At 34.5% G+C, this 67,130-nt stretch overlaps 6 protein-coding genes and 1 pseudogene across 8 annotated transcripts; 4 read left to right on the top strand and 3 right to left on the bottom strand.

The window, feature by feature from the left end:
• Positions 1-19,216: 19,216 nt before the first annotated feature.
• LOC132621639 (uncharacterized) lies at positions 19,217-23,880 on the top strand. 2 transcript variants are annotated; one of them, XM_060335975.1, is made up of 9 exons: positions 19,217-19,609; positions 20,322-20,399; positions 20,493-20,912; positions 21,652-21,787; positions 21,939-22,101; positions 22,268-22,396; positions 22,575-22,769; positions 23,418-23,540; positions 23,620-23,880. In XM_060335975.1, the coding sequence occupies exons 1-9, from the start codon at positions 19,489-19,491 to the stop codon at positions 23,710-23,712; spliced, it is 1,458 nt and encodes a 485-aa protein (XP_060191958.1). In that variant the 5' UTR covers positions 19,217-19,488; the 3' UTR covers positions 23,713-23,880. The 2 variants fall into 2 exon arrangements, with proteins under 2 accessions (XP_060191958.1, XP_060191957.1); XM_060335974.1 differs by having other exon boundaries at positions 19,219-19,666.
• Positions 23,881-26,569: 2,689 nt separating this feature from the next.
• Positions 26,570-31,875, top strand: LOC132623274 (DNA-directed RNA polymerase V subunit 5A). The gene is made up of 4 exons (XM_060338009.1): positions 26,570-26,939; positions 29,649-29,825; positions 30,471-30,584; positions 31,487-31,875. Exons 1-4 carry the CDS (start codon positions 26,673-26,675, stop codon positions 31,610-31,612), a joined length of 684 nt encoding a protein of 227 aa, XP_060193992.1. The 5' UTR covers positions 26,570-26,672; the 3' UTR covers positions 31,613-31,875.
• Positions 31,876-33,516: 1,641 nt separating this feature from the next.
• LOC132621796 (probable prolyl 4-hydroxylase 7) lies at positions 33,517-36,263 on the bottom strand (annotated as a pseudogene).
• A 185-nt stretch (positions 36,264-36,448) lies between these two features.
• LOC132621795 (glycerol-3-phosphate acyltransferase RAM2) lies at positions 36,449-41,148 on the bottom strand. Of its 2 annotated transcripts, none has more exons than XM_060336218.1 (2): positions 40,430-41,148; positions 36,449-37,542 (listed from the first exon to the last, which is right to left on the bottom strand). In XM_060336218.1, the coding sequence occupies exons 1-2, from the start codon at positions 40,967-40,969 to the stop codon at positions 36,628-36,630; spliced, it is 1,455 nt and encodes a 484-aa protein (XP_060192201.1). In that variant the 5' UTR covers positions 40,970-41,148; the 3' UTR covers positions 36,449-36,627. The 2 variants fall into 2 exon arrangements, with proteins under 2 accessions (XP_060192201.1, XP_060192202.1); XM_060336219.1 differs by having other exon boundaries at positions 36,449-37,533; positions 40,430-41,147.
• Positions 41,149-44,704: 3,556 nt separating this feature from the next.
• LOC132624918 (serine/threonine-protein kinase D6PKL1) lies at positions 44,705-47,578 on the bottom strand. The gene is made up of 2 exons (XM_060339679.1): positions 46,564-47,578; positions 44,705-45,992 (listed from the first exon to the last, which is right to left on the bottom strand). The coding sequence occupies exons 1-2, from the start codon at positions 47,256-47,258 to the stop codon at positions 45,119-45,121; spliced, it is 1,569 nt and encodes a 522-aa protein (XP_060195662.1). The 5' UTR covers positions 47,259-47,578; the 3' UTR covers positions 44,705-45,118.
• A 3,270-nt stretch (positions 47,579-50,848) lies between these two features.
• On the top strand, positions 50,849-54,707 carry LOC132622202 (thaumatin-like protein). Its single transcript, XM_060336763.1, has 3 exons — positions 50,849-51,011; positions 52,610-53,073; positions 54,298-54,707. The coding sequence occupies exons 1-3, from the start codon at positions 50,864-50,866 to the stop codon at positions 54,556-54,558; spliced, it is 873 nt and encodes a 290-aa protein (XP_060192746.1). The 5' UTR covers positions 50,849-50,863; the 3' UTR covers positions 54,559-54,707.
• A 1,913-nt stretch (positions 54,708-56,620) lies between these two features.
• LOC132624749 (uncharacterized) lies at positions 56,621-66,909 on the top strand. Its single transcript, XM_060339477.1, has 3 exons — positions 56,621-56,808; positions 61,773-61,812; positions 66,799-66,909. The coding sequence occupies exons 1-3, from the start codon at positions 56,621-56,623 to the stop codon at positions 66,901-66,903; spliced, it is 333 nt and encodes a 110-aa protein (XP_060195460.1). The 3' UTR covers positions 66,904-66,909.
• Positions 66,910-67,130: the final 221 nt, after the last annotated feature.

The following is a 67,130-nucleotide window of genomic DNA, read 5'->3' as shown; positions in this document are numbered from 1 at the left end:
TGTAATCGTGGCCTCACCAGTGCGAAGGTATGCGTCTCTGGCCTCCATTGCTCAACCATGGCCGTAATGAGCGCCCAATCATGCTGTACCGGACCAACGGACACGCGAGGGTGTGGGGGGTGCTCGCGTAAAAGAGCCCACGCTCTCTGCAGTCTACGGGGACGGAGCCTAGTAGATATATTTGTAGTACCGGCCCATAATAACTCTGACCTATGACTGTCTTGCAAAGACAATACTGATCTATCAGCGGGCCCCGGGTGATCATCGGCCCCCGGGTGGGCATCGGGCGCCAGGGGAACGTCGGGCCCAGGGGAAACATTCGGATCCATGAAAGAGTCCGGTCTGTACAAACTAAATTAGTCATTATTCTTGAAATGAAAGATAAATTATATTAACTAATTAATAATTTGTAGGGAATATGTGAATTATGTAGTATTATATCTTGTGAATAATTAACATGGGATATGCAGTAAATTTAATATGTGATAGTAAGGACATATATGTGATGACAAAGATTTTTAAGTTAATTACTTTTGAATTATTTGATGGCAAAGACTTGTTAAATTAATTAGTTTGGAAATCGAAATTCAGCAGTAATATTTGTTTGGAACTCTATTTTGAATATGTGATATATTTTTAGTTGACCAAATAGCCAACACAACTACGATAAAATTAAACTAAAAGAGTATATTCGTCGACCACATATTTTCCTACAAACTTTACATTTTTTTCGTTAACTTATGTATTTATGAAAAGAAGAACTTTAACTATTCTTTTTAAGATAATCTTTTTTTATTTAACATATATGTTCACGCTTTTAAAATTATATAGATTAACATTTCATAATCATTTACAACTTGTTTGGATGGTTGTTACCTATTGTATTATATTATTCTGTTAGTTTAAATAAAATGTTTGTTTTGATTGTTACTTTAATTTTATTGTTATGTAACGACGAAAGGTCCTATTTTATGTAACCACTGATTTGGTCCTATGCAATACAACACAATACGATAAATGTCAAAACAATACATAACAATTATCCAAACAAAGTGTTAACAACATAATAATTCATTACCAATCAACTTCTTTCAATTCATAAACAATATTTAACAACTAATAAATTCATAATCAATATTTAACAAATAATCAATTAAAAAAATAATAATTCATTAATAATTCGTAAATAATTAACAAATTAACAACTCATAAACATATAACAAATTAACAATTCATAAACATTTAACAAATTAACAATTAATAAACATTTAACAAATAATGAATTAAACAAAAAAAAAAAAATCGGAACAGTGGCAAAAGCTACTACCCAGTCCGAACAAGAACAAAAATTTTTTTTTTTTTTTTTTTGGAAAATAACAAGGATTAAATGTTAAGCATGCTTAGAATATAATGTATATAACAAAAGTTCATAGTAGAAAACCTTAATCGAAGATTTTTTGTAGAGTTATTTTAATTGAGTTGTACGCCGTTTTTTCTCAAACTTCGAACTTAGAATCTTGCTTCTTGACTTGAATATACCGAGAATCTAAATTTTCCGGACGAAATTTAATAGAAAATGATGTTTTTGGATGTGGGGACCACCTCGGTTTCCCCTCCAATGGCGTTTCAACTTTTTTTTTTTAACCACTGGAGGGACCAGTGGTGGAACCCGATGGGTTTTAAGGCGGAGTCCTATAGCGCAGTATTTTACTGCGTTATAGGTGAGAGAAACATTTGTATAGCGCAGTAAAATACTGCGCTATAGCACTTAACGGCTCCGTCTCTATGAAGTGCTATAGCGCAGTATTTTACTGCACTAAAGGTACTTTTGTAACATTGTTTTTTTGTTAGGATATTTTAGTTCAAAATGATTTTTTTGGAGACATTTTGGTTCCGGACTCGACTTAAAATAGGTACTTATCAATTAAACCCACCAGTGCAGTTTGCATGTTCTTCGAATCAATATATAATAAGGATAGGTAATTGCTAGTAGCAAGTGGATACTTAAGTTTACAGCAGGCTGATAAGATATGGTGTAGCCATCAATCACGCTCTTTAATATCCAGCTGTGGACTACTCTTATTTCACAGCTTGGATAGTGACACCAACTTCTCAAATATATACTGTAGTACTGTATTGCACATGAATTTGAAATAGAATGGTAGATCAAATCATTAAGGACATGTCAGAGTTTCACATTCGCACATTGGTTGGTGTATGGGTTGTAGTACTTGTTATATGTTCCTCCGAGAAATTCTTACCTCAGAAGCTAACTTTGACGTGGAGTCAGTCCAAGATCAATTTTTATAAATTACTAAATATTGGGTTCTTATATTATGTTATCCTGCAGAGGATGTTAGAGTACCATATTGGTTGAGGTATGGACGGTGGTAGTAACAATTCGCACCACATGAATTAAGTCTTTGAAGTTGAGTTTGATTTTAGTTTAGTTCGGACTTAAAAAAAGACATACAGGGAATGATGCGCTAAAAACACATATTAAAACCCACAAACTTTATCCATATATAATGACCAGCAATTTATTGCAGAAAACTGGAACTGCTTGTGAGACATGTACAGTATACATCTACAAAAAGTACTAATATTATTTAACCTATAGATTAATATAATTTTTGATAAATAATATTCAGTTAATCACCCTTGAACCTATGTGCCTCCCCACCACACCGGCGATTCGATAAGTCAATTGATTTTACGAGAAGAGGCAATAGAAGACAGAACCTAGAACCTTGGAGTAAAATCAGCATGTGAATAAATAGTGTATGGTATGATAAATGTTCAGCCAGCATTATGCATATTTTATATTTACATCGTGTTGACTAGAAGATGTGTGAGGCAATTATCCGACAGCTAGATAGGTATTGCTCCTTTCTACTTTGTTTTTTGTCCTTTCAATACAATTTCTTCTTCTTCTTCTCTGCTGACTTTGGACCAAATCACCAATCAGATATTTGTAATCTTGAGTACCTGAATTTCCTCCATGGAGAAAACACTATCCAAATTCACTCCCTGCACGTTAAGCGATCAGCAAATATTTATAAATGAATAACATATGAGATCAGGGTGATCCTATATGCACCTCAAAGGATCAAACAAGTAATATCATAAATTCATAATATCAAAAAATCCTATGTGCATTAGCCGGTTGTCCATACATCTTTCCAAATAAGTATCACAGTAGTTTATAACATGTGACTCATTATTTTAACTTCAAACTTGAAATATGAAATTTAGAATTTGAAAAATAGGTTTTTTAAGTTTTCACTCACGAAACTTCAATTGTGTTTTTATATAGGGAAAATGGTCAAATATATCCCTCTATTTTATTTCATTAGCCAACTTTATCTTCCATTAGTGAAAGTGAACAAATATACCCTACCGTCAATAAAGTTTACGTGTACCCCTATTTGGATGGAAAAACTCAAATCAAATTAAATTATCCGATTTTCAAAAAATTACCCAATTCCTTCCAAGACCCAACCCGCCCCAACCCTACCCCGATTTCATCTTCTTCTCCAAGAAAAATGCTCAAAAATATTGAGTCAATCTCCTTCAATTCTCAATCAAATGAGCTAAAATTTGAGATGCAATTTCCTCGAAATTCTGTGTATAAATCCCAACCACCAATTTCTTCAAACAAACATTGAATTTTTTTTTATCACCAGCTTCACTTTACCAAACTCTGAACCCATAAAAAATTAAAAATTAAAAAATTGGTGGTTTGGGATACAATAAATTACCCTAGTTTTCATAGATTTCACTGTTCACTGGCTTGGTATTCCCTTGTCTGCAGCCCAATTGAGAGTCATATTTTTGTGATTAGCTTAAGTAAAGAGTTTTACCTAATTATACCCTATGCTGGATCTCCCATTACTTTGATCCTGATTGTGAATAATTGATGATCTTCTCCAACTGCAGAACTAAGAAGAGAGTAAACCCTTGTACATTAGAATGCAACTTAGGCCTCTATTAATTCTTCTTTTTGACCTAAAATATAATAGTCAAATTGTTTTGACAATGAATTAATAAGGAGACGAGCAAAGCTCCTCTTTGTTGGAAGTGTTTTTATCTGTATGTGAAACTACTCCAGGATAGAAATTGTGCACTAAACTATGATTCAAGCTCCTCTTGTTTTGCTTGAACAAATTGATTGTTCGGATTTGTTCACTGAATTTTGAGGAATTTGCATCTCAAATTTGAACTCATTTGATTGAGAATTGAAGGAAATTGGCTCAATTGTTTTTGCATTCTTCTTGGAGAAAAAGTGAAATCGGGGCGGGTCGGCTCGGGGAAGAAATTGAGTAATTTTTTTAAAATTGGATAATTTTATTTGATTTGGGATTTTCCATCCAAATACAAGTGCAGGTGTAAACTTTGTTGACGACAAGAGTATATTTGTTTACTTTCACTAATGGAGAATAAAATTAGCTAATAAAATAAATTAGAGAGATATATTTGACCTTTTTCCCTTTTATACACAAGCACAACTTCAATTTTTAAATAGTACTACCTTTTTTCAACTTAACTTAAAAATCTTGAGTAGTACTTTTTTCAACTTAACTTAGGTGCCGTTTGGTCATAAATACCAAATAATATTTCACTTGTTTTTTGGAATTTTGGAATTAGAGTTGGAGTTGGAGTTGTGTTTGGCCATAATTTTTGAAATTATAGTTTTTGGTGCAATGTAGTGTAAAAAAGTGGAAAAAAAATTGAAAAACAAGTTTTTCTTGTTTTTGGTATTCTGCAATATAACTCCGAAAAAAAGTGAATAATTTTTACGGCCAAACGCTAAAAGTAAAAAAAGTGAAAAAAAATTCCGAAAAAAAGTGAATAATTTTTATGGCCAAACGCCCACTTAGAAATCTAGAGTAGTACTTTTTTCAAAGTAGATTGCAAAATTGTAAAAGCTCCTCAACCACTTCGAGTCCGCAACTTAAATGACCTCAAACGTGGATTTTGATTCAAAATAACCCACAAAAAAAAAAAATACAAAAGTGTCGTTTACGCACAAAATTAGTGCTCAATAGGAGTTAACTATGACTTTCACCATTAAGTCTTATTGCGCATTAATTTTGTGCGCAATAAGGGTTGTTTTATTTTCTCCACACTTTGTATAATTTTAAAGTTTTGAAATTCACGTTTTTTTTCATATTTTGACCAAAGATTAGTCATGTATCAAAACTCCGGAATATCAATATTTTATATAGAACCTGATATCTTTTGCTGCAAATAATAATGTAGACTCAATACATTAAGTATACTTAAATATTTGGATCGTCGTTTTGGGGGTTGTAAAGAGCCCCAAAGTAAGTTTTGTTTGGAAACTTCTTATCATTAGGTTTAAGTGTTTTATTTTATAAGGTTTTGATTTAAGCGTTTTATTATTTAATCAAGGCATTACTTTATTTCGAATATGTCGAGTTTTTTTTTTTCATAATTAATTTAGGATGTCGCACGAGTTATTAATAAACGATAATAAAACTAAGATAACTAATTATCATTAAGAAAATGATACCAAGAAAAATATAATATTAACATAAAATGTACAATTTATTTACATATACACAATCTCTAATGGGTCCCACATATGGTAGCTTTTAGGGTAACCTTATGTCCCACGTGTGGGAGCCCAGAGTAACCATAGGCCTAAAGGGATCCCCACCACCCTCATCATCATCTCCATCCCCTTCTTCCTCCTAATAATAGGATGCTCTATGTCATGATAATCCTTTCTTTCCATTCCTTTCGCCCTTGAGCATAATATGCTTCTCCTCGGGTTTATGTGCGCTAAGTATGGTCAGAATCTCTTCAGCATCAGGAGACGGGTCTATCTCATTAGGAGACTGGTCCGCAGGCGCAGAAGGATGAACTGAAATAACATATAAACAATTGGTATTAATTTTAATTTGGATTTAACTAATACATTATCTTTTCGTAAAACACCAACCTGTGTGTTGACGGGCTCCTAAGAGGGCTTTTGAGATGACCGATGAGAGGGCTTTTGAAATGACTGATGAGGGGGCTCCTGCGTTAGCTCCTCAGCGATCTCTCGAGCTGGCTCCTGAGCAAGCCCCGAAGCCAAAGCTAGAGCTGGATCCTAAGAAATGGAAAATTATATAATAATCAGTAGAAGTATTTTAATTTGTTAAAATAATTATTTTAATCACTTACATCTTGGCTTGAAATATGTCGAAGTCTATGAATGTGTAGTCGTACTTCAACACCTTGCCACCCTGTAGATCACGAACTGGCCGCTCACCGTGTGGATGACGAATTGGCGGCTGCGCAGACACTGATACCTCTACTGATCCCCAATCTATGTGATCTGAATATAGCTAGGACCGATGAGTTGCCTGTAGATGGAGGTGTCGTATCTGTATTAATAATTTTTAATTAAACATCAACATGTAATATTAATTATGTAATCCTTTATTGAAAAATAATACTAACTAAATAAGGATGTTCAATCCTAAATTAAGGATTAACTATTTCTAACTAATAATTGATAATTAATTGTTATACTAACTACAATTAACTAGCTAATATTATATTAAGGATATTTTTAATCCTAAACTAAGGATGTTCAATCCTAAACTAAGGATTAACTATTTCTAATTAATAATTGTTAATTAATTATTATACTAACTATAATTAACTAGCTAATATTATATTAATGATATTTTTAATCCTAAACTATGGATGTTCAATTTCTAATTAAATATTGTTACTTAATATTACGGATTAACTATTTCTAATTAACAATTGATAATTAATTAGATAACTAATTAGCACATTAACACATAAAATTAGATAACTAATTAGAAAATAAAATTAGATTAACACATACATACAATTAGATAACTAATTAGCACATTAAAAATTAACATGGATTAAACAATTAAATAAATTAACAATGAGATAATTAACAAATAAACATATTATTAGGAGATTAGTATATTTTTCTATAATCAAACAATTAACAAATCATTAACAAATAATTTAAAATTGACAAATCATTAACAAATAAAAAAATTTAAAAAGACGCTGGGTAGTGTGATGACAGCCATATTGCGCACAAAAAATTTGTGTAATTTTGTTTTCGAAATCCGCAACTATTAAACATGAATCATGCTTAGAATAATAATTATATACATAACAATGTAATTAGAAAATTCATTGTAAAATACCTAGATTAAAGGTTGTTTTTGAGTTTTTAAAATCGAGTTCTACGGCGCTTTATTCCGAAATTCAAGCTTCGAAACTTATTTCTTAACTTGAATATACCGAAAATATTGACTTTCGGGTTAAAATATAACATGAAAATGACATTTTTAGAATGTAGGACCTCGGAAATTGGTTGTTAATGGCGTAAATATTTTCGATAAAGGTGGGGGGACCGATGGTGGGGAAGTGAGGGTCAGGGTCTTTATTAAGTGTCTTTTGCGCACAAAATTAGTGCGCAATAGAACTTAACGGTAACCGTCACACATAACTCCTATTGTGAGCTAATTTTGTGCGCAAAAAACACTTTTGTAGCTTTTTTTTTTAAGGTTATTTTGGATCAAAATTTCATTTTTGGATCATTTCCAACCACTTGGCTATTAACGTGGAAATCGTTCGAGTCTGTATTTTTTTGTTTAACGTCCGGAGTTTATTTGAGTCCGGCACTTTTGTAACCCAAAAAAAAAAAATTGCAACCAAACTAACCCATTAAAAAAAAAGAATCAAACTAGGCTTCACGCACATATTCTGTGCGTGAAACCCGTCCCTAAAAACCCCAACCCACCATATGCACTCTCTCCTCTTTCATTTCCTCCATCTTCACCCTTTCAACACACTTTTGCACTTTCAAAAACATGTCTCAAAGTTTTGAAACTTCAATGTTTGCTATACAACCCGATATTTGCGAATGCAGTTATTACTATAAACTAAAAAATCAAAGACCCAAGATAATCCGAATCGTCGTTTTTGGCATTGTAAAGTGCCCGAAGTAAGTGTTTTTACATTTTTTAGTGTTTTTTTTCACGTTATCCATATATTTTACTTTAAAAAACTGATTTTCTTTTCATGTTTATAGGATATGGGCGGTTGCAAATACTTTCGGTGGGAAGATAGCATTCACGTGGATAAAACGGTGGCGGCGAAGTTTAAAAATCCAATTTTTGATAGAGATACCGCGACTTCACGTATCTCTAGAGATACCGCTAAGTTGGACTCGGAATTTAAGCTTGTGGAAGCTGAAGAAAAAATTGAAGGTTTGGAGGTGTTGCTCACCGATTTCGAAAATAAAAATAAAAATTGCTGAAGGCTAAACTTAGAGAGGCTCAACACGAGAAAATAGCTTTGAAAGAAAAACTTAAATTGTGAAAGATTATTTGTGCTATGTTGTTGTTGTTCATTACTTATATGTATTTTGTTTATTAAGTTTAATATTTCTATGGATTATGTTTTTTATAAGTTGTACCTTTTCCCCTATAATGTAATCCGCACTTTTTATGTTCTAATTTATTTGTGTTTATTTGTGAAATTGTCAATTAATAATAGACTTTAACAATAAACATTGAAGAATTAAAAACATGCCAAACTAATTCAAATTTATGACTTCATCATAAAATAAAAATACAAATTAACAGCCTTAGTCCGAAACTTAAATGACCCATAATCTAAGACAGTGAGCCTAAATAGACCCTAATCGTCATCAGAATAGAAGTCCTCGATATCGTCCTCAGAACGATATTGGCGGTCTCTTAACACACATCTTTTTTCAGGAGATGTTAGTTCTCTACCGGTTGATAATACTTGTTCTTCAACCAACTTTAACATGTAAAATCTACAACGTTTTGCCAACATTCTGTTGTTTTCTTTTCTAATCCTTTATACAGCCATCTCGCAATTTGCTGGACCTACTCCAGGCATGGTTAATGAGTACCTTGTTGGGATTGGAGCGTTGAGATTTTTCAAGTCACGAACAAGACGTTCTGATTCGGCAATCCGATATGACCATCCTCGGCGTAAACCGCAATAATATTCTCGCGGATCTGAATATTTCACACTACAGAAATCATCATTACGCTCTACAAGAAGGTGCGGATTTAGCTTGTCTAGTTTGAAATCACTGGTATCATTGAAAAAACTGCTATGATTTGAACTCTCATCATCACTGCTATTTGGTTCTTTTGGAAGGAGTAAAAACTAAGCTAAGTTTCTACTACTTGACATTGAATATGGTGTAGTCTAATAACAAAAGAAAGGGCTACTTATATAGTTGCAAACCCCCAAGTACCCTTGGGGAGAGGGAGGGGGGGGGGGGGGGGGGGGAGGGGAGAGGGTCTTTATGACCCTACCTACTTACCTTATTATAAGAAAAATATTAATCTTCATCGGACATTTCACAGTCCGAATCCCACTTGGATCTAAATCTTGTGCTATCATGTATACCATATTCTACCCTATGGTAACGTATTTGCATCCGATTGTTCTCTTCGCGAAAATGATTAAGAGCAAAATTAAACTCTTGTGGAGTTCCGCGAGGCATTGACATAGCACGTTTTTTTGGGCGTTTAAGCCCTATTGAAGCTAAATTTTGCTCCAGTGCTTCAGCACCCCTAACACGCCAATTCCACTCCTCTCTCATTGTTTTATTGTATTCTTGATTGAATCTTTTGTTAAGGTTATTTGAGTAATGAAAATCATCATCATCTAGTTCTCATGTCCTACCCATTGCTTCAAATATTTTTTGATTTCCATGTAATAAAACATGCTGCATTTTAAAGTGCTGCATTGTGTTAAGGTTATTTTTTGTAAAACATGTAATAAAATCAAGATTTCCAAATTGGTTGTAAAATGTCATGATAACTCGTTTTAAAGTGAATACTGGTTGTTTGTCAATCATGTTATATATAGTCATGCATTTTTTGACCGTTTATTTGAATTAAATTCATATTACGTAATGTTTTTGTGCGCAATGGGACATGATTTGACAACACATCATGCATGACAATTTCAGCTTTTTTATGACACCTAAATGACCGATTTGACAACACAATGCTGCATTTTTGACCATTTATTTGAATTAAATTTATATTACGCAATGTTCCTGCGCGCAATAGGACATGATTTGACAACACATCATGCATACCAATTTTAGCTTTTTTATGATACCTAAAGGATCGATTTGACAACATAATGTTGTATTTTTGACAATTTATTTGAATTAAATTCATATTACGCAATGTTCTTGTGCGCAATAGGGGTGAATATGAATCTATTTAAGTAGAATGTTGGACGAGGTAACAACTCATCCATTTCATAAGTTTAAGTCTCTTAAGTCATTCAAAAAAACCTATCTTAAGTCATACAAAAAATGGCTCAAGATATTCCACCACTTAAGGTTTCAATACATTGGGATGGTATTATCCTTGATGACAATGATGGCCGAAGGCAACAGCCATGGCCAAGCTTCTTCTTTCTCTTTTCTTAACATTGAATTGCAAATGAAAAATGAATGCAAATTGATCTTTTACCTAACTATATATATGAAATGCATTAACCTTACACGTGCACTCCTTGGTGACTCACCACTTAGTGTATGATTGTTTTTTAAAATTTATTTAATACGTTTTGTTTTATAATTTCGGGTGGGGCCCACCAAGTCATTAAACATAATTAACTTTAATCAATTTAATTAATTACTAATTTTTACTTAACAATATAATCCCAATTAATTAATTCCTAATCTCTAATAATATTTTTACACTAAATAGAATTTATAAACAATTTATGTTTTAATTAAACTTGGAACTTAAATGTTCTTATTTGCGTAAATGTTCCTATTTTGCGTCCGAAAATATTTCCGTCTTTAACTTGGGTCGATTTGCTTGCGATAAATTTGACGTAATATTGTACGGGGTATAACAATTATATCAATGATGATGATTCTTTAAGGGATTATTTGAATGAGCCAGAATAATTAAAACATTTAGTCGCTCTTAATGTTCTGGAGATGTATGTTGAAAAGATACCCAGAGAGGTTCGCAAGAACAACCTAGTCAAGCTAACATGTATGGAGATTTTATGTCTTACGGGGGTATTTTGAGTGGCCAGGTGCCGCTGGAAAATCTTACCCAACAATTAAATCAAACATGGTAAATATGCATTCTTATATTATTATTTTGTGCAGTAGCACGTGTTTATTGTATGTATTGGTAAATAACCATTTTTAGATCTTTGTAGGGGTTATAGACCTGATACGAGTAATATTAGGCAATCATCTAAATTAAGTGGAGCAAGTCATTATTATCAGAACTCTCAGTCCAATGGAGCTGATTATTACAATAATTCCCAGTTCAGTGGAGTTGATTATCATAATAATTCCCGATTCGGTGCAGCTGATTATTATCAAAACTCGCCAGTGGTACCACCTGTGGATGAAGGCAGTCCTCTCAGTTTGGTGGAGTTGATCATTCTCCACACCATGCTCATAATCAATATGTGTATGTTCATCACCTAGATGCTAAATAATTAACACACACACACACACACAGATATATATATATATATATATATATATATATATATATATGTGTGTGTGTGAATTTGCAATTTAACATATGCAATCTATCGTGTAGGAGGAGGCCTTTCTTAGATGACGCTGATTGTCCAAGTTAAGTGGATACATCAGAGAGTGATAGCGATGAACCAGCTAATAATGCAGAGGTAACCAATGATGAAGATAGTGATGGGGATGAAGAAGATACGCATTTTAATCCCCAAAACCAACCAGAACAAACTCACCACCATGTACCACCTCCGATGGCGGAAAAACCAATTCCTGACAGCCCAATGCAGTGGCATTCTGACTATATTCCATATCTTGACAGTATACAAGGTCGTGAGGATGCATTTGTATTCACAAGAGATGATTATCAAAGTCACCAAAAAACGTGGATTGAACTAAAAAAATCCCATGACTGATGAATGCGTCATTGCAAAGGGAATGCAGTTCACATCAAAAAAGATATTGCAACGGGCTGTCAGAATGTATTGTGTAAAGGATATAAGGGAGTTTAAGGTTGATGACTCAAACAGATCGGTATAGAGGCTGATTTGTAAGCGACATACTCAAGGTTGTCGGTGGTTACTTCGGGGAATTGCTAAGCCGGATGGTCTGTGGGAAATCACAAAATTCCACCTGAAGCACACTTGTGATATAGGACAAAGTCGAGCAGATCATTTTAATCTAGATATAAACATGATTGCTCAAGTGTTACTTAAACACATTGAGGAAACTCCAAGGTAACTTATCTGACCGTTTACATTATATATCTTATAGCAATTAAAATATCATTGCTAAATGTTGTTTGTTTAAACTTATGCAGGATGCCGATCAAAACTTTTATTGGCATGGTCCACTCAAAATATAGTAAAATCATAAGCAAGAGAAAGGGATTTCTCGGGTGTAGACGTGCTTTTGAAACGATCTTTGGAACTTGGGAATCCTCTTTTCAGGCGTTGCCGGGGTATATGGCGGCTCTACAACATGCTAATCCTGGCACTGTTGTACAGTGGCGGCTTTTAGAGAGTAGAATTTTTGACTTCGTCTTTTGGGCATTCAAACCAAGTATTGATGGTTTTGCTCACTGCCGGAATGTGATATCGATAGATGGGACCCATGTATATGGCCGATATGACATTAAGCTCCTAATTGTAGTAGGTATGGATGCCAATGGGTCAATATTCCCTCTTGCTTTCGCAATTGTCGCCAACGAGAGCAACGAGACATGGGGGATGTTCTTGACTCATCTACAAACTCATGTTAATAAGGGTCGTTAGGGCATATGTGTCCTATCGGATCGTTATAAAGGCATATTGCACAATATGCGTACTCTGAAAGGGTGGCAGCCTCCACATGCTTACCATCGATATTGCTTAAGACACTTAAAGACTAATTTGCAAACAAAGTTTGCAAATGGCACTATAAACAAATTGATGTGGGGGGCTGCGATGCAGCATTAACAAAGAAAATGGGCTGCAAAAATGGAGCTGCTAAAGGAAGTGAGTGAAGAGGCATATATTTGGTTGGTGAAATTAGAAGTTGAAAAATGAACGCTTTATGCTGATGGAGGAAGGAGACGGAGCATGCTCACAACGAACAGCTCATAGTCTTTCAATGGACTCCTCAAACCTACTCGAGGACTACCTGTCACCGCAATGGTAAGACTAACTTTTAGGCAGGTCGTGGAGCGATTTGCGGATAGGACAAGGCATGCAAGAGCTATATTAGCCGACGAGAGAACATAGATGCCAACGCCCTACAAAAGATGGAGCACCATAGAAGAAAGGCAGAGGATCACTAAATGACCGAGTATGACGTCGTTCACCGTGTGTATGAAGTTAGAACGAGTTATTGCGACGGAAAAGGAGGAAACAAACATATCGTTACTGAGCGTACATAATCATGCACTTGTGGTACGTGGCAAACGTACCACATGCCATGTTCTCATGCAGTCAAGTGCTCTGAGAGAATGACAAGAAATGTAACTGATTATGTGGCGGAGGAATATAAGGTCGTAAAATACCTTAAAGCATATTCGGGCCAATTTCGTCCCCTTGGTGATCAAGCTTATTGGCCAGCCGCGCCGTTTTCTATGATTGTGAACAAGAACCATATTCGTAAATTGGGAAAAAACAAGCTAACCCGTTATCACAATCAAATGGATGTTAGCGAAAAGACTTACTCTCGCAAGTGCTAGACATGTAAGCAATTTGGGCATGATAAGCGTTCATGTGGGCAAAGCTCCCGTGGTGGCAGCACATCGGGAAGTAGAAGAGTATCTAGAACTTGATTTTTTTTTAAGACTATTGTAATTTAATGAAGTATTTCGTTGCTAATGGAATGAAATATTTTTCAATTATTATGAACCTCTCGTCTTGAACCAGAAAAGTACATTCATAGCTTTGGGAGTAACACAAAAGAGATTAATCAAAACCCTATAAAATATGACACTTAAACCTAAATATAACAAGTTTTTAAACGTACTTCGGAGCACTTTACAACTCCTAAAACGACGATCCAAATGTATATGTATACTTAATGTAATGAGCCGATATTATTGTATACTAAAAAAAATTATTAAGTTCTATAAAAAATATTTATATTCCGGTGTTTTGAAACGTGAATAATTTTCGGTCAAAGTACGCAAAAAACCTTAATTTGAGTTTGATTTTCAAAGAATAAAAGTTGGGTCGGGGGGTTTTAGGGATGGGTTTCACGCACAGATTCTGTGCGTGAAGCCTAGTTTGATTCTCATTTTTTTTTTTTTTTTTGTGGTTACAAAAGTGTCGAACACAGTTTATTTACGTTCATTTTGTTTGGGTCCTCAAATCAAGTCAAGTTTGGTACATCTAATAGACCAAACTGGTCCAAGGGCTCTTTTAATTCTGGATCCACAAATAAATAGTAACACGTGGGACTCACAACGTTGTTCCTTTCTGCCTTTTTACTAGACGCGTTTGTTTCACGGACCATTTCTTCGACGGTTCAAAGGTAGTGGATGTCACGTATTTAACTTACCTAAGGGAAAGATTGGATTCCTTCACGCGCCAACCTCTACCTACTAATTCTAACTATTTAGAAGCACGAGTTGGAGCCATTTTGGTCGTCTGCTTCGTGCTTCGTCGTCAACAAACTAAAAAAAAAAAAAAGTGTGGGCCCTAACTAAATTAAGCAATATTAAAAAAATAAATTTCATATTAAAAAAATAAATAATGTAAAAAAAATGCATCTCATATTAAAAAAACAAACAATATTTATGTAATTTCCAAAGTATCTCATTAAATCAATAATGATGGATTCATTGCCACATGCGTATCAACCCATTAGTGGGAGCAAATAAAATTATTGTACAGCAACATACTTAAAATACTTATATATTAAAATAAGATAAAAATAATTACTTTCATAAATGTGAAAAGAGATTAATGTCATAAAATAAAAAATAATATTAAATAGAGATCAAATAATTAATAAGGTAAATTAGTGAAATTCTAATTCTAATTGATGTTTCCTTAAAAAACTATGCAAAAGAAAACATGACAAGTAAAATGAGTTAAACCAAAAATATTTACCAAAAATTAAAAAATAGTAGTTCTTCATTTAAATAGAAAATCAATTTTCTACTTTGTTTCATTTTAAACATGTAAAATTAATATAATAATTTGAATTAAAATTATCCAAATCAAAATTTGATAAAAAATAATAGGTATTGTTTAGGCCCAATCTACATACATTAACAATAGAATATTTTACACTTTTAAATTAATCGAATTAAAATTCAAAGTATCAACGGTTTCCTTTTGAGTAAGTCTATTAGTAAATTTTTGTCAACTTTGTATTCGTAGCAAACACTAATTTAATAAAGTTTTGGATACGAAACACATACTACAATGTTATATTAATCGTGTTTTGAACAATATATATATTACTTTACTACTATATAGAAGAACCAGTTTATAAGCAAGATCGTCGTCCGTCCTTTGGTCCAATCTTTTTATTTAAGGGCAAAAAAATCCTTTGTGGTCCCACCCACTTTTTTATTTAAGGCAAAAAAAAATGACATTTTATACTTTATATTACCAACTCTTTTAAAAAGTAGATAGAAATACTTTATTATATTTCTATTTTTCTACTATATAGAAGTATCGGTTTACCCATGCTTTGTTGTTAGTCACTCTTAAAAAAAATGCTTCTATAAAAAAAGTGCTTCTATATAGTTAAAAAAAAAAAAGGAACCCCACCCTCTCCAAACTCATTAAAAAAAAGATTGATCCCATCCTCTCCAAACTCATAAAAAAAGTGGATCCCATATTAAAAAAAAAAATACGTGCACCGCATATATTAAAAAATCAAACAATATTCATGTAATTCCCAAAGCATCCCCATCAAGTCAATAATAGTGGATTCATTGCTACATGCGTATTAACCCATTAGTGGGAGCAAATGAAATTATTGCACAGCAAATAACATGGACCCCATATTATTGTTTTTCTTCAAAAGGTTTAGTAGGCAAATACATACAATTTTCTTTCTTTTCTTATATTAGCCTGAGATCTAATCAAGATATATAATTGTTGTATTTGCTATTCCGCCATGTCATTTATTTGTTATGATTACTAAAATAAATATACTTAAAATATTTATATTTTAAAATAAGATAGAATTTAATTACTTTTCATTTTTATTCTTACTCTAATAAATGTGAAAAGAGATTAATATCAAATGGAGATCAAATAATGAATAAGGTAAATTAGTCAAACTATAATTCTAATTCACGTTTCCTTAAAAAACCATGCAAAAAACAACATGACAAATAAAATAAACTAAACCGAGAATATTTACCAAAAATTAAAAAATAGCATTTCTTCGTTTAAATAGAAAATCAATTTCTACTTTGTTTCGTTTCAAACATGTAAAATAAATTTAATAATTTGAATTAGAATTATCCAAATCAAAATTTGATAAAAAATAATAAGTATTTTACATTAATCAAATTAAAATTGAAAGTATCAATTGATGCTTAAATATTGCTATTGTTTTATCTCAAAGAGAAGAAAATAGTTTTCTTTTAAACAAGTCTTCTCTTTTAAAAAATATTAATAATTTTTCGTAGCAAACACGAATATAATAACGTTTTAGATACGGAGCACAAAACCCATGCTTCGTGTGTGTATATATATAATCACTATCTAAATACAACTACATACACATAGATATACTATAATCTAAAGTGTTGGGCCCGTGCTGCCATCTAGTCTCTATATATTTTGCGGTAAAATGTTATCCGCACTATACATTACATTGATTTTTTCCTCCGTTTTAATTTATGTGATTTTTTTGAAATATATGAATAAAATTTGACCATAAATTCTGAGGTAAATTTTTAAAATTTGTTTTTTTTTTTTATATAAATTTATGAACTACATAAAATTATTATAACATGATAATTTATAATTCAAATAAGTTAGAAAAAAATTAAGAAATATGTGATCAAAGAACCACTTCGTAAACTCCTCAAATAGTAATAAGTTCACATAAATTGAAATGGAAGAGGTATTAAATTTGAATAATCAACTAATACATATTTTTATCTTAATTTATGACTTAAGTAGGATAAATTAATAATATTCAATATTAACACGAGATATAAATCAAATTTTACGTTTTTGTGGGTGTTAGCCGAATTCCTTATGTTATTTTTTATTTGGTTTAATATATATCTTCACTTTCCAAAAGCTAAAGCCTATACAGGAAATGATATGTGAAAGTTTCCTACTATTAAATTGTAAAATTGCACGAAGTCATTCTTATGAATGTGACAAAACGGAGAGATTTGATAAATTAGTTAACTAACTGAATGGGAAACTCCTTTGGCCATTTGTTTATGTTACGTCGTCACTTCACGTTATCTTGTTCTTTATCTTCATTGCTCTTCAGCCAAGGTAAGATAGTTTGGTTTACATCAATACACTGATTATGAAATAGGAACTGTAATACAATAAATTACAAAATTAATTTATGGTTTCTCAGATTTGAGTAAAAAAAAATAACAGTACTTTAATTAGGGACTAATAGAGGCGCAAAGTATATTAAAGTTTCATCTTCATTTGATCTATTTGGATGTGCTGATGTTAGAGAATTATTATGATTTGACTTTTTTTACATGTAACATGTCCCAGCTAATTAATTATTTATAAGATTAATCATGATTTGACTTTTAAAAAAATTAGCCTGTCAATCTGGGTAATCAGCCTTTTTTATCTAATGTTTAGTCATCGTGTTAAAATCTGAATTTGACTATGCATAATTTGAAACATGCATTTAGATTAGAAACATGTTCTCAGTTTTGGTTTTAATTTTTTTTTTTTTGAAAACTAGATGTTGAAAATGTTCTGGAAAAAATTGTAAAAAATATATATTCGAATTAATATTAGGAATATGTTTTAAACAACATATGCTCTATTTTTGTATTCCCTTCGTTCCGTTGAACTTGTCACTTTTACTAATAGTAATTGTCTCAAAATATTTATTGCTTTAGAAGAAAAAAAAAAGGAGAATCGTTTTTTTGTTGCTAATTTTAACCCTTTCTCTAGCAATTGTGGATAGAGATTAATTGGTGAAACAAGACGTAGAGTAATAAAATTAGTTTAAAGAGTAAACAAAGTTAGGGAATACGATCAATTTTTTTTTCCTTAATTGCAGTACTCCCTCCGTCCCTTATTACTTTGCTACCTTTCTTTTTCCACGCTTATTAAGAAATCATAAATAAAAATGTATTTTACTATCTTATTCCTATTTCTCTCCAATAAATACATTTTAATTAACATTGTCTATTTTCAAAGACATTTAATACCAAGGATAAGATGAGAATTATTTAATTTTATCTTGATTTTGTAAATAAATAAATAATTTAAAATATATATTTTTAATAATGTAATCAAGTAATATAAAGGAAGGAAATAACATTTTCTTAAAAGACGTGCAGAATAAGGGAATGACAAGTAAAACGGAAAGGAGGGAGCAAAAATCTAGCTTATTTAAAACGAGTCTTCTTTGGATTTCCAACATATATGGTGATATTCTTCTTCATCAATTTAAACATGGTAATTTTCTTAACACAAAGTGGATCGATCGTTCATTAACTGACACGAAGCAAACTAGTAAAGCACAGATTCGTCCTACACATAAAAGAAAAGCATTTTTTCAGAATCTACAAAGTAAAAAAACAAAACAGTAGAAAAGGTGAAAAGGAAGTCATTTTTAAGCGCGTATGGGAAAGGAGAGGGTAAATTGTGATTATTATTAGTAGGTAGATAAGCATTAATAAGTAGGCGGGACCTCACAGGAAAGTTCATACCAATACACTACTACGAGCCCGTTTGGATTGACTTATAAGTTAGCTTATAAGTTATTTTCAGTTTTTTTGAGTGTTTGACTGGTCAGCTTAAAGTCATTTTATGCTTAAAATAAGCTCAAAAAAATAATTAGACCCATTTGACTTAGTTTATCTAAAGCAACTTATAAGCTGAAAACAGCTTATAAGTCAAAAAAAATAAGTTGGACTACCCCAACTTATTTTTTTCAGCTTATAAGCTGCAAACAGCTTTAAGCTGTAAGCCAATCCAAACGGGCTCTACATCAAGCATCAAGCATTTTGTCGTTGATACTCCCACTCAATAATTAATTGTTTTTTTTTGGTATAAAGTTCGTTCTTAACTTCCCTTCCACTCCCTTTCTGTACAGATTACTACACTTTAATAAATTGACATATGATTCCATAAGAACCAGTAATAAACGTGGAAATTGATAACTAGGATTTTTTAGCATCAGCACACTTTGATCATCAAGAATCTGCCTGCCAGCATATATATATATACGTTCTTGGTGGAGGAAGAGAGTAGATTAATTGGAAAATGGGAGCGTGTGGATCGAAACCTAAAGGGTGTGTGAGAATTAGTGGCCGGAAATTTGTTAAACGGAAAGTGAGCAGAAGGAGAAGTGTGTCAAAGAACCATTCGGCTTCACAAAATCTCAGTAAGATCGAACCTTCTTCTTCAGCAGATCGTTCTTTTTCTAATCCTGCATTTCAAGGTACTGTACAAATCATGATTTTAGCTTCTGTTTCAATGTTCTGCTTAAGTATTTTTTTTTTTTTAATTTAGCTGGAAAATGGGTAAGATTAAAGATGGGTTTGTTCATTAGATTCATTTTGAGTACCTAGGTAAATTTCAGTGGCTCTTTGTATCTAGACAATAGATATCTCGTTGGTAGTTTTTGAAGACTTTTGAGTTTTGAGTATTGAAATATCTTGCTGTGACTATTTTTTAGTTATTTTTCGTTTGGTTGAGTTTCCAATCTCGTTTGATTTTTGTATGTGATGTATTACATCAGTTAGAAATCATGATTTTAGCTCGTGTTTCAGTTGATCCTCTTAAGCATCTTTTTAATCTAGCTGGAAAATGGGTAAAATTAAAGATAACATTTGACATTTTGAGCACCTAGGTAAATTTCAGTTGCTCTTTGTATCTAGACGATGAATTTCTTGTTGAGTAGCTTTTAAAGACTTGGAGTATTGAAATATCTTGCCGAGTATTTGTATTTTGTTGAGTTTCCAATCTCCTTTTTTTGTATCTAATAGTCAACACCCTTATGGACATGTTTTTATGTATGAAGTAAAGATCTTAGTTCCTACATTTGGAGGCTTATACTCGGAATTTGTTTTCGTCATATTCTGTGCCCTAAACAGGAAATGCAGAGTCTTGGTTCGACCCGGAGATGGTGATTGAATCTGATTGTGAGGATGATTTTCATAGCGTTCAAGATGGTAACTCATGTGCCTCATTAGGAATTCGTAGTCATTGCTTTGTTTGGGCAGGATCTCTAATCAATGTTATATATAATTTCAAAAAATGTGCAGTCTTTTCGCAAAGTGGATCTTTTTCAAACGGGGTTTCTCCAAGGTTTTCTGATTTAGTGTATCACAACGGCAATGCTACTTCTGACCTCCCAGAAAGTCAAGAACGAAATGTTGTCAAAGAGGGTGCTGCAAAAAGAAACTCTTCAGCAGAACTTAAGTCCAACAATCCACAAAATGAGATGGATGACCTAAATGATAAAACGCCCCGAAGTGTGGATCAAGGTGGTGCTAGGGTTGAAACAGGAATTTTCCACAATTGTGGAAGGCAAAATCCGCGTCTGCCTTGTCTTGCTCGTGTTGCCTCTTCGGATGAAAAGAAAAAGTCTCTAAACCCGAGCTCACCACGCTTCCGGAAAAAGTCATCCCTAACCCAGATGTTATCATTTAAATGGAGAGAAACAAATTCAAGTTCTGCATTATGTAAGCGCTTTTCCCTTTTATATACTGTTAATGGCACCCAAAGTCTTGTCTACTTTTCTTGCACAAACCACTTTCAAAATCTTAAAAACATTTTGAGATCAAAATGCTGGACCGAGATGAGCTTAAATGGAACAACATTGTCAGGACTCAGGATCCATACAGCCGAGGCCAACTTGTTAGGGATTGTGGTGTAGTAGTAGTAGTAGTTGTTGTTGTTGTTGTAATCAATCTCGAACTTATGCAATGGTATATTAAGAGAGTAGACCTTCATATTAGGTAATATGCATTAAGTAAACCAAAAAAGTGAGAAATAGGAAGTATATAGTAATAGTAGTATGCTGTTACTTCATCTTGAGTTGATTGACAGATTAGCAATCCACACATACAGCTGTAACCTGTCTAAGCGTACATTAAAGGGATAATTACGCTTTTGGACTGCTCAAAAGGATAATAGCGAGCAAATGCATAGGTTTTGTATATTAAGTATAAATATACATATCATATACATATTGTATACACAACATATACATAATCTATGTATAGGTTTTGTATATTTTGGCTAGCGCCTGTAATTAATTTCGGCCAATGGGCCAAAAATGGAAGCATCCCATTAAATCATAGACGACAATTGAAGGTGTTGATTGTATCAACATGGTTCTACAAGCTATAACTGAATTCACATTGGCCATTATAATGTAATTGTTTTACGTTACTGACTTGACTGCTTTTCAATCTCCAGTATCGCCAAAGACTGTTCTGCAAAGACCAATAGCTGGTTCTCAAATTCCTTGCAGCCCGTTGGGGAGGAAAATGGCCAACTGCTGGTCATGCATTGAGCCAAATACTTTCAAAGTCCGTGGTAAAAACTTTTTCAGGTAAGAAAATATTGCAGATGAGGGACTCCATCTGTGACACGAGATTATAAAAGACATCTCTCCAACTCTGCACATTTCTTTCTCGAGTGTATTCCAAGTTTATTTTGCTCAGTTGGATATTAAGTTGAATCCCTCTAAATTCTTTGACCAGGGATAAGAAGAAAGAGCTTGCTCCAAACTGTGCTGCATTTTATCCTTTTGGCGCTGATGTATTCTTATCACCACGGAAAATTGATCATATTGCACGTTTTGTGGAACTTCCATCCATCGATTCATCCAGTGAAGTTCCTCCCATTCTTGTTGTGAATCTTCAGGTATTGGGATACTATTCCTTTTTCTCTTTTCCACTTTGTTATATCAAGCATTCTTATAACCTGCCCCAGTGAAGATGCTGGCAGTAATTATTTTTTGTGGATAATTTCATGCTGCTAATGAATGACTGCATTTCCTGAAAAATGATTGAGTGTTCTAACATTTCAGATACCGTTGTACCCTACTGCAATCTTCCAAAATGAATATGATGGAGAAGGGATGAGTTTTGTTCTCTACTTCAAACTTTCAGAAAATTACTCAAAAGAAATGCCAGTCCAGTTTCAAGAAAATCTCCAGGTATGATGGTGAATTTTCTTTATGTGACTACATTTTGTGACTTCTCATTATGTAGCACTTAGTAAGAATACCTATTTCTGTAACCAGATATATTTGATTTTACTGTGTAGATACATAATTTTCTCTTTTTCAATAAATTGCTGATTTGTTATTCTTTTTCTTGCTATATGTGGGGCAGAGATTAATACATAATGAAATAGAGAAGATTAAAGGTTTTGCCAGGGATACAAATGCACCCTTCAGGGAAAGATTGAAATTCTTGGGTCGACTTGTAAACACAGAGGATCTTCCAGTAAGTGCGGCTGAGAAGAAACTCTTGAATGCATACAACGAAAAGCCTGTGCTCTCACGTCCTCAGCATGAATTTTATTTGGTACGTTAATCTAGAAACTCTGTACAGCTAGCATCATTGTAGGTGGTCTCTTACGACTTGGTTATATCTAGCCTCTGAAAAAGTGAACTTTGAAATTTGAATCCACCTTCATGAGACCAAAGACGGAGCCAGAATTTGAAGCTTAAGGGTTCTGATTTCTAATCTCTATAAGTTACTGGGTTCTAAATTAATAATATACAAATATTTGATGGATTTTTAAGACAAATACAGAGTTGAACCAAAGTTACTAGCTTTGGCCAAACCTGTAGCCAGCACTCTCCCTGCGCCCCTGCATGAGACTCATATTTCTATCTAACTGTACCTTTTTTTAAAATATGATATGTTCTGCTGCATAAAAACGAGATCACCTTCTAACTTTCTTGGAACCAAACTTCAAACAAAAATTTCTAGCACCTCTCCTTCAAATAAAAATCTGTCCTTGCATGTTCGTGGAACTTGGACAAAAGAGTATTTAAACAAATCTTGGCAATCACATTGTCTTCATGCATATAGAATGTCAGCTTATACTTTTTATGAGGATACTCACTGGTTTTGGTGTGTGCAAACATTCATGTATTTTGCATGTAAAATCAAACATATTCATTAGTGTTCATACTGATTTTTTTTTCCCAATGTTGGCTGTTGCAGGGAGAAAACTATTTTGAGATAGATTTGGACATTCACAGATTCAATTATCTCGCAAGAAAAGGAGTGGAATCATTTAAAGATAGATTGAAAAACTGTGTCCTTGACTTTGGTCTGACAATTCAGGTAGCTATTAACAATTCTAAGGAGAATTTGATTACCTCTTGAAGACTTGTATCTGATAGTACTTGTAAATGTGGTGCAGGGAAACAAGGCAGAAGATTTGCCGGAAAATATGTTATGTTGTATTAGAATGAATGAGATTGACTACGCCAAGTATCACAGACTTGGCTTGTAAACCATGGCAGAAACATCTGCAACATATGCTCAATGTTACAAGGAATTGTCTCTTTCCTTCTTTTAAATTTCCATCTGAAATGTATAGTCGTAGGCCATTTTTTGGGTCCTGTAATGTATGCTAACACAAAGATTGAGAGAAGTGAATGAACGAGAGTTTTTCTTCCAACTTTTGTTGTTACGGATCCCATATTGTAGCATTTTTTCCAGGTTATGGGAAAAGCTCACAATGACAATGGAGACATATTCTCAACTTTTCATGAAGATTTCGTTTATATTTCATAGCAGATGTGATTGAGAAACTTGAATGTATCTAAAGAAGACACTGAAAGAAAGATCAATGTGCATAGGATTCATTGAAATAAAATGGATATCGACAAATAATTGTCATTGTGTAATCGTGATTCATGCTTGAGAAGAACATCTGAAATTCAACATAACACTATAACAATTGGAACATGAAAATATAAAACAAGAAAAGAGAAAGAACAAGGACTCCCACAAAGCCTTTAGGATGCAGGAGTTCTAGCGCATCGTCCAAAAATGGCAATGAAAGAGCACCTTGGTGGCTTACTTTCTGATCTAGAAGTTGATGTAGAAGCATAAGGATTCTCATTTGTCTCCATTCGAACAGATGGGGTGGCAACACTTGATATCTGACAACTTCCAATTCCGTGAGCCGTGGTTGCTGCAGGTCCGCTTCCGCCAGGTCTATTATCCCAAATGTGGCCGGATGATCCTTGTCTCCGGAATGAGTATGACGATCTCTCTAACGTAGTCATGGATTTACCAATAATTGTTTGGATGTTGGATAAAATAATTCTCTCTACTTTTGTGGGATTATGTTTTACAATTGTTCATTGGTTCTTTTTAATTAATTTAACGGTTCTGTGGGCTATCCTATCTTTCACATTTTTTCCCCTCTTTATCTCTGCGCTAGGCACTTGGCATTCTTGCATAGCTTATTATCTTTACATATGAAATAATTTAGCAGATCTTGCACAATTACAATGTACAATTAAGAGTGTGCCAGATAGGCAGCTTTTTATCCTAAGTTGAGCCCATTTTTGTGTATTTACAATTAATAGTAATAGGTAACTTAGCTTCCGTTTGGCCATAAGTTTTTTTAAAAAATATTTTAAACATTATTTGGTCATAAAAAGTGACAATTTTTGGGCAGTTTTTGAAGATAAATTTTTCATGTTTTAAAACGTGGTTTACTAGTTTCTCAACTTTTGAGTTTTCTACTTACAAAATTTCAACTTCTTTCATGTAAAATGCATGTCGAAACACTAATTTAACTTTCAAAATCATTTTTCATCTTATCTTCAAAAACTCTTTTTTTTGCAAGTTTCAACCAACTCTATGTCCAAACGCTAGCTTGTTAGAATGTGTTCGGTATGAAGCAAAATTTTTTCCATGAAAATAAATGGGTTTCTTTGGCAGACTCTTTCTTTGAATTTGTTCTCAATATTGATGCAATTTGTTCATTTCCTTTGCAGTTGCAATTGCAAAGGAAATCCTATCATTTGTAATGTGGGTTAGGTTTAAAATGGGTCTTGATTAAACCGGTCATCAGGTTTGGATTTAAAAATGAGTGGATTTAATTTTTAAATTTAATAACATATGTGGTCAGTTATAATAAGTCACGTTACTTTTTTAAAATTATAAAAAGGCATTAGGTTTAGGATGTTAGTTTGAGGAGTTAATTTCTCAAAAGATCACTCAACTTAAGTAAATTACCTAGTCAAGTCATTTATCTTTTATTTGTTCCTCATATGGTCATGTAACTTTATACATTAACCTTACAAAGTAAGAAGGTTTAAAAGTCACTTTAAAAATAAAAGAAAAATGGCCAAAGTAGTCCTTCAAGTTTGAATTTCGATTAAAATAGTCCTTATTTTTTAACATAAAACACTAACAACATTTTTAATTATAGAAAATAGTACAATTTTTAGTTCAACTCTAACAGTGGTATTAAAATTAACTACGCACACACAAAATTGTGACTTATAACTTTAGAAATAAAACAAAAACTTTTTTATTTTATCACTGCTAAAATAAAAGAATATGAAATTGCACTCTATTTGCTTGAAAACTTAGGAGTTCAACAATAAAATAGCATTTTCTATTTATTCATTTTATGAGTAAGTCTTTATTTCGATAAAATAGTTTAAATTAGTTGTTAGTTTCTTCTAAAAATTATTGTCCGGAAAATTCATAATTAATAAGGAAGACGATGAATTCCTTTAAACAAAAAACACTAGGTCCTAACAGGAAAAAAAATCATATGTAAAGATTAAACATAAAGGGTTTTCGTAAAGGAAAAAATATATATGCATATTGAAGGACATCATCTTAATAATATAAATCATTCGAACATCTCATAAAATGAGGAAATTCTATATCGGCATTGTGTACTAATTTTTTTTTTGTTTTAAATTTTCAATTTTTTTTTTGTCAATCTTTTGATATTATTTGGGTTAAAATTATTCCCCCTCCAACCTTGCTAAAAAAATAAGACATCTCTCCCAATTTCGAACGCATCCTCCCTTTATCTCATTTAAAATTTTTAGCACCTATTAACCCTCTATGTTAACACTCTTCATTTCTTTTTACCTTTAAATATTATGATTTATTCTCTTTTTTTAATCAATTATTATGGACTTACCTATCAGACGAACACAATCTAATTCACGAAGTAAGAAAGTGAAAAATAACCGGAGGACTATTATTATTCAGGGTTAAAAAATAAGTGATGTTTTAAATCAAAGTTCAAACTTAAGGGACTACTTTGACCCCTTTTTTTATTTTTAAAATGACTTTTGGTCCTTATTAGTTTGTTTTTGGTGGTACGGCATTTTCCATATTTTTGGCCCTGTCCATTTTAACAATTTTCAGCTGAGGCGTTGTGCTAAAGTAGAAAGAAAAAACCTTTGTGTGTCCTCAAGAAGAGCAGAAATGGATCTTAATGGGTTAGCTATGGATGTTGATGGGGAAAATTTAGGCACTTGTTTAACCAGCTTTGTTGATGATGGTACTGTTGAGAGTCACAGATACTTCCTTGCAAGAAAAACTATGCTTGAAATGCTTAAAGATCGTGGTTTTGCCATACCCAATTCAGAAATTGACACAACCCTTGAAGAATTTAGAGAGAAGTTTGGTCAAAGACCTGACATTGAGCGCCTCAGAATCTCCACCATGCACAGGACTGACCTTACCAATAAGGTTACTTCTTACACCCTTAATTTGTTTTTCTGGTTTTGAGTTAGACACCGAGTTTAAGAAAGTAAAGAAGACTTTTGAATCCTGTTGTGTTATGGTGTGTTTGGTACGACTTTTCACGGAAAATAAGTGATTTTCGTACTCATTTTTTTCTTGCAATGGTACCCAAGTCGGAAAATATCATTTTAAAAGCATTTGCATATATTCAAACTAAAAATTATGAAGTTTTTAAACTTCCGGTGGTGGGGTAAGGGTGGGAATAGGTGGGGGTGGCGTAAGGTAGGTAGGGTTGAGGGGTGAGGGTGGGGATGCGGTGGTGTGTTTTGAATGCTTTTCCTCAAATTTTAGGGAAAACATTAACTCCTATTTTGAGGAAAACATATTCCACAGAAAATATTTTCCAAGATATTTAGTGCAACCAAACAAGGGAAAATAGGAAAACATTTTCCATCATATCAAACACACCCTTAAAATTAAAGATATGTAGAATGTACCAAAGGCCCTTTAATCTTGTGTCTTAAACATTTCATGCGGAAAGTTGGAATTAAAGAGTTGCCAAAAAAGGAAAGAGTCGTTCTTTTTTAAACGGGCTAAAAAGGAAATAAGACACACAAATTGAAACAGAGGGAGTAGTTGTTACCCCTCTTTCCTTTCTTAGCTTCTTGTAGTGATAATTTGTGTGAAGTTTCAATCTTTTGCCTCATTGAAGAAATTATATCTCGTGTTAAGGAACTTTTGAGTTCTTTTCTTTTGGTAGTGAGCGAAAATTGCGGAATGATTAAGCTTGTTATGTTTGGTTTATAACTTGAGAGCAAGTTCCTCCTATCTGCCTGAGTCTTGGTGGGCAAAGTAACTTGACCCCTGTGTTGGTGGGAGGTAGCAGGTAATCGGTGTAACAGTTGAGGTTCAGAAACCCTGCCTAAGTCTTGGTGGGCAAAATTACTCGTTGTCTGTGCTAACAGGAGATAACAGGTAGTTGGTGTAGTAATTGAGGTTCAGAAAAGCCTGTCTAAGCATTGGTGGGCAAAATTACTTGGGACTTGTGTTGGTTGCAGGTACCTCGTACAATAGAGGTTCAAAAAGGCCTGCCTAAGCTTCGGTGGGCAAAATTACTCGGTATCTGTGCTGGTGGGAGCTACCAGGTATCCGGTATAATATTTGAGGTTCGGAAAAGCTGGCCCGGGATGTCACAGTATAAAAAAGATAATAATAATAATAATGTTACAATTATAAAAAAAGAAGATAATAATAATACTAATAAAAACTTGAAAGCAAGCTGCTTTGTGATTGGGTGATTTTCTTGGGTAAGTATCCTTTTTGTTCTTGGTTGTGTGGATGATAATAGATGATATTGGGAGAAACTGATTTTAAACTGTACTTCCCCTTCCATTTGTATGACATTGTTACTATTTGGAGAGAGCTTTTGAGTCACGTAACTTTTTCTGTAGTTTCTAAATGTAGGTCAATTTGTTTCCAATTGAGGAATCCGTGTCCGAATCCACAGAGCATTAGAAGCAATACTTCCGTGATAAATAGAAGCAGTCCTAAAATAGAGCTTGATTGGCAGTTTTTACGACTAGTATTTTCATTTAGAAACTTATGGACCAACTCTAGAGAGCATAATATTTGAAAATTTAAGATTCTATGGTTAAGGTGATTGCACTACAAGATGGTTAAGCCAATTCTTTTGGTGGGTTAGGAACTTTGATGTAGTGAAAACTGAGATGTAGAATGATGCTTTACTTTTTTGCTTTCTAGCATGGAAAAGAATTTCTAAAATGTATGGTATTGAGAACCCTCAGGGGTTGGCTTGGTGGCAATTGACTTGAGCCTTGGGGTGCTCCCTTTCGAGGTCTCAAGTTCGAAACCCACTGGGTGCAAACAATTTCTGAGGGCCATCGGACTGGGTAAAACCTGAATTAACCGTGGTGCACTTGCGGGAAACTCCTTGCCGAGGGCCTGTGCACCCCCGGGATTAGTCGGGGCTTTAAGAGACCCGGACACCCGGTGCTTAATCAAAAAAAAAAATGTATGGTATTGAGTTTTTTTTTTTTTTTTTTTTTGATGACATTGGTACCCGCAGCCGCTACCTTTCGGGTGCGCACAGGGTAAATCCCGCTCCTGTGTAATAGCTCGCAAACCACACAGGAGAGATAACCCGCTCTAGGCAAGCCCCGTGCGACGAGCTCGACTCAGAAGGCAAATCCCTTGCTATCGTAGCCAGGGGGTTTCGAACCTAAGACCTCCATTATGAAAGCCTCATGCTCAACCAGCTGAGCCACCCTTGCTGGTATATGGTATTGAACTTTTTGCACTCTCTTTTGAGAGGTTGTTTCAGCAGCTCATCTCTGAGCTCCATATCCAAATTTCTCCTCTTGGGTTCATATATCTTCAAATTCCTTGTTAATTAGTGCCGGAATTGCATCAATTCTGTTATGTCTAATGGATTTTATATGACGAGTATGCGTTCTATGTATCCATAAGTCTTCTTATGGAAATTTGGAGGCTCGGCTGAGTTCAATAAAACATATGGAAACTCAAATCATCAACATTTAAGAAGCCAAGAAACTTCTTATTGGTAGCAAATGGTATCCTTAGCTATATAGATGCCTCAGTATTTTGGAAGATTGTCTTTGATGAAGGGACTATCAACTTTACATGCATGTCCTTCATAGATTTATTAACATCCTTGCATATTTGAACTGGTTGCAGGTTTTGGTCATCTTCTGTGGGCCAACTGCCGTGAAAGTGAATGTCATCCGCAGCATTTTAACTCAAATTATGAACAAGGAGTCTTTGACTCGACTGATATTAGTCATTCAAAATCAAATGACTAATCCAGCTATGAAAGCTGTGGAGCTCTTCTCATTCAAAGTTGAAATTTTCCAGGTAAAGGTTTTTTATCTTTTTGGTGCGAACAGTTCTATTGCAGGGAATAAATGGGGTACTTATTAGATTATGAATTAAGCTGTGTTCTGCATTTGCTTTAGATATGCTTGGAAGTGAGGTTAGATCTCAGAATTAATAAAGATTTGATTATCATTGGCATTCACCTAAGAATCTACAAAGAAAATCCTGATAGGTGTATGTTCAAAATGGCTTTCCCCATTTGAAGTCTCTTTTAGTTGCTTGGATCATTTAAAAATATTCTCCTTAAGGAAGGAAAGATAAGATTTTAAGCTGGTTTTCTGTGAACTTCCACATGTTTATACTGTTACCTGTCAAATAAGGAACAAAAATGAAAATTTCTTCCCTGTCTGGCTTAAAAGGAGCTACATTTACTTGGTTATTTTCTCCCCCTTAATATTTTTTTCTGCTGAGACAAGTTCCAAGCTCCATTATTTCCGTTTGATGAAGGTTCCGTTGTATTTGGTCAAAATTTATTTTCCTTCTTTAGCTCTTACTAATATTAGGAAGGGACTAAAAACGCTTCACTTATAGTAAGGAATATAAATGAATTTTATGCAAGAAATAAACATTATGTCTCAGCAATATGCTAAGTGTCTGGCTCCTCCTATGTGCAAACTCTTTCAGATCACAGACTTGCTTGTCAACATCACAAAACATGTTTTAAAGCCAAGGCATGAGTTGTTGACCGATGCCGAGAAAGAGAAGCTGTTGAAGAAATACAACTTGGAAGAGAAGCAGGTTTGCCTTTGAATTTGCAGAAATGTTCCTGTATATCAGTATAACTGTGCATCTCCTTAGTGCATCTGTTTAACCTAAGCTTTCTATTAAAGCTTGAATCCTAGCTTCCTCAGTTGAGTTTAGCTAGATAAAAAGTTTTCTATCATCTCTTTTTCTGATAACTTCACTTGAAAAAAGGACTTGCTGTTAAATTCCCGAAAGGCAAAGATCATTTTCTCATACATTTTACAGTCCAGAATCTGGTAAAATCAATATCTCCTTGATATGGCCAGAATAGTTTGTGCCATCTAGGCTCTACAGTTAGTAAAAGTCGGTCATTTTTTTATCCCCACGGGGGATGGTTGTGATGCTGAGTTGTTCTCACAGTTAAGCAGGATCCTAGATACTGTGACATTTTGAGCCAAGACCTAGAGTTCTTTTGCATTAACAGGAGCCTTCTAATACTTATCTTTCTTGATGAGTGCCTTCTAATTGTTAGTAGAACAGTATTAGTGACTTCTCTGCATTTTTAAAAATAAATGTATGTTCGTCATTATCCCTTTATTGCAAGGGTGAAATGATCCAAATGCTGTTCTAAAGCTTTTAGTTTATGTATTTATAGACTGCTGCCTTTTCATTCTCGATCTTTTATAGACTCTTACCTTTTTCTATGAACGGGAGGTGGTACTTTCCCTGTCTCTCAATTGAAACCACACTAGCTATCAGAAGTTAATAGGTGAAGGAACGGGTTATTGCCTTTTCATCTTATGCAGAACAATGGTATTCATGCTGTGCACTCTCTCTAATGATCTCAGCAGAAAGTCGTATTTCATATGGCTAGCACTTTTTCCTTCTAAAATTATCAATATAGTTTCATTTATCTTAATGTTTCTGAGTATTGTTCTTGTATTGATGTTTTCCAGCTACCACGGATGTCTCAGAAGGATGCAATTGCTCGGTATTATGGACTGGAGAAGGGGCAGGTGGTGAAGGTCACGTACAGCAGTGAAATCATCGAGACACATGTTACCTATCGCTGTGTCTGGTGATGCAACAATGTAAATCTGCTGTCGTATGTTTTAACTTTCTCCAACTCCCTCTTCCATCCCCTTTTGGTTCCCTTCTCGACCTTCGCTCAAATTAAGAGCATGTCGTAGTATGTTAGTACACTATGTAGTAGTATGCCCAGATTGTCTTAACTTCATACTTTTGTGCTAGTAGGGGTGATGGTGGCTACTCTAATCTGCAAAATTGACCGTGTTGCAATGTAAATTGTAATAGGAGTTTAAAGCAGCTCTTCTTAACTTTTGCATTTGGGTATCTTTACTAACTTACATTGGCGAAGAGTTTAACTTCGATATACTCCCAGTGTAAAAGAATTTTTACACAGATCACTGAAAAGGCAATTACGGATAACATGAAGAAGATTTTGTCTTTAACTTAGGACAGGGTATAAAAGTTATTCATGCCTTAACTATATCGTGAATATTTATTGACAGCAAGGTCATCATGTTTTATGGTTTATCACTCTTTCGTTAACAAGAAAAGATTCGTATTATTATTATTATTATTATTATTTAATCATCTGGTTTGATTAGTCATATTAATTTGATATGTTTCATTTGCACCATCCAATCCGTCGTCCAATCTGACATTTGATAATCTTATCATTATAAATATAACGATCTAAATTCTTCAGGCATAAGATCTCTTTTCTATGTAAAAGAGAACAACGAAGTTACTCATCAAAATGACTACTGCTTAGTTAGCTGTTTGCACGAGATATACCATATCTTCTATAAAGAACGACATGTTCATAATATAAGAGTCAAAACGTTTAGTTTTTTAGTCTGAACTTGAAGAACCATTCGTTAACTTTATCAAGCAAAAGTTCAAAACTAAAATTAAATGAAAATAACTACTATTCATTACTATAAGTCAATAGTGTTTTATAGTTAAAGGTTTTTGAAAAGTATTTATAATATAGTAGCGAAAAAAAAGCTTTAACTCTCAAATATAATGATAATGTATAAAATAAGATGTTAAAGAGTATGCATTTTGAGCAGAAATTCGGCTTCAAAAATTGTTCTTTACATAATTTTAAATTAGAAAGAGGTGCAATTTTCAAGTCTCATCTTGCCTCCATAGATCAGCAAATTCACATATTTGACATCTTATCGAGGATTTTTTTCAGCAAGAAGTTCGTGATTTGAATCATACTGGCCAACTATCCAGCTGGGCACAAATCTACTCTTCGAATTACAAGCCATTAGATTAAGAATTTTGACCCTTTCTATAATTCTAACAAGCGAGATGAATCAGATTATAGAGACCCGTCAATGTACAATTCCATATTAAGGGACTTCATTCATCAATACCGTTCTCTTCCCTTCAATTGAGTTTGCTTGACTTAGGTTTACATTTTTTTATTAATTGTGGTGCTCGAATCAACTTGTACAAATATGATTGTTTTAACGCATACCTAAAATCTCCCACACATGTACTGAATAAGATCCGCCAAGGTTTAGTCAAATGAAAAGAATTCATCTAGAACTTTTCGTCTTGGTTGGAATTTGAACCTTGATCATCTATTGTGCTCGCTTGGGTATTAATACCAGGGGCGGAGATAAAGATAAGGAAGGGGGCTCAAGTGAATCCTTTTCGTTCTAGAATTACATTGGGCAAATAGGGAAAAAACAAATTCTTTTGTAGATATATAAGCTGTTGAATCCTCTTAACATTATAAGGGAAGCTTCTAAGTATGACACTTTTGCATCTTTTTTGAATCCCTTGTTAGGATTCCTAGCTCTTTGACTGATGCTTATATCAGATGTATAGTGGGTCAGTGTGCTGAGTTCAAGCGTGCCGTTGGATTTAGCTCGAGTTATTTATTTGTAGTTGAATCTTTTTGAAATTTATACTAAGTAGTAAGTACAACAGTAACAATTGCAGGTGTTGGAAAAGTATTCCTTTCACTCTAGTATGTAATCAAACATACACAGCAATCCAGGATGCACTTTTCTCTATTGGTAAACTGATGTAGAAAACTCATTCCTATCATGAGCACACATTACAGCTTTTCCTACAATGACCTATAAAATCTTCAGTGCCCAACATTACATATATGAAGGATTTTTATCACATTCACCAGCAGCTGCCCAACCGGAGCAGTCAGGATCCTCATCGACACACCCATCCGTTGATGGAATACTGTCATAGGACCTTACATGAATCCACTTCGTTGCAGACCACTTCTCGCCTTCAATCACCGGGCAACTTCCGTGCAAACTCAAAAGATCAGTTGTTGCATTAGGATGTAGACTGAAAAACAACAATGCGTCGCCCTTCCTTGGTTTTACTGCAAAGAAGACAACTTGTCAGAATAAGTATAGTCTCACTTAATTTATGTGTCGCTTTTATTCAAAGGACGATACAGCCTATTTCAATGGATTCAACTAAATCTAGTATTTTCAATACGGAACATAAATATACGCTGAATATCACTAAAATTTCAACCGTTCAACGAATATGCTGATGGACACCTATTAGTCTACAGATTTTACATTAATTTGTATGATGCCAGACGTACCTGCATAGCCATATTTAGCACAATCAGACCAGTTATCACCCTTTATCTGAGATTCTGCAGCCTGTAGGTTTCAATAACAAAGAAGAAAATAATTTTTTCGTCTCTAATAGTGGAAATGAAAAATGAGAAAAGTCATGTATACAGAACTGGAGTAACCTCTGATCTAGAAAAAACTGTTTCTCCACCCTTTTCAACATCTGATAAATACATAAGGACAGTAGCCACGCGATTACCGCCTATCTCTTGATTAACCTTGTCTATAAAGAAATCATGATGTGGCTCGTATTTTTGCCCGCGTTCATAACGCAATATCTGAATTGGTTCTCCATTCTCTGGATGACAAGGTCCCGTAAAATTAAGAATTTATAGTGATGAAGCCAATCAATGTCATACATAGAAGCACAAAAATACCTTCTGGGAGAAATGTCCAGGCAGCTATTCTGGCCTCCACATTAGCAACAACTTCATCCTATAAAGAAGATTAACAAAAGTTAAGTGATCTTTCTCATCTAATCTAAGTAGTTTAAAGAAAATTAACATTCAAAATTAAATATCCCCTAGTGGTAAAGTACTGAAAAAGAAAGTGATATATAGCAACATAGATGAGAGAACCTGAGCCTTGTCTAGAAATGCGCCAAAGCTTGTCCGAAGTTCACTCTCAATGGCCTCTCCTGATTCATTATCAGTTACCATGGATTTCTCCAGGTTATCTTTAGCCTATTCGTATACATTCACCAAAGCAGATATGAATGAAAGGCTAAATATTTAGAAGCAAAATAGTTTGGAAATGATTAGGGCCTGAATAGATATAGAAGACGCTAAAACATTATATCCAATAGAGGTGTAGTTGATTGATGGGGAAACAAAAATAGTTGCAGTAACTAAACACTCAAGTAATAGTGTTATAAGAAATTATTTTCTCTTTTAACGACACAAAATGACCTTTGGTTGCATTACTAAAGCTACGGCCGGATCTACAATATTATGTACGGGTTCAAACGAATTAGAAGCTTTCGCTTAGACCCTTTATTTGGCTTAGAAAATTCATTAATATTTAATTATGAACCCAGTAACCAAAACGAGAAATGGGTTTAGTGGCAAGTTCTGAACTCATAAATTCAAATCCTGGTTCAGCCATTATGTCTAAAGCTCCCAAATTTCAGAAATAAAGAGAGGGAATAAAAAACAGCTGCTGCAAGAAAGAGGACAAAGGCTAACCAGAGAGACGAGATGATCAGACTCTTCATTTGTCAAAAACTTCCTATATATGAAAGCTCTGCATAATTCAAAATCATTACCAGAGCTCGATCACATAAATATGCATCCTTTGCAATTCTCTGGATATCTCACATACCAGCCATATAAAAGGATTACTAAACAAACCTGGGGTGCCATGAAATTTGAGTGACCTGCCTTGGATCAATTGAAGCTGACCAAGAATCAGTACTCAATTTCAAAATCGACGGTTTTGCAGAAAAAGAAAAGCATCATAAACATTCTTTAAAGTTGTAACAGTAAGAGGAAAAAGGGAAATTGGAGATAGGAATTACATTTCTTCATTGCCGCTCCATAAGGAAGATTGAGAGAGGTGAGGAAAAACGGCAATGAAACATTGGGAGAATAGAAGAACAACAAGACGATAATCCATCAAACAATGTACAGAGTTAACACTTCTTTGGGACAGTGTGGTGCTTTGTTTCGCAATTGAAAGATTTTCTCGTAAATTAGTTTCCATTTGGAAAACTATTTCGTGGATTACTTTTCTTTTCTGTTATTCGATTAAGGTAACTAATTTAATTATACTGCTAGTGTACAATGTGAAAATGGAGAAAGTGGTAACAACATTGAACATAAAAAGTAAGATAATTATAAAGGAAAGTAATTTAAGCCTACCACTGACTTCAGTTTTTTTTTCTTTTTTTTTTGGGAAGAAAAATTGAAGCTTTTATATTACAAACAGTCAAATATCAGTTGAATAGTATTAACTCTTTTTCCATTCTTTTCAAGAAAAAAAAATATACTATCGGCATGCATGATATTACTGTATGTTTAGCACCTAACACTGTAAACAATTATCCCGAAGATTTTTTTTGAATTAGACTGACCGGTGAAATTTGATTCAGAAAATTATGTTCTCTCTCTTTCTACAAAAGGAAAAAAAGATGTTCACAGCACTGTGGTTGAATTATCTATTCTTGTACACTTCATATCTAGGCCTCATTTAAGGCTGTCTTTTCAATTAGTCAACAGCACACAGGATTGAGATGTTAAAAATAGAATTAAAAGATACCGAATGTACTTCTATTTAAACAGTTTGTATCTTTATAAGGTAATTTTTACATATTTTTTTCGAAGAGTTTATTTGTTCTTATCAAGACAACGAGTGCACTAGTTTATTTCGGTTTTCTAATAAAGTGCTTACTGTTTATGTCTATAAAATTTGGAACAACACAAACGAAGACTCTTGAAGACAAATTAAACTTTTCTCTGTAAGCAACCCATAACTTTCTTGCGTGCTAGTCCATTTTTTGCTGCCACTGTTCCATCATTTCCAGCCAAAGCCGTGTACTTATCCTTCCTAGTAAAATTGGTGCACTCATAAGATAATATTGCAGCGATCGTCCTCTGTATATAATTCGCCACATCATAGCTTGATTTTCCAGCTCTACAAGTCAAGTCATATGGCAATTTATTCAAAAACGTCACTTCATATGCAGGACTAGGATTCATGAAGAAATAAAAAGGGTCCATTCCTTTCCAACCCCTAGCCGTCGTGCCATGGAACATGCTCATTTTATTAGACATTGCAACGGGGACAATCTCGTCAGTTAATTCCGCGAATAAGGCTGAAAATCTTAGTAAAAATGGTTCTCTACTTGTTGTCCCTTCAGGGCATATAACCAAATCACCTTCTTCCAATAGTTTTTTAATCATATTAGTATCCGTTACACGGTCACGGGTAAGGCGAACCGTTTTAATAGGTGAAATGATCTCAGACAGTCGTGACAACGAGTAAGTGACCGCGGGGATAGGCCTACCAAGGGCCGTTGAGAGAAAAATTGGGTCAAGAAGAGTTCGATGGGAGCAAATGAAAAGGACACCGGTTTGGCCCGTGGATTTTTGGGCCGGAGGAGGTGGGTTGCCTTTTACTTTGACCCGAACACCAAGAGCCCAAAAGGCGTAATAGACTAGTGGCATTGGTAGGAGTGCACCCGCGGCTATACGCAAGCAGGCTAAGAGGAAGCCCACTGGGATCCAAAGAATTATCATGAGTGCCATTGACGGGCCTGGTTTTTGAACAAGTCGGCCATCATGGAAAACTATAGGCTTTAGTAATTTGTCTTGGCTCATGGGCTTCACACTAGGCACTATGTAACTTTCCTGCAAAGACTAATAAAACACGAGTTATATTATATTATATCCTATTCAGGTTATATTTCTACTATACTAGAAGAGTGGGTTGGATCGCCGTCCACCCACTATTCTAATATAGTTAAATAAAAAAAAAAGGTGGGATCCACTCTTCTACAATAGTAGAAATATAAAAATTAAAAAAAATAAGGTGGGGTCCACGTAAACAATTAGGAGACAATTGCCAAAAAAAATAAGGTGGAGTCCACGTGAAGAAGTAGGAGACAATTGTAAAAAAAAAAAAAGGACATTAAAATAATGATAATAAATTCAGAAAATGGTAAAGGTACGCTTAGAGAAAATTTAAAGAAGAGAAATTCATGAAAAAAGAAAGGCATAATACATAAACATAACCTTAAACTTGATCTGAGATGGCAATTATGCCCTTCAACTTTGGGTGTGCACAAGTAGGCACCTCAACTTGTTTAAAGTTGAACATGTGAACACAAATGCTGACATGACACTAATGTGGCACATAAATTTTAGAGGGCCACGTCATTGCCACGACAGTGCAACGTTAGAATTTGTGTTTACGTGTTTAATTTTATACAAGTTAAGGTGCGTACTTGTGCACACCCAAAGTTGGAGGGTATAGTTGCCAGCTGAGGCTAAGTTTAAGGGCATGTTTATGTATTATGCCAAAAAGAAATAACGATTTAAATTGAACGCAAAAACCTCTAAAGAAGTCACAAAACTGAAAGATTTAAAACTTATACCTTTGGTTATAAGTTTAGACACATACGTCTCACACAAATAATGAGGAATAACATCAAAAAGACGAAATATAAACGGTCAAGAAACGTATACACATATTTTCTTAAAATGATGAACTTGATCTAAACTTAAAAATTTAAGACTACAGCAGATGCTAACGCATGAAAGCGTTTTTCAGTGTTGTCGAGTAGAAAGAGATGGTGACATGAAACTTGGTAGGAGAAGGTGTATTTCAAATCTTTGAATTGGAGAACCAAACTAGGAAAGTCATATATGGGAGAAGCGGACTAAGTAAAATAATTTATTGATGTTTTCAATTAATTGAATTATAATACTTTCTATAATAAAAATTCCATAATTATATTACTAAAAGGTACTCTCTTTGTCCTAATTTATGTGACATAGTTTGACTAGACACAAATTTAAAAAAGAAAGGAAAGATTTTTGAAACTTGTGGTCTAAAATAAGTCATAGATATTTGTGTTGATTTAAATCATTTCATTAAAGGTAAAAGGGGAAGTTTCAAGTTAAATGATTTCTAAACATAAAAATATATCATTCTTTTTAAGACAAACTAAAAAAAAAAAGTGTGGTATTATTTTTTATGTTGGGCACGGACTTTCATCATCTAGTGCATTGATAAATGTAATTTTTTTATACTGTCAAGATATTTTAAAATTGGATAATAATTTTTGTCAAAATTCTAAGTTGTGTCAATGATAAAATTTATCTATAACTATATGTGACTTGATGGCATAAAAATTTTCTACATCACTCGTGCATAAAACTTAAACACTAGTCTGTCATACTCTAGTGTCAAAACACAACCTTTCTATGCTAGTACTCACGCTGTCGATCTGTCCCAATTTATGTTTAGCATTTTTTTTAGAATGTAAGAAAAAGAAAAGTATATATAATTATTAATTAACTTTAAATATCTCATTTTATCTTTAATGAGATGATTTTTATAGTAACACAAATATCAATTTATTTTAGACCACAAGTTTCAATAGCTTTTTTATTTTTTTTAAAAAAGGGAGAGGGGGGGGGGGGGGGGGGGGGGTGCAAAGGGTCAAATTGGAAGTCTGACTTGGACTCCACAACACAAAAAAATTAGCCACGTCAACTCCATGTAGGCTCTCAAACCCAATTATTTTAACCCGTAACCCGTTTCCCCATCCCATAAAATCATACAACCCGAAGCTTCTGCTTTTCTAATTTCGCTACAAAATTTCTGGGTTTTTCTTGGGACTGACAATTTTACCAGAAAATTTAATTCTTTGAGAGGGGTTTAGGGTTTATCTATTTTCCTAAATTGTTCAACAGATGCCTTGGCTTAGTCCAGATATGTATATTAAGGTGGTGAAGAATGTTAAAAGGGAGAGTTCTGATGCTACTGAATTGAGTTTTTATGCTATACTTGTATGACCCATTTGTATAAAATCATCACAAAAACAAGCCCTTTTTGTTGATTTTCTATTATCCGAAGGGGGTGTTCTCATATCCTATCGCCCTGTTGAGCAGAGTCTCTGCAATTATATCTTGGGATTGGCCATGAGAAATATAGTCCAAATAGTTTACCAATTTGTATGAACTATTTTGAATCTAAAATAAAATGGACAGGGGTTTTATGATTTTATGAGATAGAGAAACGGGTTACGAGTTAAAATAATTGGGTTTGGGAGCCTACGCGGATCTAATGTGACTAATTTTTTTGTGTTATTGAGTCCAAGTCAGACTTTCATCCTATAAGGACAAATTTATCAAGTATCCTAACGGGAAGGACAAATTTGATCCCAAATGACGGAGGGCAAATTTAAACTATAAACCATACTTGGACTGTAAATTTGACCCTTTGCCCAAAAAAAAAAAAATTGTGTCAGTCAAAGTGCATCACATAAATAATTAGGACGGGGTGTAAATGTCACAGTATTTGATTTGGCATGGAATTTAAAATAAAGGAATTTTCGACATATTCATTAATTTTATATTCTTAAATATACATATCAATTTAATGACAACAAAAGTATGCCATAGAGGCGAAAATGAGTGGACTAAAAGCTAAAAGAAATTTAAGTACAAAATGTACTATCAGTCAACAAAATCAAAAAATAATAATGTCACGTAAAATTAGATCAGAGGAAGTGCAAACCTTGCATAAATTCATCAAGGGAAAATCAGTCTTGCGATCACCAAGTCCAGTATCTGGTACAGATTTAGAACCAAAGGCCTTTTGAAGAGCCATAAACTTGTTCTCACCAACAAGAATTCCAGGTTCATTTACAAATCCAGTAGCTCTTCCTTTATATGTACATATCTCTGTCCCAATAACCATATCAACACCTAAATATTCCTTCAAAAACGCTTCGACCATAATCCTAGGATTCGCCGTTAGAACACACCTTTTCCCACTAGACGAAAAAACACGCCATGTCTCAGGGTGCAAATCGCTCGAATAAAACTTTGGTAACACAGCACGAGCCACGGACTCTATATCGGACACTTTCATACCAACAAATGTTGCAAAAATTAGGACACGAATGCCTGCGGACTCGGAGATGAAATAGTATAGTAGTCCAGCTAAAGGTGATGCTAGGACCAAAAAAAGAAGCCTAAAAATACCACCAACTTCAAAAGCAACAAGTGCAAAATAAGGGAAAGAGCTACGTCCAACAAGTAAAGTTCCATCCATGTCTTCTACTATTGTGTGATCTTCTCGTCCCTTTGATTCACATTGTTGGATTGTAGGAAATTTACGAGAATTTATGTTAGCCAATGGCTTTGAGTTGTACTAAGTGCTAATTAATGGCAGTTATCAATTCTAATTAGGGGGTGTTAAATTCGATTGACTTTCTTCTGCCTTAAATATAGAGTTAGTTATGGTAAAAACAAGCTGATTCATATATGAGGACAAACGTTTATCGTGATATCCAAAATGGTTTTCTCTTTGGGATTATCGAGAGGGTTAATGTTATTGTCATGCGCTAGCTACTTTGCACACGTCTCCAATTAATTAATTACTCCATCCGTTTCAAATTATTTGTCGTGGTTATGAAAAATAGTTAACTCAAATTATTTGTCATTTTAGAAGTTCAAGACACAATTATTTTTCCCCATTTTACCCTTGAAAGAAATTTTGTCATTAATGAGAGATGACACATAAATAGAGTAAACATATAATGGAGAGAAATTATAACTTTTAGATATACATAAGGGTAAAGTCAAATACTCATCCTAATTAATCTTTCTTAAGGGCGTGCAAAACAAAAAAGCGGCAAATATTTGAGACGGAGGGAGTAGCATCTAATAGTGGTTGTTTTAGCTTCGTCTCATTTTAATGATCGTTTTAGCTATATTCATGTCCATTAAGAAAATAATAATACAAAATATAGTTATCTTTGTTTATTAAATAGTTTTTGAGAATTAAGCAGTATTAGAAATAATTAAGTACTTTTTTGATATTAATGATATAGTTGACAACAACTGTCAAATTTAGTTTTGAATTCCTAAATTGACAATATAATTACTTTGAGATATTTTTTTTGTGCTAAAGTAATTGTTAATTTGGGATGGAGGGAGTAGCTTATTATTTTTGAGAATTAAATAATAAATTCTTTGAAAATTTGTTATTAATTTATTATTACTCCCTCTGGACCTTTTTATTTATTGTTTTAATCAACAAATTTGATTCAAAATAGACATTAATTATTTTTTTACCAAATCTACCTTTGCTGCAATAAATGATCTGTACAATTTTCTGAAAAATTCTATTAATAAATGACCTGCACATTTCTATAAAGTCTTATCAATCTTATTAACCTTAATTAGTAATTGAGTAGAGATAAAGAGTAATTTAACCAAATAATCCTAGGAGAGCCCCAATATTCTTGAAACTTCCATCTTAATGAGATGTATAAAGCAGTTAAAAGAAGGCAAAGACATAAATTGACCCTTCAACTATACTTCAAAAGTCATTTTCACACTTAAACTATTCTGGCGATCTATTACACACCTAATTTATGAAGAAGTGATATTTTTTACCCCTCCGAAACTGATGTGGCATAAAAAAGAATTATATTTAATAATAGGAGAGTAAGGTTAATTTTTTTTTAATTTATTATAAAAATAATTTTTAAATAATAAAAAAACTAATTCCTCCACCACAACTGCGCCCCCCACCCGCGCACCCCACCCCTTCTCTTCTAGCTTCACTCCACCGCCACCCAGTGGCGGAGCCACACTATGCCGAGGGTGTTCATCCGAACCCCCTCGGCGGAAAAAAACACTGTTTTTATAAGGTTAAAATTATTTTTTATGTATATATAATAGATGTTGAACCCCCTTAGACTTCTTCGTATGTTTACTTTTTTATATTTGGAACCCCCTCGGCGGAAATCCTGGCTCCGCCACCCCACCCTCCCGTCTTCTCCACCTTCACGCCACCCTACCCTCCCGTCTCCTCCACCATCACGCCACCCTACCCCACCCCCAAACCCTTCTTCTTCATTTCACCACCACCACCCTCGCTCGCTCCCACCTCCATTCTCCTCCGCCTTCGCAGTTGGCGGAGCTCTTTGCAACTTTTTTTTGTTTTTTGTTTTTTTGGTAGAATCAAGATGAAGAATTAATGGAACAATTCTTCTACCGAGATTTGATCCAAAGAAAATAATAAACTTTATTTTATAGGTAGATTAGATGTAACGTTGGTGATCGGAAAATGAAGAAGATAGGAAAAAATGGAAGCTCACCAAAAAATATTGAAACTCATTGGAAACAATGGTGGTTATACAATAACAAAGGGAGTAGGGATGAAGAAGAAAGAGATGGTGGGGGAGGAGGGGAAAGGGAAAAAATATAAAATTAAAAATTAGAGGATTTTTTGACTTGGCGCTGATGTGGACTGACGTGGCATTGATGTGGGGAGAGAGTGTGTACACTCTCCCCTAGTGCAACTGGTCATATTGTATGAGGGAGTAAAAAATATCATTTTTTCATATATTAAGTGTGTAATGGGTCGTCAGGATAGTTTAAGTGTAAAAATGACTTTTGGAATATAGTTTAAGGGATAATTTATGTCTTTGGCCTTAAAAGAATTGACTCGTACTCTATATGGAGCATATTCGATAACCATCTTTGACGAACCAGCCGGTGTTTGTCAGGTCCTGGCCTTGAACAAAATGTAGATGCTCCTTTCTACATTTTATTAGAACTAGCTTCTAGAACCCTACCAATGAGTACACATTTAAAACAAAAAGGGGTTAAAAATACTCTTAAGGTATTGAAAATGGTTTAGATTTGCATTCCTTCCATTTATTGGACCTAATTGTCTTTAACATTAATTATTGCGTTAAAACATAACCTTCTTATATTTATTGGACCTCAGTTACCCTTAACGTTAATTTGAAATAAAAATGTCCTTTCTTTTAATAGAATTATGAGATGAGACATGTGAACTAGTGAGTTTATAAGCAATCTGCAATCATTCATCCGGCGAGTTAGCTTTTGGAATGAAAGTCCGACAGGTCTGTGGTCAGGTGCGGTGCTAGAAGCCCGGATACGAGGTCGAACTCAGTAATTTTTACTCAGACAATATATTTGTGTTTAGAAATTCATTAAGTATGTACAATTAATTATTAGATTTAGAATTCAATTATTTTTAGTTCAAGTCATCATATTAAGATCAGGAACCAATAAAGTTGAAATTTTGGCTCCGTCTCTTTCCTAAGCTTGTGTCGAATTCGAATTAGGTGGGAAGATAGCAGCTAGGAAGTTGCCATCTCTTTAAAAAAAAAAACAACTGATAATCCAGCGGCAGACAAGAAGTCACAGCTCATGAAAGCTCATCTATGATAGAATTAATTGTATCTTATTCTTTCATTTTAGCTTTTGAGTGGTGAAATGGGAATTATTTTGAAGAATGTCACAAAATCAACATCCATCGTCTCTGAAATCAAAATAGTACATACATTCTAAAGGTGTCATTCCCTTGTTCCACCGTATCTATGAGAAATGCACTTCGGGAAAACAGTGCCTATGATTCCTCTACATAAACTTCGATTCAAGAAAAATTGGTTCCACTTTAATCTGGTACCTAGGCTGCACAACCCTGAACAGAATGTCGGCATCCAACTCAAGATATTGCTGTTTTTGAGGAAAAAGCCAAATGCATCTTACGAGAATATAACCCCATGTCCAAAACAAGAATGATAGACTAAAAACAAAGGAAAGCAAATAGCTTTTTCTTCCATCACAGTTTTTGGAAAAAAAATATGGAATAAGCCCAGCTTCTAGCTAGCATGGCCAGTCAAAGCAACACTAACATATAAGGTAGAAAACGATACTGACTCCACACTGCAAATATGTAACGCAAAGATAACTTTATCATCATTTGTCCACATGTTAAGTTGCTTTATAAACTACAGGAGAAGGAAGTTTTTATGGTAGGAAAAAGTTCTTGTGTTGTCCTTGTTCGAGACAAAGATATAGACTCTGTAAAAGGGTCCTCGACGAATATCTAATTAACAGAATGAAAAAATGAAAAGAAAAGGTCTATATTCTGCTACTTTTATATTCCTTTCACTTTACTAAAAAAATTTACTTGAAAAGGAAACCCCATTTTCAGGAGATTCCAATGCCTTTATCTTTTTGTATGTTTCTATTAAAAAAAAAAACAGTTAAAAGAAGAAAGTTGGTGAGAGAACTACTAGTATGCTCTGGAGTTTCTAGTATAATATTCCGGCATGTAATAAAGAAAAAGATAATTGTAAAGTGAAATAAATTTCTTTCGAACAAAAATGAACATCAAAGAACTACAACAACAAATCTACCCTCCAAAATTTATTCAGAAAAATTCAAAATCCAAATAAGGACCAGATGACCTATCCGAATCAGAAGCAGTTTTGTCGTTTGCATAAGACGATGACTTGCCCGATTGTTTAAAACATGTAAGATCAACTGGTTTAGGGATCTCTGGAGGATGAGTACTTCGAATGAGAGCCCAGTTAACGTTTTCAAAAAACGGATGTTGTTTTATCTCTGTGGCACCTCGTTTATACCCTAGTCTTTTTTGCGGATCCTTCGCAAGTAGACCTCGGATCAAATCCTTAGCAGCAAAACTAACTGTGGATCCCTCGGGAAATTTTAGAGGTTGACCGACAACATTAAACAATGTCTCTCTATTTCCATTGCCTTTAAATGGTGTCTTCCCGTGAAGTAACTCGTACAAAAAAATCCCAAATGTCCACCAGTCAACAGCACTACCATGACCATCTCCTCTAATTATTTCCGGGGCTAAATATTCGTGGGTCCCAACAAAGGACATCGAGCGAGCTGTAGTTGGTTCTGCAACAAGCACGGGTAGTGAATCAGAAGAAACCAAGGCTGACCGATCACTCCTCGTTTTGGCTGTTTTATTATTGAAAAGACGAGGCTTAAAGCACGAAGGTTGAAAGCAAGAAGGCTCTACACAAACTGGTAATTTGCATGCCGGATCAATGCATGATGGCTGGATACAATATGCAGAGATAGCACAAGAAGGTTGGTCGCTGGATCTTAATAGGGTAGGATTGACACAACATCTCAATGATAGATCAAAATCCGACAACATTATATGGCCATCTTCCCTCACCAACACATTTTCAGGCTTTAAATCTCTGTATACAACTCCCATCATGTGTAAATACTCGAGGGCAAGCAACACCTCTGATGCATAAAATCTGCCACCCAAAAAAGGAAACAAACTCTTTAAGAAACTTCAAAATTGTAGACAGGAAATATTGGAAGTTCAATACCAGAATTAAGACCAAGTAATATACACTGTTGCATGGCATTAAGGTTCAAGTTATTTATCAAACAATAAAGACAAAAAAGGCTTAATGTCCAACTTAGCTGAGTAAAATAAAGTTTTGATTTTCAAAATTTTCATGGATTTGATGAAAGCAGAGTGAGTAACATTATGCTTCAACAGTGGCTAATTATAACTGAAGGTGTTAACAATCTGCATCCCTAGGATTTGAAACTGGAGACACAAAAGCTGGAAAATAATGAGCAATCACCATTATAGCTACACAGGGAACAAATTCTTTCAGTTGATACTTAATCCAGACACCAATGGTATTACATCAAACAGAGAAACAAATTCTTTCATTTGATAGCCAATGAGTTGGAGATAAAAATAGATTATACACCACTGCCTCTCTTAACTAGTGAAACATATCAAAGTTGAAAACTTCGGTACATATGAATTAAAATTGTATAAAAAAGCAGAACATAGTTATAAAAACAAACCTTGCTGCTTGTTCTGAAAAATGCTTGCCAGGCTGACGCTGCCTGAGCAAATGAAGATCTCCACCACTACAAAACTCCATCAACAAACACGAAAACTTCTCCGTTTCAAAATGTGAATAAAGGGTTGGAAGAAATGGATGGTCTAACAAGCCCAAAATTTCCCTTTCAGTTTGAGCTCTCATTACCTTTTTCCTCCCAGCTAACATCCCTTTATCCATAACTTTCATTGCAAACAAGCATCCCATCCCTCTCAACTCCGCTAAATAAACGCTACCAATATCGCCAAATCCAAGTTTTTTCAAAAGCCTAAAATGTGCCAAACCTAACACACCATCTTTCCCTTTCTTACATTGTATTGCATCCCATCGAATGTCGTTACCTTTGTGAGGTTTCGATAGACAAATTCCCCTAAAACTAGCCTCATTCGGGTCAGCACCGTTACAATAATAACTAACTGAACTAAAACTAGTATTCTCACTATCAACATTCATTGAATTAGAATCCATTTTTTTCCCTTCAAAATCACCATCACTTAACTTACTACCTATGCTATTATTCTCAGACAGGGTAAAGCTAGTGCTACAAAGTTCAATGCTAGTACTGTTAGTATTGCTAGTAATACTAAGGTCTTGGAAACTGACCTTGAGAGAAGTGGCATTATCAGTGTCTATGCTATTATTGGCTTCTCTATTCATTATGAATGTGACCTGTTTGATGAAATGACAGAATGACAAAGAGTTGAGATTTGGGGTTTAAAGGGTTTTTGGCAAAAGGAAGGAAAATGAATGGTTTGGTCAAATGGGGTTTTGTTGACGCCGAGGTAGTCAAAGTGAAATGAGAGAGAGATGCATATAAGGACTCAAAAGGGTATTCAAATTTGAATGTATTTTACAATCTCCTAGATATCAAACAGCTTAGAGACAAAATATATAGAGGACCAGTTATACAGTTATATATACACCCACTCTTATTTAATACAACGATTTATGTGTTTGTGTTGGGAGTAACAGCGATGCAAAAGCCTATTGGAGTACGTTTTATAAACAACCCAACCCAACCCAACCCACAATTTTTAATGCCACATAAAGTGCAATGTAGGCCACCCAGACCTTCTTCTATTATATTGGGGAGTTGGGGGGGGGGGGGGGGGGAGACCAGTTTATATTGCCAAGATATTCTCAGTCCTTCAAAATTTAAATATTTCTTGGAATTTATTTATGGACATAAATTAAATTTAATGATCCAGAAGGGACTGGTTTTCAGTACCAACTGTGACCAAGAAAAAAGTCCCAAGTTCAATATTCAGCAGTTATTGTTCCAATTCAAGTATCTTTAATCCTACTACTAATTGAATATTTTACCTATTCATTTGATAGATAGAGATATACATTTTTAAATTTACATGTTCCCAACTATGTCCAATATCAATACTTACTGTTTTCACATATTCTAGTCGAGTAATCAGTGCATTGAGGTGCTCTTTCCTTAACAAAATAGAAAATAGCAGTAAAACAATACAGGCAAAAGAATGATAAAATAGTTACATGTTCCCAACTATGTCCAAAATCATTACTTATTGTCTCCACATATTCAAATCGGGTAATCAGTCTCTTGATATAATGTACTAATGTAATTCGCATACAATACAATTAATGTGGAAGGACCCTTTTGCATAGCAAAAAATTTAGTGCATTGAGGTGCTCTTTCCTTAACAAAACAGAAAATAGCAGTACAACAATACAAGCAAAAGAATGAGAGAATGATTAGGTTGGCAACAGTAAAAGTTAGTTAGCAATTTTGAATGAAAGATATAATGAGGGGTTGAGGATGATTTGATTAATCAAAGAGTGAAGACGTGCATTGATGGTTAGTGATTAAACATGACTTAATGATTGGTTAGATTGGCAATCAAACGGCGGAGCGCTTGAAATGGCGCTGATGCTATATTTGGGAGGGATCCACTAGGCTAGCTGTTCCTAAGAGACACTAGACAGACAGATATGTCATTACTTATTTAATTACACTGTTGTGTGTACTTAATTACTATACTAGCTAGTATTACAATAAAAGAAAACTTCGAAATTATTGAAGCATAAATTCGCTCCGCGTTAATTATTGTAACACCAGTACATAAGATACTTTGTGGTGGTGTACCTTTTGGTAACAGTACGAACACATTCACCGGTCATCTGATTGAAATTTATCGCATATGGTAAGAATTAAAGACGTGATTCATACAAAGTACGTACATTACATATATATATATATATATATATAGTCACAGAGATATAATGGGTATTGTGCCAATCTACGTACATCCAAGTATGTAAAATTGTGAATCCGCAAAATCGTCCTACGAACGAAAGGGAGACTGGATGTTTATACAGGAAATATTTAATCAAGATAGGTCCAATATGACAATATTAGGAGTTTCATTAAAAGTATTCAAGATTCCTATATATCTACAAAATATATATATATATATATATATATATATATATATATATATATATATATTATAATTTTTCCGATGAAGGATGTTCAATTGAGCATCCTTCAATCTATGTAGCTACGCAATACATCCATGTTATTCAATAGAAGAACAGAAGTAAAATCAGCTTTGCTATTCCTTTTTGCGGACGCGATCACTTTTTGCGGACGCGATCACTTTTTGGCTTTTGAATAAACAGTATGATTCGTCCCTTCAGGCTTCAAGAACATCTGATTAATTAACACTATGGTTCGCATTTCAAATATTCCTTTTTAGAAGTTATAGTAAAAAGAAAAAAGAAAAAAAAAGCATCTTCATTTCCTATACTGTTCACACTTTTTTCACCAAACATAATTTCTCTCTTGTCTAGAAATAGAAAGTCCAAATCTTTCACTTCTTACTATACACAGTATATACTCAAATATGTTTGGTGGGGTAAAAGGTGGAAGCTAAAAGAGGTGGAAGTAAAAGCTAGGAAGAAGTTGTTGGTTTTCTTCATTTGTTTGATATGGAAGTAAATGAGTTGGGAATTCCCTTCCACATGTTAAACAATAAGAGGTAAATGTTGATTAGTGAAAATAATAATTGAATGCTTAATTATTTGAACACTGCATGTCGTACTTGATACAAACTTCTCTTCTCAAAACTTTTGTATAATAATTGAATAATGAGTTTAAGTTCTATATACTAATAGTGTAGGAAATATTTAAACAGTTGGATCACTTATTAGGTAATTACAATTATATTTTTGTTTATATATTAATTAGTAATCTAAAAATGGTAATTCACCTGATATCAAAAATCCCTTGTTCCTCATTTGAACCACTTTGATCTGTACGTGGTGTGTATTATAAAAAAGGAAGATCAGTGGTATCAGGTATCCAAGGATAAAATGCATGCCTCCCACCATAAATCATAATGAAGCAAGTACGTAGTACACAATAGAAAGAAGAAGAAAAAAGTAAACTTCACAGAAAATAGTAAAGCTTGTCCATTTTGTATGTGACAATATTGTTTTGGTACACCAAAAATGAGAGATAGATTTCTTTAATATTTAAAACCACAAAGGGTGTATGTCATACAAGTAAAACTTCAGGGATGTTTGTGATTTTCTTGTTAATACATTTAGACTAAATGTACATCAATAACAAAAATATTTTAGATTTAATAATAAATTAATAATTACACTGAGTACCCCTATAATATAACTCAGTTGCAGGCACAACTCGTGTATTAAAATCATACACTTAAATCCCTAAGTAAGAATTTCAACGTTAGTTAGGCATGTTCAAATTATCGGATCAAATCAAATAATGATAAAGAGGTCCCTATATATACAAGTAACTGAGACATGCTGAAGTCAAACTTTTCACATGATGCAAACTGAACTTTTCAAGAGAAAAACACTAAGGCAAGGTAGCTTACTTCTGTGCCTTGAGGTGTCATTTGACTTTGTACTACAATCTTATCTTGGCATACCAAAAGAAAAAAAGGAAGAATATTTTAACATATTTGACATTCTATTTGTAATTAAAAAGCCACTGAAAATAATTTATAGTAGAATATTGTATAGACAATCTGTTTTCCTGGAGATCTTAACACATGGGCTCTTAATTTTTTCTTCTCCTTGTACTTATTATTTTTAAAAGCACCATTGTACCTAACTACCTAATTCTTCATCTGCCACCTCATCTATGTTAAGTCTTCTTTCACTGGAAGATAAATTATAGGTGGAGATGTAACACATGCATCTGACATCGTCAAGATTATTTCTTCTTTTCAAAGGCTTTCAAACTTGAAGTAAAAACAATGAAGGATTTGGACCACCTCTATTATAATCCAAGCTATAAATATGCATTCTTTAGCTCCTTGTATTCGTCAAATTTGCAAATGAGGATGAAGTTTTCACGGATATGTTCAGCTCTCCTCTTCTTGATATTCCACTTCATTACATCAGGTATTTAATAACTCAACTGTAGTTGCTATTTCGCAAATTAATTTCCCCCCGTGACATACTCCTCAAACAAGATTTTTTTCTTCATTTACATTATATTTGGTTAGAGTTAAAACTACAAAGTATTTTAAGTTAGTGCAAATGAGTATTTGGACATAAGTTTCATTTAGGAAAGTTACAAATTTTGTGAATGAAAATCAAATATATATCACTTGAAATTTTCTCAAATCAGTGTGTCAACTTCAAATTTTTTATTTCAATTGAAGTTGATATAATGGACAAATTGTAAGCCGATCACTACTCTGCAAATAATATTTCGTTATTTGCGAATAAATGGTATGTCCAGACCTCTACATGTCAATATTCACATAATAGGATTTGTCACACTTTTGGTTCCTTAGTTATTGCTAAATGGGTGAAAATCATTTACACCCCCAACTTTGCTTTGAAAATCAAACTCCCCTCTCAACTTTAAACAATAGACATTTCCCTCCTTTATCCTATGCAATGACTATTTCACCCTTATTTTTTTCAATCCTCCATTCATGTAATACATTTTTATATTATATATAATATTTATTTATTTAATCTAGGTACTTATAGATTCTTATTTTAAGTTTATTAACAATATAAGTAGAATAATATTTTTATGAATTTATAACAAAAATATAATGCTATTTTTTATGATTGTTTTTTGAATATTATATGCAGTAAGTATATATGTATATGCATATGTGCATATTTAAGTTTCACTTCTCTCTTATTCTCTATTGTTTATATAAATAAACAAGTTTTGGTTGTCTCTAATGGAATATTTCTTAAATTATAATAAAATTCATTTACAGTATAAATAAATAAATTTTAAAAATTTGCCTCTATTTTTTTAATTGTTTTTGCATTACCTACATAGAAATATATTTAAAGTTATTATGACCTGTTATTTTTCACTTGTATAAATAAATATTAAAGTTTTGATTATTTTTAATAAAATTAATTTTTTGTTTATTCTGCTAATTTATTTTATTATAGAACATCATTAACTTACATACTCAATTAGTATTTCTCACTTTTTACTTCGCCTAGAAGATAATATTAATTTTTTATAAGAAATTTGTTACATAAATTAAAAAATGAAAAATAACATGATTTTAAAGAAGTAAAAAAAGAAAACAGAAGTTAATAATGTAAGGATAAAGTAGGCATTTTAATCTTCAATAAGCACATTTTAATCTTCAATTAATTGAAATGTGTATTTTTTATACCCTTGCTTGTGCTTGTTCACAAATTGTTAGAATTAGTAAATCATTCCACTATTTAATTATACATATGTTATGTTAACGTTGTACTGTTACTTTAAATTTGAAGGTAATATACTTTCAAAAATAGTCCCAATAAAATGTATTTTCCTACATAAAGAGACCAAGAGCACACATTTTATTTAGTTGATAGTTCAATGAGCCGAGTCATATATTACAAGGACCAAAATCATAATACCGAGAGACCAAAGATGTTATAATCCAAATACTTAGATATTTTTATACAGCCAAATATGCAATTTTGTGCAGTACCTGTATTGAAACTTGGAACCATTTTTTGTGCAGGTAAACTTATAGAGGTGGAGGGATGCACCATTTACATTAGTAACAAATGCCCCTTCCCTATATGGCCAGCCATAGCCCCAAACACGGGCCATCCAGTTTTAGCCAACGGTGGCTTCTACCTTCCGCCAGGCCAGATTCACCGAATCGGGGCCCCGGGTGTTTGGAGTGGACGCATTTGGGCTCGAACTGGTTGCAATTTTAACAAGCCCACTAATCACAAATTGGCCTGCGAAACAGGCGATTGTGATGGAAAATTGGAATGTGAAGGATCCATAGGCCTTCCTCCAGTTACACTAGTTGAAATGACTATACAATATGACAAAAGACAGCCGAGTTTCTATGATGTGAGCGTAGTTGACGGATATAACCTCCCTGTTACGGTAACAAATAAGCCTGCATGTTCAAAGTGCTTTATTGGAGGGTGCAACAAAAACTTGAAAAACATGTGTCCGCCCGAGCTTCAGGTACGTTACGTTGAATTGCATGATCATCTCATGTATACTCTATCTGTCCCAAGTTATTTGGCGGATTTGACTCCTCTTCATTACACTTTTTCTCCATTTCTTCAAGTACACATTTAGATTAGTGACGTGTCCTTTTAAATATTTAAAGGTCTAGATTAAATTAAATTAGAAAGTATCTTTAATCATAGTTAAAAGGATAATTTTTGAAAACTCTTTAACATTGGTAAGAAAAGCTATTTCTGCATAAATTTTCGTACCCATAAATGTCATTAGTAATTCCATTTTATAATTTTTTAACCAACAACTACGCACAGTGATCCCCAAATATCAAAAATATTGTTGAACATCAACATTAGTAATTCCTCACCACCCCACCACCCCCAATAAAAAAAAACTAAGTTCGTAGGACTTTTTTTCTTCCTATTTTTATGTTATAGCGTCATTAATAATAGGAGTTTCCTTTTGTTTAGTTTCTTATCCTTTCTTTTTTCCAGAGCACTGCTAAACATGTCCAACAATTGTAAGAACATTTCTAGTGAAGATGATGGCAAAATTTATCCTTTCTTAGGGAAAAGCAGCAAAGCGCCTCCATATCGGGCTAGATCATTGTGATTAATTTGCTAGCTCATTTGCATAATATTATGTCGAAATTTGATGGATTTTGACTTAGTAGTTTAAAATTAGTCAGTTTTTTTTTCTCTTAAAAAACTTCAGTTTTAGGGGGGGGCGGTTTTAGTAATGTTAGATGTTCCACAATTTTAAGACTTGGAACTTGGAAGCAAGAATTTATAAAATAAATCAATGCTATTAAATATTAATTGTTAGCATATCTTGTGGAGAGATAACTTTTTGCTACCAAAGTTAAAGTGTTCTTTTAAAAATATATCATTTTAACTATGGTTAAGATATTGATTAAATTAATCTAATTTGGACCATTAATAAATAAATAAGACAAGTGTCACTAATCTAAACTTGTACTTGAAGAAATGGAGAGAAGATGTAATGGAGAGGAGTCAAATCTCTTTCTATATTTAGAAACAACTAACCTTATGAGATGATTTTACAGCCACACAATTATCTAAGACTTGTTTTGGACCACAAATTTTAAAAGTCTTCATTTTTTTTTAAACTTCATGTCTAGTCAAATGGTGTCACATAAATTGAGACGAAAGTACCATGTTTTCAAGACGTACATTTTTATTTACTTGATTATGTTTTTGACAGGTTATAAATGACAAAGGACAAGTGGTGGCGTGTAAGAGTGGTTGCTTGGCTTTCAATCTTGACTCATTTTGTTGCAGGAACAACTATGGAAGTCCTGATAAATGCAAGCCGAGTGTGTACTCCAGTTTGTTCAAGAGAGCTTGTCCCTCTTATGTTACTTATGCTTTTGACAGACCTTCGCCTGTGGTCAGCTGTTCCTCCGATCAATTTGTCATAACTTTCTGTCCGGATAGATGGGGCACCGAACATTCGTCTGCTTGATAGAACTGTTCCTCTTTGTTGCGGCTTACTGTAGTTTATATAATCAGCAAGCATGTTATCTTTACTTAGTTTGAATAATGTTGTTCTACATGAAATAATCTTTGACTCTACATTATGAGTTATCCGTAATAAAGAGTTTAAATTATATATATAGTCAGTGTAAGAAATTTTTACACCATTAGGTTACCTTTGGACAACCAATTCTTGATAAACTAGTAAAATTTATATGCAACTTTTGTTGAGGTTACGCTATAAAAACTGTAAAAGTCAATTATAAAAAACACCAAATATGATTTAATTGTGTTGAAAAATGAGAACTTACCAACAATAATTATCTCTATACAAAGTCTAATTACTTAATACTATCAATTTCCTATATGATATTATGCTTGGTTTCATAGATGCACTACTAAAAAACTGCTGAAAAGCGACCTAAAACCGATCTCAATGAGGTCGGTATAAGCATTTTTTTTAATTTGTAATTTTTATTTTACAAAAATTGACCTCAGTTGGTCGCTACTTTAATAATAAATTTCGAAAAATGCATTAACGACCTCATGTGGTCGCAAACTTGACCTGCAAAACAGTACCGACCTCATGTGGTCGATAATTATTTTTAAGAAATTAAATATATTATTAATTGGGCGACCACATGAGGTCGGAATGCATAATAAAAAAAAATCAAAAATTATTCTACTATTAGCGACCTCACGAGGTCGGAGCATTTCAAAATAAATAATAATTAAATTACAGTAAGCGACCTCATGAGGTCGGTAATCGGTCAAAACCTGGTGAACATTTAGTGAAAATATTTTTTTAAATTCACTGTCCCCATTTCACTCCCCCCCCCCCCCTCTCTCTCTCCCCGATTGCTGGGATTTCAGCCTTCTCCCGCCGTCGCCGCCCACTTTCCAACAGAAGATACACCATTTGAGGTTCTTATTTTTTCATATTCCTGAGTTAAGGGTTTTTGTTTAAGTGTTTAAGGGTTTTCATACACCATTATTCAAGCCCCATAGCTAGAAAATTGAACCTTTTTTAATACAGCAAAGTAGTTTTTGTATAGCCTTTGTTAATTTCAAGTGACCTACAACAGTTTTTGAAAATATAGTCTTCTTTTTCGAATGTGGCGTTACAAAAAGGAGATGGTGACATTTCCATTTGGATTTGTAAATGTAAATGAGAAGAAAATATTTGTCTGATAAAAATATATTATAGTACCTAGTATGAGTGCAACAAACACGATTTATTTTGGATTCTCTCTTTTTGTGTAAAGATTAGAGCTATAAGCTCTTTTATTAGTTTTTCAATTTATTTCCTTAAGAATTTCTTGTTCTTGAAGTGTAGAAAAGAAGATAATCTTGGTCTTTTTTTTCCTAAGAATTTGGGGTTCTCTATTTTTGTTCAACGATTAGAACTTTATGCTCTTTTATTAGTTTTCCAATTTTTTACTTGATGATTTTTTTGTTCTTACAGTGTAGAAAATAAATAAAATTAATTGAGGAAGAAACGTATTGCAAGGTAAGCTGATTTCTGATTCAACTTAATTGGGTATATTTTTGAATGAAACACTAACTGTGAATTGTGATATTTTTGTTGTTGAATAAAGTTGGGAGGCTAAACCATCTTAATCCGAAACCATAAGCTAGTTAAAGACCCCATTCCTCTGTTTTGACTATGAATTTAACATGATTTTGTTTTCCTAATTTTGTTGATTCTGCTACATGTACTGGTAGTTAAGTTGTGGAATAATATATTCTACTTCTTATGTGGTTTTTATCAAACCAGGATTTTTCCGTGAAGTAGTCTTTTTCCCTTTGTTTTATTATGTATGATATTAGCCTAAAATGAGCTCAGTATGATGGTATTTGAGGATTTTAAATTTTCTGGTCCTATAGGAATTAAAGAATAAAACATGTTGATCCTTAAACTAATTTGAATTCATTTAATGTTATTTGTGTAGATGGAATCTCGTAGTTGGATGTATAATAGAACACATGACGGACGAGGGGGGATGAGGCAAGAATTTATGGACAGTGTCGTTACTTTTGTTGCTTATATTATGACGGTTAACAGCCTTATCCTTCTTATTTACTTCATGGTTGTTTCCGGTATCTTTTATGATATCATTAATGAACCACCCGGTATTGGATCAACACAAGACAGGTTCACTGGTGCTGTTAATCTCGTGGTTTTTATGTCGGGTCGGGTTAATTGTCAGTATATTATTGAAGGATTATGTAATACCTCGTAGCTTCAGGCGAATGTTTGACTCGTAAGATGATAATATAATGGAACCAATATGAGGGTTATAAGAAGTGTTTTGAAAACTAATCAAGTCATAAGAAATGTCTTTGGGCAAAGCAAAGTTGGAAGCCACTCTACGGGGCATGTTTGCAAGTGAGTTTGTAGAAGGTCTTAGCTAATTATTAAGATACAGGGCGGTTCAACAAAACACATGTAGCCTAAAATAAAATCTTAATACAATGCCTTAAACATTGTAATTTCTTTTTAAATTTTTTGTATCTTATTTTGACTCGCTATCGTAGATCGAGTTCTCACCATCTACGAGAGGAGAGATAAGAGTCAGATACCAATTCGATCGCTCCAGATAACAATTAGAATAAAGTAGCATGAAAGAGTGAAAGAAAGTGAGATTTTCTAAATGTGCTATAGCCTCTCGCAGATAAGTACGAAGCTCATCGTACCGATCCACAGAAGGAGATGTTTGGGAGAAAAGCCCTGTCTCATGGTGCTATTGTTAGGAGTTTACCAACGACCATAACCCTTTTATTAATTAGTAATTTGGGAAAATTTCCTAAATGAAAGTTGTAGCCCTTGGAAATACCTTTCCAACGGTATATTATGGGGGTCAAGGGGACATCTGTACAAAAAGTTATGGCCATTTTACTGAAGAATTACAGAGCAGTCCGTTCACTGGTCATGTTATACGAACTGGTTATACGGCCCATATAATTTTATACGGACCGTATAACTCGTCCGTACTTCATGAAACCTCAACCCGATGTTCTATTTTGTGCCATGATAAAATATGGTCATATTATACGGACCGTATAACTTTATACGGACCGTATAATATGTCCATATAATTTCCACCTCACTTTTGTATAAATTGAAGCCTTGAGTTCTTTTATTTCATTATTCACAATTCCAAGCCCTAGCAACAATCCAAAACATCAAGGTAAGTCAATTCAAACCCTTCCAACTCAATTCTAACATATACTCTAATAATCTAAGAAAGAAATCATTGTTCCTAATCTTGGGTTTTCAAGAAAACCCATCTCAAGGTTCATGAATCAAGATTTAGGAAATTCTCTCCAAAATTCAAGTCTTTAAATTAAGTTTTGGAGCAATTAAGGTATGTAGAACTTCCATCCACATGTGGGAATCTCTACGTTCTTCCCCATGCTCCGTTTCTTGATATCCATGAAGTTCAAAACCCTAGGGCATTAAACCCAACATATTGGTAGCCCATATTTATGTATTTATGTATATGAATTTTGTATCTATATTCGTGATTGTATTCCTAATCTTCCATTACGGTTATTAGGAACCCTAGCTTAATCCATGAATCGTGAATTCTTCCTCATGTGTTCTCATTATGTTTATATGAAACTTTCTGATTTTATCTAGCAAGTTACAAGCATGTTTTCAAGTCAATTATATATATCATTATGAACTATTGTTATTATTCATGAATCAAGAACATGTTTGCAAGATTATGACAAGTTATCTCATGAAACCATGTTACAAGATATTTCATGAAATCATGATTACAAGTTATTTACAAGTTATTTCACAAAAATCATGGGCTTCTTAGCCAACTATATCATCTTCATGTTTTTGGGATTTGCTTAGTTAACCGAGAAGGCTCAGTAAAGCCTGAAACTACGCAGCCACTGTAGGATAAAGGTTGTCAGCAAGGAGGCAACACCTTCATTATGCAGTTTCGATCCTTACATGCTTATTATTACTTAAATCTCATATCCCTGGCAAGGTGTGAGTGTTCTGCTGGTAGGACGCAAGTATCAGATCATGTTGTCGATTATACTATGGCATTCCCCACGTTACAAGCAGTTATATATATATATATATATATATATATATATATATATATATATATATATATATATATATATATATATATATATATATATGTATGTATTTCCATTGATTTACTGTTTTCAGACTTTACTCATGCTTCATGCCCATGTTCAAATTATATTCAGTTTCAGTTCATGTCCTATACATATGTTGTGTCATGTTCTTTATTTTAGCAGGTTTTATATACTAGTACTATTCACCATGTACTAACGTCCCTTTTTCCCGGGGCCTACACTTCACGGTGCAGATACCGATTTTCAGGAGCATACACCTGCACAGTAGGATCACCTCAGTTATCAGCTTATTGGTGAGCCCCACTTCTCTCGGGGTTCAACATGGAGTCTGCATTAGTATTCAGTTTATGGTAGTCCAGGGCCATGTCCTGGTAGTTACTATTCAGACATGTTTTAGAGGTTTCATAGACAGATGTTAGTTCATAGAGTCAGTTATGTTTTTATGTTTGTAGACTATTACGTTTTCATGATTTTTCATGCTATGAGATAATTTCAAGGCTTTATTCCGCAATTACATTTTCATGATTCATTTAAATTGCATCATATAGATTATATTATTTTGATGCCCATGTTGACAAGCAAGCCATGAGGTTCGCTCGGACACATGCAAGCAAGGCCCGAGTGTCATGTTACGCCCATGCCATGGTTCGGGGTGTGACAAAGCTTGGTATCAGAGCCTAGGTTCAAGTGTCTTTATGGAGTCTATGAAACCGTGTCCAGTGGGGTCACTTTTATGTGTGTGAGGGCCCCATACCAATAAATAGTTGACCATCAAGACATTTGGGATTGTCTCACTTCCTTCATACTTTAGATCATGCAGTTAAAGCTGTACTTTCAGGATGCCTTTCTAATTCGTGCGTGTACATATTTTCAGAAAATGCCTGCGAAAAGGAAATACACCAGAACAGCCACAGCCACCAGCCAAGGGGCTACTGCGAAAGCAACTCGCGAAGAGACCGTTCCGACTCAGACAGCAACCCCAACCGCTCATACAGTTACACCTCCTAGTGATTCGGATGGGGATGTTAGGAATGCTATCAATATGCTCACACAACTGGTAGCAGCTATTACACCCCGTACTTCCAGATGAACGTTCGTTAAGTTTAAGTACAAGTATGTGGAATTATGATCAAGATGAGCCGTCTTTCAGGTTTAAGGAATGGTATAATTATTAGTTATACTTATGGATAAAGTGATATATGAGTAGTACTGAGAAGTCTCACAACCAAATGGAATTGAAGAAATAAGTTATTGAGACCTTGGATTTTGTGGAAAATATGAAGGGCAAATTTTGGTCCAACTTTGACAAAGAATATCTTTTAGTATATGAGAAATTTTGAAGCAACGCAAAAGCCTAAAATGAAGTTTGTCGAGTCTAGTTTCCAACGCAACAAACCGCTCATCGATACGACATCGGAGTAGAGAATTATGGAAGTTGCAATTTAGGCTGACGGAGCAGAAACGCTGCTACAGTAACCGGGCTGCTACAGTGCTTCTACAGTGACTTCTACAGTACCCGACTTGCTACAATGACCCGACCCGAGTTTGACCCACTATTTACGGACCAAATCTGATTCTAAACTTCATTTTTCAGCCAAGAACATTCCAAATATTTCCCAAATTCTCTAGAAAACTCTCCTAACTCCCGTCCATTAGATTTTAACGCAAACTAGGTGAAATCCCCGAATTTAAGTTTGGACAACACATGGCTGCAATTATAATATCGAATTGCGGTGAAACTTGGCTTGGATTCAAGGTGATAATCGAAGATATTGAAATTCTAGCGGGTGAAAGGTATGAATCTTTCCTTATTAATATTGATTTAAGCTTATCTACGGAGGAAAAGTTACTAAATGAGCGTATAATTAATTTATGGGTCGAGAAATTGGATAAAACATCCTGAGATGTTTATGGAATATTTTGGTGTTGATAATATTGTTGTTGATGTTGGTATTGTTGTTGTTGTTGCTGGTTGCTGAATTGAGATTTCGGGTTAGGCATATAAACATGGGAAATGCTACCCGAATTTCGGCAGATTCTAAAGGGATTTTAATTAAAGGCTTAAGACAAGTGTATGATGGTGAGCCTAATAATAGTATGAACGATTTTATATGTAGAGTACAAGTCAGGAGATAAGTGGGAAGTTCAAGGCAGGGGCGGATGTACTCCTAGCCTAGGGTGTTCACCCGAACACCCTGGACAAAAAATTACAGTGTATATTTAAGATAAATTTTTTGTGTTCATGTACCTATATTAATTTTTGAACACCCTGAACAAATGTAAAAGGCTAGCTCAAGTGGTTCAGTTATTTTCCGAACACCCTGAGTGGAAATCCTGAATCCGCCACTGGTTCAAGGAGCAAGATTCCAGGTATGTTAAGGCTAAACCCTTTCTTTCTAAAGGGATGATTCCTTATTATAAACCTCTGTACTATATCCATAATATCGTTGTTTCCACAAATGCTAGACGCCTCTGAATCTCATGATATTATTGAGCTCATTCATGACCTTTGAAATTATTCATTGTGATTGATCTCACCTTACGATATTTGTTCCTTCAAGGTGAGATATAGCGATGACGATAGTTCCATAGTAATAACAATCCAATGAGTTTAGGAATGTGTCTTAAGGAATGTTTTGTGGGACATGAATAGAGTGCTAGCGAAGGATCCCTAATGAGGTATTTGATACTAGAATAGAGACTTATGATGTATCTCAGGATTTGGCTAATGTTTAGTTAAGCGGGAAGAAGTCTTAAGGGCCTAGAAAAATGCTTATGAGTTTTATATGACAATATAAGCGTTGATGGATAATTGATGGTCACGAGAAGAGCTTAGAAGTGAATAGATAATGAATGAGTACTAGAATTATATAAAGGGATTCTATATGAGAGACTGGATCGGGCTGCACGTTCTGTAGCACATATATCTATATGTTGTGGCCCAGAGATGTGTTATAAGTCTTATGTGATTATGTGGACATTAGCGAATAAATGGCGGCTATGAGAAGTGCATAGAGGTTACTCGTAGAGGTTTGATCATGATGTTGATTATAATTACCACTGGTCTACAATCAGTCGGGCAGATGTTACCACCGGGATAAGTCCGGTTAGGCAGGTATGTATTTACCACTGGTCTACGTTCAGTTGGGCAGTGATGTATTTACCACCATGCTACGGCTGGTTGGGCAGTTATTACCACCGTGCTACAGCCGGTTGGGAAGATAAGTATGTATATGTTTACCACTAGACTGCAGCCAGTCGGGAAGTTACCACCGTGCTACGGCCGGTCGGGCTGTTACCGCTGATCAGTCGGGCAGTTGCGGTCTACCGTCGGGCGATAATCAGACGGGTTGTTATTACCACCGGAATGCAGCTGGTCGGGTAGTTACCACTGATCAGTTGAGCTGTTATTATAGGATGATTAGTAAGATAAAGGCATAGTACTGTACATATATGGTTAAGCATGCGAGAGTATAGAGAGAGACATGTATCATATAGGGATCGGGTTGCACGCCGCAACACATGTGCAGATAACGTTTGATGATAAGGTAACCAGGACTATGGTAGGGTATACAGACCTAGTAAAGATCACAAGAAGATGAAGAGGTATGTATACATATGCTAGATTTCCATCGGTAGTTCAGAAATGCCAGGTTGATTCTTATTCTTCTCATCTTTAGTCTATGGCTATTTTGTTGCACTTTCCACCTTGCATACTCAGTACATTGCTCGTACTGACGTCCCTTTACTGGGGGCGCTCATTTCATGCCTGCAGGTCTTGAGATACAGCTTGACGGATCTTTCAGTAAGAATACCAGCTCGGCAGGCAGAGTTGTGGCACTCCACTTGCTTCGGAGTTGCCATGTGAGTCAACATGGCTGCTTATGCATTTGCATGGGTATGGCGGGGCCCTGTTCCGGCCACTTTATGTCATGTACTCCTGTAGAGGCTCGTAGACAGATATGCACAGTTAGATATCTTATAATTATCTCGACTTGTGCTATGTTGTATCATTATTATAGATAGCCTTACCGGCACATGCACTCGAGATTAGTTTGAAGACGTAAGTATGTTATCTTTTGGGCTTGTGCCCCCATGGCTTATAGTACCTTGGCCTTATGTTGCTTTTCGAGATACAGAAAACGTGAGTTACAGTTTGGTTCGCTCGGTTCCCGTAGGGTGCCGAGTGCCAGTCATGCCTGTTACACCTCGGAAATTTTTTCGTGCTTGTGTGATGAGTAGAACAATGAAGGACTTGAGTGTATGGTGTTTTACTAAGTCGGGAATGGCTAATTTTGCATTTTTGGAAATAATAAAGTTGCAGAAATTTTTTCTGCCAGTGGTCGTATATGGCACTATACGGCCCGTAAAGTGATTTACGGACCGTATAGTGCAATCATATTCCATCATTCCAAAAATCTCAACTTTCTGCCCAGCGTTGATATGGTTAAATACGACCCAGTTTACGGCCCGTAAACTGGTTTACGGACCGTAAGCCAGGTCGTAAAGTGCCATAATCCTCAGCCAAACTTTCTGTTTCTTGGAATGCTTAAATACGTCCACAGTGGACGGGCCGTAAATCAGAATACGGTCCGTAAACTGCAATTTACGACCACTGTTCACCCGACGAGAATTCATTAAAGATCAAATTTTGGGATTATTAAAAGGGGCTTGGACTACAATTCAGTTCATTATTCATCAACACAACTCAAGAAACCTCTAGAATATTCCAAATTATTCCTCCACAAGAATTCAAGAGAATCAAAGGGAATATCAAGATCATCACCACTAAATTCATGAAAATAAGTGTAAGAACACATCAAAGGATCTTCTAAATCAAGAAATTCTAAAGAAGGGTGGAACTAGGGTTTTGGCTAAGTGAAGAATTTCAACTCAAGGGTTGTTCAACCACTATCCAAGGTAAGTTTCATGATCATTCTATGTTGTTTGAAGTATTGAAAAGCTTAGACACTTGAAATGTAGAAGAACATAGAAATGGACCATTACTGAGTGAATAGTGCCATAAATGAATGATAGTGGGATTGAATTATGAATGTTGAAGTGTTGTGAATACAAATACGTTGTAAATGATGCTTACATCATGAAACAAGCATTAAACGCATAAAAATGCAAGGACGAGTCATAAGGCTAATTATGAGGGAAATTGGAGGAAAATGGTGGATTTTGCTAAATGTACGTAAACGACGATTGTTGATTTCGATATTGTGAGTAATGCTATGAATGTTGGGAGTTAATATAAAACATGGAAAAAATAGTATAAACAAGAGAAGCGCTGTCCGACTTCTCCTAGAATTAGCGACGCGTTCTTGTAGTTAGTATGCTAATGTTGATATGAATTATTTATGAAGGTAACGACGCGATATTGAAGGAGAACGAGTGAGCGATATCTTAGCTAAACGACCAAGGTATGTGAGGCTAGTCCCTTCTTTCTGATGGCATGAATCTTGTAGCACGAAATTCCTATTCTCTTCATGAGTTCTTGTAGTCCGAAAGGCTAAGAGTCCAACTCCTTAATGTCTATATAAGATGAGGAATACGATATGATGATGCTAGTATAATGATGATGTTAATTATCGCTTACACTCACCTTATGTACTAGTTCCTTCAAGGTGAGGCAGAGTATCAATAGTTGTTCAATAATGGAATCGGGGGATCACGACCTTACGTCACCCCGATAGAGTAAAGTTGATCTTGAGCCTTATGCATGTATTACAATGAGATAAGTATTTTATGATGAGTATATTATTATTATGAGCATTTTATGATAAGCATGACATGAGCATTTCACACCGTGCCTAGTTGGCCGGGCAGTCACCGCCAAGGCGGGCAGCTATACGGATACACCATGACTTTCGGGCATGGGCAGACACCACTAGTGGGCGGCATGAGATGGTACCCCGGACGCGGGAGGCCTGAACGTGGGCTAATATTATTGATTATCACACCGTTCCGACATGGACGGGCAGCTTGCATATGATGCATATATGTTATGAGGATGAGTATGAGTAAGATGGCACGCATGATTTCCTTTATGATTATCAGACAGATCCAGATATTTCACGTTGATGTTATCACTATGTTGTTGATGTTTTCTTTCATTGTTTATGCTTCTCATACTCAGTACAACATTCGTACTGACGTCCTTTCTTCGGACGCTGTGTTCATGCCCACAGGTAGACAGAGAGGAGAGCTTGGCCCAGATCCTCAGTAGCAGTCAGCTGGTTGAAAGCACTCCATCGTCCGGAGGTGCTTAGGATTATCCTTTTGGTATATATGTATATTTTGGGCACGACGGAGTCTTGTTCCGTCCATGTATATACAGTATGTTAGTAGAGGCTCGTAGATACGCAGTGTGGGTTAGATGGTCTCACAAGACGTTTTCATATGCGTGTATATTATTTTGATGGCCGAAAGGCAATTGTATATAAAGTATTTATGTTTGTTTAATTATGATTTTCCTACAACTGGTATGTAAATTGATAAAAGAATAATAAATGAGCAAGATAAGTAGTAGAGTGAGCGGTGCTCGGTAACTAGCTCCGGGTACCCGTCGCGGCCCCTAGCTGGGTCGTGACAATGCCTTACTAAGGTTAGGGTGTGACAAATTGGTATCAGAGCAGTTCGTCCTAGGGTTGGTCTACGAGCCGTGTCCTGTAGAGTCTTGTTTATGGGTGTGAAGCACGCCACACTTATAAACAGGAGGCTGCAGGGCATTCAGGATGGTTACCCTTCTTTGTATCTTAAATCGTGCTATAGAGCTGAGTCATAGGGTGTAAATCCTCAATCCCGACTTCTGTTGTTTTATAGGTTGACGATGACTCCTTTAGAAGGGATATGATTGGTTAGAAAAGGTAAAAGACCGATGTCCGTCACTCAATGAGCTAGATATTGATGAGGACTTCCTTATTGTGTAGAGTATATTGACAAGGATAGTATACAGAGATACGAGGTTCATATAGCCGCATTTGTTTCCATTACCAAATGAGGATCGGATAGAGATGCCATGGCCTTCAGGTATGCATATATATTGCCAGTTGCTATTATTGGGGCCGTTGTTATTACTGATTGTTATAGCCCTGTGTGGCATTGTGCTATTGGTTTACCGCAAGACAGGTTGGTAGTATTGCAGTTACAAAGAAAGCTCTGCCGAAATTTTCATAAGATCCCTGAGAGTTTAACATTCTTGGACGAATGCTTTTAAAGGGGGGGGGGGGGGGGGGGAGAATGTTACACCCCGTACTTCCAGATGAACGTTCGCTAAGTTTAAGTACAAGTACGTGGAATTACGATCAAGATGAGCCGTCTTTCGGGTTTAAGGAATGGTATAATTATTAGGTATACTTATGGATAAAGTGATATATGAGGAGTACTGAAAGTCTCACGACCAAATGGAGTTGAAGAAATAAGCTATTGAGACCTTGGATTTTGTGGAAAATATGAAGGGAAAATTTTGGTCCAACTTTGACAAAGAATATCTTTTAGTATATGAGAAGTTTTGAAGCAAAGCAAAAGGCTAAAATGAATTTCGTCGAGTCTAGTTTCCAATGCAACAAACCGCTCATCGATACGACATCGGAGTAAAGAATTATGGACGTTGCAATTTAGGCTGACGGAGCAGAAACGTTGCTACAGTAACCAGGCTGCTACAGTGCTTCTATAGTAACTTCTACAGTACCCGACTTGCTACAGTACTGCTACAGTGACCCGGCCCGAATTTGACCCACTATTTTAAGGACCAAATCTGATTCTAAACTTCATTTTTCAGCCAAGAACATTCCAAATATTTCCCAAATTCTCTAGAAAACTCTCCCAACTCCCGTCCACTAGATTTTAATGCAAACTAGGAGAAAACCCCGAATTTAAGTTTGGACAACACATGGCTGCGATTATAATATCGAATTGCGGTGAAACTTGGCTTGGATTCAAGGTGATAATCGAAGATATTGCAATTCTAGCGGGTGAAAGGTATGAATCTTTCCTTATTAATATTGATTTAAGCTTATCTATGGAGGAAAAGTTACTAAATGAGCGTATAATTAATTTATGGGTCGAGAAATTGGATAAAACATCGTGAGAGAAGAGTGTTAAGGTTTCGTTTGCATCAACTGGGGTTGTGTTTGTTGTTATGGCTTATGTTATGAGTATGTTGTGTATCCGGATCAAGATCCCCGCTTATCTTCGCTGAAAGAAAGTTTTAGCCTATTTGTGATCCTTTGTTAAAGAGATCTAAGGAAACATGGCGAGGTATATTCTTGTTGACTCCTGTATGCTCTATTTGTGATCCTTTGTTAAAGAGAAGTTATGATGTAGTATAAGGTTAGGAGTTTTAAAGTTAGAAAGAATGAGAACAATAGCATGTTCTAAACTCTTGCAACTGTGTTCTGTAGTTCTATTTGCTAAAAGATTTAAGGA

Source organism: Lycium barbarum, chromosome 12 (assembly GCF_019175385.1).
Source record: "Lycium barbarum isolate Lr01 chromosome 12, ASM1917538v2, whole genome shotgun sequence".
Taxonomy (NCBI): domain Eukaryota; kingdom Viridiplantae; phylum Streptophyta; class Magnoliopsida; order Solanales; family Solanaceae; genus Lycium; species Lycium barbarum.
Note: the sequence above shows the minus strand (reverse complement) of the source record. Positions and strands in the feature narration are given on the sequence as shown.

Coding starts and splice junctions, on each gene's coding strand:
- LOC132621639 (XM_060335974.1), top strand. CDS start 19,489: ATGGGAGCGTGTGGATCGAAACCTAAAGGGTGTGTGAGAATTAGTGGC. Junction 22,397..22,574: donor AGTTTCAAGAAAATCTCCAG/GTATGATGGTGA, acceptor TATGTGGGGCAG/AGATTAATACATAATGAAAT. Junction 22,770..23,417: donor CTCAGCATGAATTTTATTTG/GTACGTTAATCT, acceptor TGGCTGTTGCAG/GGAGAAAACTATTTTGAGAT.
- LOC132623274 (XM_060338009.1), top strand. CDS start 26,673: ATGGATCTTAATGGGTTAGCTATGGATGTTGATGGGGAAAATTTAGGC. Junction 26,940..29,648: donor GGACTGACCTTACCAATAAG/GTTACTTCTTAC, acceptor AACTGGTTGCAG/GTTTTGGTCATCTTCTGTGG. Junction 29,826..30,470: donor TCAAAGTTGAAATTTTCCAG/GTAAAGGTTTTT, acceptor AAACTCTTTCAG/ATCACAGACTTGCTTGTCAA.
- LOC132621795 (XM_060336218.1), bottom strand. CDS start 40,969: ATGGATGGAACTTTACTTGTTGGACGTAGCTCTTTCCCTTATTTTGCA. Junction 37,543..40,429: donor CCTTGATGAATTTATGCAAG/GTTTGCACTTCC, acceptor GTGTTTTATTAG/TCTTTGCAGGAAAGTTACAT.
- LOC132624918 (XM_060339679.1), bottom strand. CDS start 47,258: ATGAATAGAGAAGCCAATAATAGCATAGACACTGATAATGCCACTTCT. Junction 45,993..46,563: donor TTTTCAGAACAAGCAGCAAG/GTTTGTTTTTAT, acceptor TTTGGGTGGCAG/ATTTTATGCATCAGAGGTGT.
- LOC132622202 (XM_060336763.1), top strand. CDS start 50,864: ATGAAGGATTTGGACCACCTCTATTATAATCCAAGCTATAAATATGCA. Junction 51,012..52,609: donor ATTCCACTTCATTACATCAG/GTATTTAATAAC, acceptor TTTTTTGTGCAG/GTAAACTTATAGAGGTGGAG. Junction 53,074..54,297: donor TGTGTCCGCCCGAGCTTCAG/GTACGTTACGTT, acceptor TGTTTTTGACAG/GTTATAAATGACAAAGGACA.
- LOC132624749 (XM_060339477.1), top strand. CDS start 56,621: ATGACGGTTAACAGCCTTATCCTTCTTATTTACTTCATGGTTGTTTCC. Junction 56,809..61,772: donor GAAGGATTATGTAATACCTC/GTAGCTTCAGGC, acceptor GTCTACAATCAG/TCGGGCAGATGTTACCACCG. Junction 61,813..66,798: donor GGATAAGTCCGGTTAGGCAG/GTATGTATTTAC, acceptor TCGTGAGAGAAG/AGTGTTAAGGTTTCGTTTGC.